Source organism: Coptis chinensis, chromosome 9 (genome assembly GCF_015680905.1).
Source record: "Coptis chinensis isolate HL-2020 chromosome 9, ASM1568090v1, whole genome shotgun sequence".
In the NCBI taxonomy this organism is placed as follows: Eukaryota; Viridiplantae; Streptophyta; class Magnoliopsida; order Ranunculales; family Ranunculaceae; genus Coptis; species Coptis chinensis.
Window position 1 is genome coordinate 72,628,040 of NC_141464.1, and position 71,151 is coordinate 72,699,190.

General features: G+C 38.6%; 5 protein-coding genes, 2 long non-coding RNA genes and 1 pseudogene across 7 annotated transcripts; 2 read left to right on the forward strand and 6 right to left on the reverse strand.

Annotated features, from left to right (window-relative positions):
- Window positions 1-10,237: 10,237 nt before the first annotated feature.
- Window positions 10,238-11,315, reverse strand: LOC147477889 (uncharacterized; annotated as a pseudogene).
- A 9,211-nt stretch (window positions 11,316-20,526) lies between these two features.
- On the reverse strand, window positions 20,527-22,773 carry LOC147477890 (uncharacterized). The gene is made up of 4 exons (XM_086586110.1): window positions 22,235-22,773; window positions 21,807-22,188; window positions 21,488-21,636; window positions 20,527-21,067 (listed from the first exon to the last, which is right to left on the reverse strand). Exons 1-4 carry the CDS (start codon window positions 22,771-22,773, stop codon window positions 20,527-20,529), a joined length of 1,611 nt encoding a protein of 536 aa, XP_086442236.1.
- A 3,871-nt stretch (window positions 22,774-26,644) lies between these two features.
- Window positions 26,645-29,462, reverse strand: LOC147477891 (protein FATTY ACID EXPORT 1, chloroplastic-like). The gene is made up of 6 exons (XM_086583640.1): window positions 29,146-29,462; window positions 28,312-28,555; window positions 27,574-27,741; window positions 27,320-27,366; window positions 27,187-27,227; window positions 26,645-27,088 (listed from the first exon to the last, which is right to left on the reverse strand). Exons 1-6 carry the CDS (start codon window positions 29,251-29,253, stop codon window positions 26,995-26,997), a joined length of 702 nt encoding a protein of 233 aa, XP_086439766.1. The 5' UTR covers window positions 29,254-29,462; the 3' UTR covers window positions 26,645-26,994.
- Window positions 29,463-33,129: 3,667 nt separating this feature from the next.
- LOC147477892 (uncharacterized) lies at window positions 33,130-36,153 on the reverse strand. Its single transcript, XR_015208410.1, has 3 exons — window positions 35,878-36,153; window positions 34,856-34,987; window positions 33,130-33,523 (listed from the first exon to the last, which is right to left on the reverse strand). It is a non-coding gene; the product is annotated as an uncharacterized LOC147477892 (long non-coding RNA).
- Window positions 36,154-36,824: 671 nt separating this feature from the next.
- LOC147477893 (uncharacterized) lies at window positions 36,825-38,055 on the forward strand. The gene is made up of 3 exons (XR_015208610.1): window positions 36,825-37,561; window positions 37,796-37,861; window positions 37,966-38,055. It is a non-coding gene; the product is annotated as an uncharacterized LOC147477893 (long non-coding RNA).
- Window positions 38,056-42,288: 4,233 nt separating this feature from the next.
- LOC147477894 (protein IQ-DOMAIN 12-like) lies at window positions 42,289-45,027 on the forward strand. The gene is made up of 5 exons (XM_086583294.1): window positions 42,289-42,949; window positions 43,031-43,327; window positions 43,564-43,749; window positions 43,925-44,065; window positions 44,143-45,027. Exons 1-5 carry the CDS (start codon window positions 42,875-42,877, stop codon window positions 44,767-44,769), a joined length of 1,326 nt encoding a protein of 441 aa, XP_086439420.1. The 5' UTR covers window positions 42,289-42,874; the 3' UTR covers window positions 44,770-45,027.
- Window positions 45,028-45,145: 118 nt separating this feature from the next.
- On the reverse strand, window positions 45,146-47,110 carry LOC147477895 (phospholipase D alpha 1-like). The gene is made up of 2 exons (XM_086583293.1): window positions 45,879-47,110; window positions 45,146-45,666 (listed from the first exon to the last, which is right to left on the reverse strand). Exons 1-2 carry the CDS (start codon window positions 47,068-47,070, stop codon window positions 45,227-45,229), a joined length of 1,632 nt encoding a protein of 543 aa, XP_086439419.1. The 5' UTR covers window positions 47,071-47,110; the 3' UTR covers window positions 45,146-45,226.
- A 92-nt stretch (window positions 47,111-47,202) lies between these two features.
- Window positions 47,203-48,872, reverse strand: LOC147477896 (phospholipase D alpha 1-like). The gene is made up of 4 exons (XM_086583295.1): window positions 48,585-48,872; window positions 48,385-48,502; window positions 47,869-47,943; window positions 47,203-47,774 (listed from the first exon to the last, which is right to left on the reverse strand). Exons 2-4 carry the CDS (start codon window positions 48,490-48,492, stop codon window positions 47,229-47,231), a joined length of 729 nt encoding a protein of 242 aa, XP_086439421.1. The 5' UTR covers window positions 48,493-48,502; window positions 48,585-48,872; the 3' UTR covers window positions 47,203-47,228.
- Window positions 48,873-71,151: the final 22,279 nt, after the last annotated feature.

Sequence of the window (71,151 nt, forward strand, 5' to 3'; positions counted from 1 at the left end):
AGGCGTCTGGTTCCAGTTTAAAATCCGGGTTTTTCAACAAAATGCGTTTTAAACGTTTTAAACCCGTTTTAAACGATTTAAACCCGTTTTAAACGTTTTAAACGTTTAAAACCCGAGATTTTGAAAATCTCCCGTTTAAAACTTTTTTTTTTTTTTTTTAAAAGAAAATGCTAGAAAAGAAAAGGGTTTTGGAGTTTACCTTTTTGAAGAGTGGGCGTTAGATTGACTTATTGAGACCGTTCTATTTTGCTTTAGACTATTAATAATTAATTAAAAATTTTAAAGTTATTAACTTATTTGTAGTACTTAATTATGCCATTATGGTTGGTAATTAGTAGTATCTTATTTTGAATAGTGTTTTGGCACTGAATCTAAAACTTATAGTATTTGGATGAGTAATGATAATTTGATACTTTCATGTATTTGAATTTTCTTTCATTTGTATTATTATTATTTTTATTTTATGTGTCTATTTTTTTTCCCACTTTTATAGAAAATCAAACTCCTTATCTATTATATTATTTATCGGTTTTTACCGTTTCTTTTACGTATTATCATGTATTATCGCTTTTAAACCCGTTTTACCGTTTTAAACCGTTTTTTTTTATGCCCCACGTTTTTTACGCTTTTTTTTCCGTTTTTTTTTCCCGAGACGTTCCGTTTAAAACACGAACTAAGTTTTTTTCAAGTATACCGTTTTAAACCCGTACCGTACTTGGTGACAATGCTTGTGCCAACTATTCACATTTCTTTTCCTGCGGGTTTCTTGAAATGCCGAGGCAACACTGAATTTCCCTTTGAGGTCGGGGCACCAAATAAGTGTGTCTCTATCACCATCGTTCCATTTTAGAATGCCATCAGTTGTGAGTCCAACAGTGGTTATCAAGGCCTGAAAGTTACTTGGTATTTGGACAGATCCATTTACAATAAGTGTACTTACTTTGGAGTTACAATCTTTGAGTTCATGGTTGGTGAGATTCAGTGCATCTTTGAGTGATGCAGAACCCAGCCAATTGTCTCTCCAGATATCCACAAGATTGCCACTACCAATAGCCCATTGAGTTCTTGGTCTGACTTCTCGCATTGCTTCTTTGATGCCCTGCCATATAGAGGTTGGCTTATAATAGCCTATCACATCACCATCTCTTGTAAGATATTTGTTTTGCATAAAGATTGAAAAATCATCTGTCCCTTCTAGAAACCTCCAGGCTAACTTCATGAGCATTGCTCGATTAACTTCTCCAAGTTTTCTAATACCGAGCCCTCTTTCTCTGTAAGGTTTGCATACTTTGTCCCACGCAACTGTTACTCCCTTTTTTATGGATGGGTCACCACTCCATAAGAAATTTCTCATCGCTTTTTCGGCATCTTTAATCGCACTCTGAGGCCACTTGTAAATCGACATATTGTATATAGGCATGCTACTAATCACAGATTTGATCAGTGTGCATCTGCCTTGAAGTGAAAGCATGCGTCCTTTCCAACTGGACAACTTGAGTTTAATTTTTTCATTGACTAAATTTGCATCTCTTGTGACTCTGCCTTGGATGAGTGGGACGCCTAAATATTTTTCTGGGAGAGTGCCCACCGCTATGCGCAACTTTTGAACTGCTCTTGCCCTCCTATCATGTGTAAAACTCCCCAAAAAAAGTTTACACTTGTCTCTGTTCATAGTTTGGCCTGAGGCTTTCTCATATCTAGAAAGTAACTTTGAAATTGCTTAAAGATACTTGAGATTTCCATTGGTGAAGATAATAATGTCATCCGCGAAAAGCAAGTGACTTGGAGCTGGTATATCCTTGACAAAGAGCATTGGTTTTATCTTGTTCCTGAGCATCAAATCATTGATACCTCTACTCAGACAATCCTATGCAAGAGCAAATAGGAGCGGTGACAGTGGGTCCCCTTGTTTCAATCCCCCATTAAGAAGAATAGACATGCGAGCTGATTCCATGATTTTTTTTATCCATGCGATCCAAGTGAGTGAAAACCCCATCCTTGACATGGCTTGACAAACAAATTCCCAACTCATAGTATCGAAAGCCTGTGAAATATCCACTTTGATTGCTGCACTGCCCCCAAAACTTTTTCTATTTAGTTCATTCATGAGCTCAGATGCAAGACCGATGCTAGAGTGCACACATTTGTCTTTAATGAAACCGTATTGTTCCTTGGAGACCAGCTTATGCATGTGTTCATTGAGTCTAAGCTGTAACACCTTTGAAATGATTTTCATAAGGAAATTACTCATGCAAATTGGTCGATAGTGCTTTAATTGCTTGGCATCCTTGCTCTTAGGGATAAGAGTGATAAAGTTTGCATTGAGTCCCCCTGGAATAGTAACATCGTTCAAGAACGATTGTACAGCAAAACATACATCGTACCTAATAATGCTCCAGCAATGATGATAGAAATGGCCCTGGAAGCCATCGGGCCCAGAAGCACTATCCGATTTCATGAGGAAAACTGCCCTTTCTATCTCCAAGAAGTCAGGAATCCTTGTCAGCATCAAGTTGTCATCGGTAGTGAGCACTTGAGGAATCAAATCCAGGAGTTGCTCATCTTTGTGTAATTGTACGGCTTGGAACTTGTGCCGGTAGTGATCCACCACATGTTCTTTGATGCTATCTTGTGTGGTAAGGAGGGCCCCATTGTCATTAGTGAGTTCAGAAATAAGTGCAGCTCCCACTCACATCTTGTGGATGGTATGAAAATACGTAGTGTTCCGATCGTCTTTTTCATCAAAATTGAGTCTGCTTTTCTGCCTCCAAAAGGAAGCCTTGTTTTGAAGAGCTATCTCCAACTCCAATTCCTTATTCATCACTTCATTCACCAAAGAGTCATCCTCTATGTTCAAATCTGAGAGTGTCTGTGCATTAAGCAAATCTAATTCTACTTTCTTCACATTAACTTCAACATGGCCATAGACTTCATAATTCCATCTCTTGAGTTCCTTCTTAAGATTCTGTAGTTTCTTGATAACTTTGAAAAGAGGAGCTCCTACCACTGGCTACTGCCAACTATTCCTTACAAGGTCCATGAAGGATTGATGCTCAATCCAACACTTGTTAAATCTGAAAGGAATGTTTTTGGGTTTTGGAATTAAGGAGTATGTTCCACATAAGGGTGAATGGTTAGATCCAACTCTACAAAGGACCCTATACTTCCAACCATCATACTTGTGAATCCAAGCATGATTATAGAAGGCTCTATCAATCCTGCTACACATTCGTTTCTTCCCGAACTGATTATTGCTCCAAGTAAACTCATTCCCTTCGAAACTGCTCTTCATGAGACTGCATTGGCTAACACAGTAAAAAAAGTCTTCCATTGATGTGTTGTTAGGCCTTCTACCACTTTTTTTTTTCTGAGCATCTTAACACAGCATTAAAATCTCCAATTGCAAGCCAGGGAAGAGCGGTGGTTGTAGTGCTAAGTTCCCTCCATAGTCTTCTTCTAATGCTAATAAGACTACTAGCATGAATGACAGTAATGACAGAGTTATTAACTAGAACTGTGACCTGTTGTTCAGATGAGTGAAGCTTCTGAACAGTGATACCCTTCGAGAGAGAATCCATATATTACCAAGTCTTATGTCAGAGTCATTATGCGTAATGGCTTCTTCAAAATATTCCAAACCATTTTGTTTGAGAGCAAAAGTGTCGGGCTTGATCAAAGGCTCAGCAAGACACAAAATATCTGGTCTATGAGATTTGACAAAATCTCTTAGTCTTTCTACTGCTTTTTCCTTCCTAGCACCCCTAATATTCCAAAAGATAACTCTCATTGAGAAATTCATTTAAATCTTGCTGGAGTGTTTCTAGCCCTGGGTGGAAGAGGGATGGGAACCATCTCTTCCCTGTTGGGCTTACCTCTTCTTTTTTCTTCGACCACCCTCCCCGCCATTTTTCCTCTTCAGTTTGATCAGCCCAAATCGGGGAGTTCAGCAAGCATTCAGCTTCGAGGAGAGCAATATTTTTTGTAGGAAAACTTAGTGTATTTGCATCCCCTTCCTGCTCAGAAAGAGAGGTAGATGAAATAGCAATGTCGTTCTCCGCATGGTTACCAAATCTGATAACTCTTGATGGGCTACCTAACAAAATTGCCACTGGAGTGTCATGGGCAGCCATAAGAGAACTAGCAACATTTTTCTCCTCCACAGTTCAGATAGTTGTAACCCCTTGCTAACCCCTGTTTCTATCGGTTCCTCGACAAAGATCGAAGAAAGCTTCTCCATTTGCAGTTTGTAGAAAGTCCTTCAACTTGTCGGAATCCTAAAGCATTTTTTCGACATTAGTGGGCAAGGCAAGACTATGGGCTTACCGAGTTGTTATTAACAACACCTCATATGGTTCATCTATGGCAATAGATTCCACAATTTTCTCAACTGTTTCAGTAGCGACAACTTCAATTGATCCCAAATTAGCTTCCTTTTGTGTTGGGGCTACATCAACTATCTCTGTTATGCTGGCTCCAGTAACTCTTCCTTGATCTTTGTCAACAAGCACCGGTTCAGAGTCATCGGAAAGCACTTGAAACCTGTTCGTGCCCATTTCCACCTGAGTTGGCATTGTCTTTTGGACCCATGCGGCTTTAGAGCTTTCTGTTGCATTTGTATCCTTTTGCTTGTTTCTATTCCTCCGATTCTTTCATCCTCCATGGGCTGGTGGTGGGGTGTTATCTACCATCACTTCGTTGTTCTTCTCATTATTTGTCATCACACCTTTAAGTTTCTTACACTGGGTAACGAGGTGACCAATAATTTTACAATGGTTGCACATCTTGGGAAGTTTCCCTATCTCGACATTCTGCCATAACTCATTGTTGAGTGATTTGACATGAATTTGATCCGGAATTGGCTTTGAGAGGTCAATGTCGACGAGGACCCTTGCATAGTATCCATATTCTCTCTTAATTGTTTTTTCATCAACTTGCATTGGACCGCCAAGGCCTTTCGCAATGGACATTAGCACTTCTGGATCCCAGTATTCTTGCCCCAAACCTGGAAAACGAACCCAAACAAGAGCATGAGTTTGTTTTTGGCTGTCGGGATTGAAATTTGGTGTCCATGGGGAGAGCCGAAGAGGAGTATTGTTGAAATTCCATGAGCCACCAGCCCACACTCTATTAAGATCTTCAGCTTTTGAGAAACGAATGAACAAGTACCCCTTCCCTCTTTGGAGTAATAATCGGTCTCCTTGGGTTTCGGAGGACATGAGCAATTTCCTTGATTTGATCAATTGAGACTTTGTTTAGATCAGTTCTACCAATAAGACAGAACTTGCAGTAATCCAGCCCCCTTTCAAAGGCTTTTTGTGGAATCCTAACTGATGGGTAGTCACCTACCATTTCCACCTCCGGGAGGTTGTGAATTTCAAAGAGAGGGATTGCACCTTCTTTTGCAGCATCAGCATAAGACTTGAAGATTGGAGGGTCGGCCACTCCAACTGCAGTGTTCACCCTTAATTCCTCAGAGTAAGTTGGTGTATCAGCCGCCACTGATTTGCTTACCCTTGTTGGATTTTCAAACTCATAGAGATTCATTATTGTTTATTTTCTTTTCTGAACTCTCACTGTCAACAATGAAGGATTTTACCAGAAAAAGAAAGCAAACATGTAGTCTCTCTGAACTCAGGCGTGAGGATTTTACCAAAGAGATTGATCGATAGTGTAAGTTTAATTGAGAAGAAAAAGGTACTGTAACTTGGTTTAAAGTACTGTAGCTTAGTTTGATTTCTTTTCTGAACTCACACTGTTAAACAGTGTAGGATTTTACCAGAAAAGGAAAGCAATATCTAGATCTCTGAACTCAGACTTGAGGATTTTACCAAAGAGATTGATCTATATTGAGAAATTGATTGAGAAGAGAATGAGTTTCATTACCTGTTTGGGGAGTTTTTGGAGGGAAGACAGAGATAAGAATTCTCACCAACTAAATTTTGCTATTAGCGGTAAACATTGATGCACTGGAACAATGAATTAGAATAGGCTTAAGTAACCCCCAGTCGCCCACTCAAGGTCCCCATGAACAATGAATTAGCTGCCCCTTCTACATGTAGTCGGTTCCAATAGCTACACTGTATCTCTTGACCATGCACCCCACAACAATTATGTAAACACACCATGAATGATGGAACACAATGCATTTATTGAGATTAGAACGCTAGGATTCAATTGCACTTGCAAAGGAGCCTTAAGAATAGGGCTTCGGGGCATAATTGGATCAAGTGCCTAATCTCACAATGACATAGAGCTCTATTGAACATTTGAACCTATGTAATCCGTAACAGTATTAATGAAAAAAATAGTAATCAATCTCATTCATGCTAGAACCTATGTAAAAACCCGCCAACCCAATCACTACATTCCATTTCCCAATCAAACCCACTGCATATTTCATCATAAATTTCCACATAATATCAAATTAAGCTCAATGTAATTAAAAAATCATTTCTAAACCAATCCGAAAAATACGAATTGCCCACCATAAATCTTCATATAAAGTACAAACTAGCTCAATATATCATATATAAAGACAATTGCCGGGACTTGTCTAATAGTATTTTGTCAATGAGATTTAATTCAAATAAATACTAGACTCTTGATTGTGTTACTGCATATGCCAACTGTTTGTTCGCTTGGTTTTATTTTACTTTTCTCAGTTTTTGTTGATATGATGTTCGTTTAATGGCAAAGATGCGAAGTTGGGTGAATCTGCTAAAGAAGCTCTTTGTTTCAGAGGCAAAGGCTACTCCTGAAAAGGTGAGAGTACATACCACTTTCTTCTGTTCTTATATTATGTCAAAATAAATTCAAATACATAATGCCTAAATCTGGACACATAATGGAAAGAGGAGGCGGATTATTGGAAGGCTTAAGTGGAAACGTGTACCCGCCCTTGATTGTTCATCACTAGTTAAGGACAGGAGTTTAGTTGAAGCAGAAAAAGAACATAGCATAAAAACAACATAGCATGTTAGATATTTCTTAACATGAATTCTAAGATCGTGAACTACATAATAATCACATGTAGAATTAATCAAAAACAATTTAAATGTTATCTCCAGACATCCTGATGTAGAGAGCTTGTCGATCCTGCTGTTTGATGTTGTTATTGATTGAATGCTTTAATCGCCAGAAAATAAATATGTTTCTCTCTCCTTGCCTACAAATTTTAATGTGTTGAATTTTGTGAAGTGAAGTTTTTCTGATGAACAAAAGCTTTTACTTATAGGTGGAAAGAGGACCGATTATACCAATTAGGATTTCCTTAATTTCAACCGTACATCAAGGCAGAAGATATTGCACAATCTTGTACAAGATAGAAACCAATATTTAGCATATATCCTAAAATATTGGATTTCCTATAATGACCATATTTCGGGGAAGGAAAGAAAATATAAATTCCTTACAGTCCCCCACTTGGTCGATAGGAAAATCTATCAGTGATTTCATTTTAGGAATCATAAGGCGCGCATTATATGCTAAACACTTCTTTAGTTGGTTATCATAAGTGTCGTGGCTAATTCGGTTGTCAATGGAAGTCATGGCGTGCACACATTATTTTGTAACATGCTTACTTCCATGTACTATGTCATTTACAACTTTCATAGTTAGACCGTAATAGGAGATTTACGTAATGGTCTCATAATGTTTTTATTTAAAGACTATTTCTGTTATCATTCATCCAATCGTAAATGTGTGCACAATGGAAAACAGAAATAGCAGATGTAGAATTGCTTTAAGAGCTCAATAAATGTCAAATACAAGTACAGAAATAAAAGCAGAAAATGTTAACTAAGAACTATCTTCAAGACCCATGCTTTCAGTATGTCCCTGAAATGTCTTTGGAGGTAGTCCTTTTCGTGAATAATATGCGACCATGTAATTTAATGCATTATAGACTCAATGACAATTTTCTTTAATTTAACATCTTGCTTCAGTGATAGATATTTAAGGTCCATGTGTTTGGCTCCCTTAGATATCTTGTCATGCTTGGAGAAGAAGGTTGCAGCTTCATTGTCAAAATAGAGTGTTAATGGCTTAGAGATGAAACTCAAAGCGTCGAATTGAGAGACAAAATTGTGAACCATGTTCCCTAAATTGTAGCCTCATAACATGCCACGTATTCAGCCATCATGGTGGATGTGTAAAGCAACTCAGATTTCTGGCTTTTCCATGATATTGCACCTCCACATAAGAGATACACATAGCTAAGAGTACAAAGTCTAGTGTTAGGACATCCAGCAAAATCTGAATCTGAATAACCAATCACCTGTAGGTGATTTGATTTTTTGTATGTGAGCATATAATTTCTTGTTCCCTTGAGGTATTGCAGCACTTTCTTTGCAGCTTTCCAATGAGCAATTCTTGGGTTACTTTGAAATCTACCCAGCATGCCAACAACATGACTAATGTCAGGTCTTGTACAGACATGTGCATACATCAAACTCCCTACAAGAGAAGCATAAGGATATTTTTCCATTTCTTTACGTTCCAAAGGGTTCTGTGGACACTGCTCAAGATCAAGCTTGTCTCCTTTATGCAGTGGAATAGGGCTAGAGGAACATGTCATCATGCCAAATCGCTCTAGAACTTTGTCAATATATGCTTTCTGAGACAATCCCAAAATACCAAGTGACCTATCACGAAATATTTCTATTCCTATCACATAAGAAGCCTCACCCATATCTTTCATTTCAAAGTTCTCAAAGAGATAATCCTTTGTAGCATGTAATAAACCAAGGTCGCTACTAGCCAGTAATATGTCATCAACATACAGAACCAAAAATATAAACTTACTCCCACTGATCTTGAGATATATGCAAGGGTCAACTATGTTTTCTTTGAAATCAAATTGCATAATGATTTCATGAAACTTTAGATACCACTGCCTCGAAGCTTGTTTCAGTCCATATATTGATTTCTTAAGTTTGCAGACCATGTCTTCCTGACCTTCAATTTTGAAGCCTTCAGGTTGATTCATGTAGACTTCTTCGTCTAAGTTTCCATTAAGAAAGGCGGTTTTCACATCCATTTGATGTAACTCGAGGTCATAGTGAGCTACTAATGCCATGATGATTCTAAGAGAATCCTTCCTGGACTTGGTAAAGCATGTAATCATTGGAAATAGCGGATCTCTTTTCTCTTTGAGACCTTCTTAATGTTGGTTCCTCTGGTGCTTCATCCATGTGTTGGTTGGCGATAATATCATTATGGAGTTGTTGATCATTTATTGGGTTTTCCTCATTGTGAAAAGGTTCAACAACGGGAGGGTTTCCAATATCTTTTGGAATAGAGGGAAAAATAATAGGTACCCTTATTTCCTGAATGATCACATCTTGAGTTTTATTACTCCCACTAATTTCGCCATTCTCAAAGAATTTGGCATTATTGGTTTCAACAATTCTCGTACTATGGTTAGGACAGTAGAACCTAAATCCTTTGGACTTTTCTGGGTAACCTATAAAATAACCACTAATCGTTTTAAAGTCCAATTTCTTTTCATGTGGATTGTAGATTCTAGCCTCAGCTGGACAACCCCATACTTGGAGATGTCTTAAACTAGGTTTCCATCCTTTCCATAGTTCAAAAGGTGTTTTTGGAACTACCTTACTGGGAACCCTGTTCAAGATATAAACAGCTGTGCATAGAGCATCCATCCACAAGGATATAGGTAAGTTAGCATGACTCATCATGGATCTAACCATTTCCATATATGTACGATTTCTCCTTTTAGCTACACCATTCTGCCATCGGGAACCAGGCGTTGTGTATTGGGCAACAATTCCAAGCTATTGGAGTAGTTTTGCAAAAGGTCCGGGGATGTTGTCTGTTTTAGATCATACCTTCCATAAAACTCACCACCCTCTATCGGACCTTATGATTTTCACTTTTACGTCTAGTTGCCGTTCGACTTGATGAATGAACACTTGTACAACATCTGGACTGAGATTTGTCATGCAACAAGTATAGATAATGATAGCGTGAGTAATCATCAATAAAGGTAATAAAATACTTTTCTCTCCCAAAGGTTGGAACATCAAAAGGTCCGCAAATATCTATATGAATTATTCCAAGAAGCTGGGTACTTCTTGTGGCTCCTTTCTTTGTGTGTTTTGTTGTTTTTCCTTTAATACAATCCACACATACTTTAATATTAGTAAAATTTAGCTCCGGAAGGACACCATCTTTTACTAATTGTTTGATTCTTTCACTGGATATGTGACCCAGTCTTTTATGCCACAAGAAATAAGTCATTTGAAGATGACTCTCGTTTTGTTTCCTTATAATGCAGGGTAAGATGGGTTTCAACAATTTGATTATCAAGATGAAACTTGTATAGACCTTCAATCAAAATTCCAGAACCAATTCGACTAGAATTTTTGAATAAGCTGAAAATACCATTTCCTACTTCAAACGAATAAACTTTATCAAGTGCACTTACTGAAACCAAATTACAGGAAATAGACGGAACATAAAGAGTTTGACATAAGTCTAACTGATAACCGCTATTTAAAACAAGACGAAAGGTTCCAATAGCTTCAACTGGAGCTTTGTCTTTATTTCCCATGAAGAGGAAGTTCTCGCTTGGGTTTGTGGTTTGGATCGTAAAGAATCCCTGTATTGAGTTGGAAACATGAACATTAGCACCGGTGTCAATCCACCAAGTATCAGAAGAAGCATAAGTAAGATTTGATTCGAAATAACTTATGAAACCCATGGGGTTACCTTTCTTTTCGAACCATTCTTTGCGTTTAGTGCAGTCTGCCTGAAAGTGTCCAGGTTTTTTGCAAAATTTGCATACATCTTCCTTCTTTGTCTTCTTGGGGTTTTAATTAGCCTCATTAGATCTGGGTGGTGCCCTTTTATGGCCTGAATTATGCTTTCTCCCAGCTTTGTGTCCAGCTCTATGAACGAGATGAGCTACTTTAATACCTTGTTGATTTAGCCTGGCCTCCTCTTGAACTAGTTTGTTAGCCAATTCATTCATTGTCCACTTGTTCGTAATAGTGTTGTAATGAATTTGGAAAAGCCCGTACTGAGGAGGTAAACTATTCAGGATAAATTGGACGAGAAAAGCCTCATCCACGATAGTCCCAAATTCTTTAGTTTTCTTTGCAAGGTTGGTCATCTCAATGACATGCTCATGCATTGAGCGAATGCCATCAAACTTCATGGTTGTAAGATCGCCATTAGTTTCCCAACAAAGGGATTTTGTCTGCAGTCTTAAACCTATCTTGAATGGACTGCATGTAGTCCTTAGCATTCTCAGATTTAGGAAGGGATGTTTTGATGTTGGTAGCAATAGTCATTAGCGAAAAACATAATGCTTAATGCAATGGGACCCTCCCAAGTATTAAGGAGATTCTTTTCCTCAGCAGTACTTTCTGCAGTAAGTAGAGGTGGCTTATCATTAAGAAGAGTCATATCCAGTTCAAGTACCCCCAATGTGAACTCAACTTGCTCTTTCCATTCTAAGAAGTTGGTTCCATTGAGCTTAGTGACAGAGGTAGCATGCGAATTTAGATTGGTAGGTATGATAACTGCAAATAGAGATACAATAAGGCTTTGAATTAAAACAACACATGTATGAATATATACGACATAAAATTTAGGTGCTCGTGTGGGTAGTCACCATAATTTCTACACATTATACCATCTAAGGTCGTCATATTCAAGGTGATAAAAAATTGAGTGATGTTTCTCCTAATTAAGATCTATGGATATCTTTGGTCTACGTGCGAACAAAACACTTATTAATTATTGTTTGGACGTATGAATATAATCCGCCTGTGGGCGATTAAAAACTTCATGCGTTTGAACAATATGTAGTTTAAACATCATGATGGTACTAGTAGGGCCAAAACCAGTATTTAATAGTTAGGGTCACTGTGGTGAAACCTAACCGTACTCCAAAAAAAATAAAATAAAAAATGAACAAGATGAGGAGTATGAGTCAACTTAGACCATTCTATATGCCAACTTAGATGATCTACTTTAACAGCTTGACCATTTTAAGCACCTGAAGTTCTATTTCTGTGAACAAACAACAAACAGAGACTGTCTTTTAAGTTTCAATTAGGTAGTATATATGTACGCAACTCATTTGTGATGGATACCATTCGCTTAAAATTTGTAATGTGGCATCAAAGAGTTACCAACTCCATTACAATTGCGGCTCCACAGCAATGACTCAACAAAATTTGAAGCATGACTGTAGGTTTTTTGTTTGCACATTTCTAATTATTCTGGTAACATAAAAGGCATAATTGTGATGTTCGAACTTCTAAATGGGACATAGTTCACTACGTCAAAAAGAATTATATAATTAAGCTAGTCGATTGACAGATGGAATATCCAGACGATGCCTTAGCCTTCTTACCCATGCCAAATAAATACATCATCCCATGCCAAATAAATACATGATGTGAACGAAAAAGCTATTTGTTATCATTGCAAATCCATGAAGGTGAATAAGACCAACACAGTAGATATAACAAATATATTTAACTATTATATTGATTTCTCACGATCAAACAGTCGTGCATTAATTAAAATTGCGGAATAAATTAAACATAAAACATTTATGCAAACCATAATAGTTGGTTCGATAAATTGCTACAAAACAGAGTAATCCTAACAAATGGGCTATCATGTGTTCTAAAACAAAGCTCTGATACCACATGTTAGATATTTCTTAACATGAATCCTAAGATTGTGAACTATATAATAATCACATGTAAGATTAATCAAAAACAATTTAAGTGTTACCTCCAGACATCCTGATGCAGAGAGCTTGTCGATCCTGCTGTTTGATGTTGTTATTGATTGAATGCTTTAATCGCCAGAAAATAGATCTGTTTCTCTCTCCTTGCCTACAAATCTTAATGTGTTGAATTTTGTGAAGTGAAGTTTTTGTGATGAACAAAAGATTTTATTTATAGGTGGAGAGAGGACCGATTCTACCAATTAGGATTTCCTTAATTTCAGCCGTACATCAAGGCAGAGGATATTGCCCAATTTTGTGCAAGATAGAAACCAATATTTAGCATATATCCTAAAATATTGGATTTCCTATAATGACCATATTTAGGGGAAGGAAAGAAAATATAAATTCCTTACATAGCAAGCATGCATTAACTGTTGCTATTGCAACGGCAGGTGCTGCTGAAGCTGCTTTGGCATCTGCTCAAGCTACCGTTGAGGTTGTTCGTCTCACTAGCACCCCGATGGTGTATCCTACATGTAAGAGAGGAAGCAGAGAATCCGCTGCTATAAAAATTCGAACCTCCTTTAGGGGATATCTGGTGAGACACTTGAGCCTGTTCTTTAACTTGAGAATTCACTTGCCCTGTTTTAGTCCCCCAATTAATTGCCTAACAATGTTCAATTAGTTACAAAAAATCAGTATGAAAAACTCAACATCATAATTTCCTGGTTGCCTAATGAAGTGTGGATGCAACTATTAGATTTATTTTTTTGAAAAATAAAATTTTGGGGTTAGAACAAACCCCTTTGTTATATTGTAAATAGTTAAACCATTACAAAGCCTCCCGAGAGTAGATCATTAAAAGGAGGAACACAAAGACACAACAATAACGATAGGCTTCAAGCCTAACACACTTAAGCTAACACATTGACCAACATTCGACAACTATTAGAATTATTCTAGTATTCTACATCCTATTAAAAGCATGGTGCGAGCTCATCTGAAAAACCAACCTAACAGGCAAGGAAAGCATTACGAAGCGTTGAAAGGATTTGGTGAGACTTCAAGCTATGGTTCGAGGCCAAAGCGGTGAGGTGCCAAGTGATCAGCACACTCAATGGATTACAGACCCTTGTAAAAATTCAATCGCAACATCGTGGAACAAGAGAAGGCATGAAGGATAAGCAGGTTGATCAAGAACTTCAATGAGTTAGGCGAGAATAGAAAAAAGGGTAGGTTATTGACAAAAGAAAGAAAACTTCAATGACCATGAATTTTTTTTTTATCTCATTACAATCATCTGATTTTATACTCATCATTACACACCTAATCAGTTAGTTACAAGTTTGGTATAAAGGAAGCTTCGATTGTAACTTCCTTCTTTGGCATTGTCGAAGTCAATAACCGATTACGGTTCCTTGCTCTCCAAGCTTTCTTCAATCAGTCTATTACTCTAATAGTTATGTGGTGTCGGGGATGAACACACTTCCTTCTATAGTAAATTACCACCTCTTTTCTAATTAACATTTCCCCCTTGATCTGAAAACTTGAGAAACAAAAAAAATATAACGCCTTCGACTCTGTCTAACCTTTTGTTCAAACTTTTAGCTTGGGAAGCCGAAAGTAAAGAGTCACACAGGCTTGGTTGATACGTTGCCACTGACCCAAGGAAGAGATCGATGTCTTACTGTTAGAATATATCAGTATTAGAATATGTCAGTATTATAATATGTCCAATATGGAAAGTCCCATGTTTCTTCTATAAGTGTGGACATCCATATCTAGTAGTTTCTATTATTATGTTTTAGGTTAGTATAAGTATGTAACTCTGGGTAGAGAACAATCTCTCTCAGACTCCCTCAACCTCTTTAACCCTAATAAATCTCTAGTCTTCTTTGGTCTTATTCTTGGTTTCTCTAATATATCAATGTTACAACTCTCCTAGCATCACCACTAACATAGAATTTAACATGGTATCGGAGCGAGGTTCAGTGGTATGCTAGGAGAGGAAACCCTCACCAAGAAAAAAAAATCAAAATCAGTTTGTTTTAATTTTCAGTATAGTATTCAAGTCAAGTTTCAAGAAGAAGAAGGATTTCTCACAAGAAGAAGTTCTTATATCTCAATTCAAGTTTCAATTTTTTTTTCTCTGGCGGTTTACTGTTCACCGGCACTGTTCACGGTTACTGTTCACTAACGCTGTTCATAGTTACTATTCACGATACTGTTCATCGTCATGTTAAAGTAAGTTTTTGAGATTTCGCTAGTGTTTAAAGTTTGTTTGAAGAATGCTAGGAGAGAGATCGAAGTTTCTCGATTATTGGTTTCTTAGTATTGTTTAAGCTTCAGCAATTGGTATTGATGCCGTCTTCTGTCTCAGTTTCTAGAACATGATCAAGTTGTTTGTTTGAAGTATTATAGGGGCACATGACCTCTATCTCACGAGGAATTATTCTTTCCATTTTCCCATTGTTCGAAGTTCGCTTGATCATAAAAAGGCGCGACCCACCCTCCACCCTCTATCGTGAGTTGTGTTTGATGCGAGTTCTATTAGAATTTTTTTTGTGAATTAGAGTATGAAGTATTATTTTTTGAAGTGGGCATTGGTTGGTTGTATAAGTTGGTATTTAGTTTTCGGTTTCAAGTTCAAGTCGGAATAGACAAGCCTTTGTATGTTTCAATGAGACTTGTATATTCCACTTGAGAGGGGAATAAGGAGATATGAAGACATTGGTAGTATATGAAGGAAGGAGAATATGGAGCGTATGAGGAAGAGTACTCATGTCTCCATATTCCAACAAGCCTTGACCGAACTCTTCATGACAAGGCAATCCACTATTCAGTCTTGATTATGACATCCCACTCTGCGATCTTGATGTATTCGTGTAGCTTGATCAAGCCTAAACTGCAAGTATGTTTGTGTAGCGATCAAGCCTCAACTGCGACATTATGTTTGGTGCTTGATCAAGCCTCAACTGCAAGTATGTTTTAGGTAGCGATCAAGCCTCAAGCTGCCGCATTATTATGTTTTTGGGTAGCGATCAAGCCTCAACTATGCGAATGTTTCGTGAGTACCCATAATAGTATTTTGTTGACATTAACAGTGATATTGATAGTAGCAGCCAAGAAGCGCACATCAAGTCACTGTTATTGTTTTCAATTTATATTATGACAGCCATAACAACGAATGAAGTGAGTAGTAGCCAAGCAAAGACGCCACTCACTGGTGGTGTTATGATTTCGGATTTGTGGAGAGGTACACCTTCAGTATTCAGGTTAGGTCATTGCCTACACCGACAGTTTCAGCTCCAGAACGTCTCAACAGTTGTTCGAGTTCTTCAACTGAAGACAGTTCTATGCGAAAGGGGAGCAGTATTCTTATCTTTTGTTTTTTGTAATCCAAGTTGTAATTTGCATAGTTTGCGTAATTACAGCTTGAGAGGGAGTGTTAGAATATATCAGTATTAGAATATGTCAGTATTATAATATGTCCAATATGGAAAGTCCCATGTTTCTATAAGTGTGGACATCCATATCTAGTAGTTTCTATTATTATGTTTTAGGTTAGTATAAGTATGTAACTCTGGGTAGAGAACAATCTCTCTCAGACTCTCTCAACCTCTTTAACCCTAATAAATCTCTAGTCTTCTTTGGCCTTATTCTTGATTTCTCTAATATATCAATGTTACAACTCTCCTAGCATCACCACTAACATAGAATTTAACACTTATTTTTGAGCAGGCATAATGGGTTGATCAGAAGAGAACACGTAAAAGAATACTCCTTCAGCAATCGGGTAAATGACCTCATCTGAAAATCCTTACTCCAGATTAATTAATTATGTTCTCAAAAGATTTAGCGACTTTTCGTTCTGCAGGATAGTTGGAATTCTAAGATATCCAAAGAATGTGAAGCCAACGGAGTAAATGGGAGATTGAATTACTGGTCGGAAGAAAGTGGGGAAGCCCAAGAACGGAAATGCAGAATTTCTATCAATTCTAACTTGTTAGTAACTTCAAGCCCAGTGCAGAGAAATGTACAGGGGAGAACGGAACATAGACTAGAGAGTTAAAGCACAATGATCTTTTGGCAGGGCGTAGCTCTCCAATATCTACCCCAAGGAGGTCATTTAATTATGTGTGCCTGCCTCAATCACTTTATGATCACTAAGGATTCCTCTATACTACCTTCACAGTTTCCTACAAATAATTTTTCGTGACAGCTCGATACACACGTCGTTGATTATGCATTAGAATGCACACAAGCTGAAACCTGGACGATGAGAATTGTGTGCATTGGCTGTCACAATAAATTGCCTCCTTGTTGTGTACACTTAATAAACACAATGAAAAACACACTTGCTAGGACACACCTTCTATTTCCCATTAGTTCACTTTTTTCACTCAATGATTTGATAGGGGGTTTTGCGGGTGTCACATTCTAAACTTTCTTTGCAGGGAAAAAGACTGTAAAGATTGGTTATTCGAAATATTTTTTCCTTCTTGAGAATGAGCGAAGAGAATCCAGTGACCGATCCTGCTTTGGTGCAAAACCTGCCTGTAAAACGGAAACGGGGCGTCCTCGGAAGGACGAAAATCTGAGGCGTGTAGAAAAATCTCCTGTTGTAACTCCTAAACCTGACACAGCAAAGAAAAACCCTCCCAAGAATATAAGTTCAACCTCAAATGGAGATTATGCGATGGTGGGTCAGGCAGTTTCTGGTGTCCTTGATGGATCATTTGAAGCTGGATATCTCATCACGGTTAAGGTTGGTGATACCAATACTTTTCTGAGGGGCGTTGTTTTTGAGCCAGGGTTTGTGGTTCCTATTTCCGAGGCAAATGACGTGGCATCAAATGTTAAGATGATCAAAAGAAATGAAATTCCTGTGGACCTATCAGGTCATCATTTGCATGGTTCTGCCTCAACAATATGATCAAAAGACTGAACAAGTAGTGAAGGTTCCTGAGTCTCTTCCATTGAAGGCAGTGGCATCTGTAGACCAGGTATCTAAAGTTGCAGAATTATCTTCCTCTCCAGTTCAGTCTAGTCCCACTATGTCGTCAAAGGGGGCTCCATTTGACATGAACCAAATTCCTCAGGCTTTGCGGCAAGCAGTGAGTAGAATTGTACACTCTCCTCACATACACCATGGAGAACAGGCAAATGAGGGCAGTCAGGTGATTCAACTTCCTTCTCAGTCATTAGATGCATTGCCAAAAGACAAGACGCAAACACCCCTCAAAGGAGGACATGATAACCTCAACCAAGCTGAATTGTTGCAGGGTAGCGGAATATCATGTTTAAAAGGAGCAGCCAATGGAGATGAAACTAAAGATTTGAAGCTAGAACTCACGCCTGGGACATCCATTGAGATTTTTCCGGACAATGGGACCATTGCTACAGTCTCTGAGGCTCCAGGTTGCAGGGCTAGAACAGAGAACAGATGGGACATTGAATGGCCAACCTGTTTACCTCAACGGCAGCCATGTAGATGCTGAATACATTCTATGGCAGCTGAAATTAAGGACAAAGGTGTTGAAGATAAGCAGAGCTCTGTTGCCACTGGATCCCAACACGTGACCACTCAACTGATTGCTGAAATTAGCAAGATGTGGGAAGAAGATCATGTCATGTCGGACTTGAGAAACACGCTAGAGGATTCAATTTAGTTGTATATTTACTTGATTGAATTATAAAGAGATTACAATTGTTTTTATAGAGGTTACAAAAAATAGAAACAAAACAATCGGTGGCTTGAGAAACACGGGGCTGGTCATCTAGCTACTTGGAAATCCCGAAGGCTGGTTACCGGTCGCTCTATACAAACTTTATCTGAGCGCAGGCCGTGCTCTATACATGAAAATCAATATACAGCTTTCTACACTCCCCCGCAAGTTGGTACATAGATGTCAATCATGCCCAACTTGTCAACTGAGCTGTCAAACACCTTGTGGGATACACCTTTGGTAAGAACATCAGCTAATTGCTCGTCTAAGATTACGAACGAAAAACGAATAACCTTCCTGTCAAGATTTTCTTTAATAAAATGACGATCAACCTCCACATGCTTTGTTCAATCATGCTGAATTGGGTTATGTGCAATTTGAATGGCAACTTGATTATCACAATGTAAATTCATAGGCTTTTGAAGCTAGAATCCCAATTCCATCAAGACAGTACGGATCCATAACAATTCACATACTCCCTATGCCAGACCTCAAAATACAGCTTATGCACTCGATCTGGCAACAACTTTCTGCTTCTTACTACGCCAAGTTACAAGATTTCCACCGACAAAAGTGAAATATCCTAATGTAGAACGCCTATCAATTTTATCACCAGCCCAATCTGCATCTATGTATCCGACAATATCCAATACATCATACTTTCCAAACAGTAAACCTTTGTCAAGTGCATTCTTCAAATACTTCAAGATACGAGAGACTGCATCCATATGTTCTTTACTAAGACAATGCATAAACTGACTAACCACAATCACTGCATAAGCAATATCAGGTATAGTATGAGAGAGATAAATTAACCTTCCTACAAGACGCTGATACCTTCTTTTATCAGTAGGAACTTGATCAGGATGAATTGCGAATCCATGATTCATCTCAATGGGTGTCTCCATTGGTTTGCAATCCAACATTCCTGTTTCAGCAAGCAAATCTAGGACATACTTCCTCTGTGAGAGTGAAATCCCTTTTTTAGACCTTGTAACTTCAATACCCAGAAAATACTTTAGTTGTCCTAGATCCTTCATTTCAAATTCTTTTGACAAATACTTCTGCAATTCATTTATTTCCTTCGGATCATCCCCTGTAACGATCATGCCATCAACATACACAATTAGAGCTGTAATCTTACCATCCTTGTGTTTGATATACAAGGTATGGTCAGAATTGCTCTGTTTGTACCCAAAACCTCTCATTGACTGTGTAAGTCTTCCAAACCAAGCTCTTGGAGACTGTTTCAGGCCATATAAAGCCTTCTTCAGTTTACACACCTTCCCAACATCTTTGGGATGGTTCTTCACACCTGGAGGCATATCCATGTATACTTCTTCCTCCAAATTCCCATTTAGGAATGCATTCTTCACATCAAGCCGGGTGCAAGGGCCAATCTTTATTTTCGCAGTTTAAATTAAAATTTGATTTGTATTGATTTTTTTGCCACAGGTGCGAAAGTCTCCTCATAATCAATTCCATAACGCTGTGTGTATCCCTTAGCAACCAATCTCGCCTTATATCTATTAATAGTTCCATCTGCATTAAGCTTCACAGTAAACACCCAGTGGCATCCAACAATCTTCATTCCAATAGGCATATCAACTACCTCACATGTTACATTCTTTTGAAGGGCTTCCAATTCTTCATTCATTGCTTTCTTCCATTTTGGATCTTTCAAAGCATCCTGCACATTACTAGGAATAGATACAGTAGATAATTGATTTATGACAAGTGCATGTGACTCAGAAAGGCTATGGTTAGACATAGAGTTAGCTATAGGATATTTGGCATTGGCTTTGATGTCTGGTTCATATTGTTTCTTAGGAACTCCCTTACTAGCTCTTTGTGATTGTCTAGGTTTAAGACTTTCTAACCCAACAGATTCATTAACGGTTATAGGAGGTACCTGAGGTGGATCATGCCGTCGAGATCTTCGATTATTGATGTAGAAGGGGAAATGTAGGGTACTACCGTTTCATATACATCCCGCTTTCGTGTGCTTTCTGTTTTGGATACATCCGGATCATGTGCTTCTGTCTCTACTGCTACAGGATCAATTTCTGCTTCAGGAACTTCAAATCATTCCTCCAAGTGTTCTAATTCCCCAAAGACATCAGGATTCCCTTCACCGTCACTCTCCCCCTGAAGGGAAGACTGGAAAACTCTCCCTGAGTAATACGGGTCGGATTCATGGAATGAGACATCAAGAGATATATGCATCTTGTCAGTAATGTGATTATAACACCTATACCATTTCTGAAACTCTACATAACCCACAAAAATACACTTCTTCATACGAGGATTAAGTTTACTTCGTTCTGGTTGTGGGATATGGACATAAGCTGTACATTCAAACACCCGAGGCTCCAAGTTAGGCATAGATGGGATGGACAAAAGTGTATGGAGTTTCTGATAAGGATTCTGGAACTCAATTACCCGTGAGAGAGTACGGTTTATAACATAGGCTGCCGATTTCACTACTTCACCCCAATAGGATCGAGGTACATTCATGCCAAACAAGCAAGTACGAACAACTTCCAACAACTGCCTATTCTTCCGTTCTACTAAACCATTTTGTTGAAGTACCAGAATTGGAGGTTTGATGACAAATTTCAATTGACTGGAAAAATTCAGACATGAGGCCATTCACAAATTCGCCACCATTATCAGACTGAAAGACCCTGATAGATTTTTGATACTGTGTCGCCACCATTTTGTAAAAAACAGTAAACATCCCATATACATCACTTATGTGTTTCGGTAATGACACCCAAGTCATGCGAGTGCAATCATCAATAAAGGTCACATAATAACGAACTCCAGAAAAGAAGAAACTTTGGCAGGACCCCAAACATCAGAGTGAATTTTCATAAAAGGAACAGGACATCTATTAATACTTGGTGAATAAGAAATATGGTGGCTCTTGGCCAGTTCACAAATGTCATAATGAAACTCAGAATCACTAACAACTGAAAATAACTGAGGTTGCAACCTCTTAAGATAACTAAACGAAAGATGACCTAACCTACGATGTCATAACCACACAACTTCTTTTGCATTCTCGATCCTATTGACCTGATTAGCTTGCCCCAAAGAATTCTTTTGTTTCTCTCCAGTTTCTGTCAAATCCAGATAGTACAGTTTCCCCCTTCTAACACCATAACCAAGGACTTGTCGAGTCAGAAAGTCCTGAAAAACACAAAAGGATGGATAGAACGTCACAGTACATGCAAGTGCTAGAATGATTTGACAAACAGACAATAGGTTATAAGCAAGGGATGGAACAACTAAGACAGATTCAAGAGTGAGGGTTTTAGATAACATAATAGAACCTTCTCCGCTAACCGGAGTTAGAGTACCATCTGCAGTAGATCAGCGGTTTGAGGTGACACTCTAAGACTTTCCACAAGATTAGGGTCATTTGGCATATGGTCAGATGCACCTGAATCAATTATCCATGCACTATTCGAAATAACCTTATCATTCATACCTGATTGAGTTACATTAGCCGAAACATGGTCTGGATGTCCATGGATAGCATTAGCAATGGCATCCTTGCTTATATTCTTTCGTGGTCTCTTTGCGAAGTCCCACCAATCAGGGTAGCCAATCACTTTATAACATCTCTCCTTGCTATGACCCAATTCTCCACAAACACTGCACTTTTTATCTGCATAAGGATTGGATTTACCTTTAGGGTGGCATGAAGGACCAGAGAAATCGGGTGGAGTACGTATTGGTCTTGCCATGAACAGCCAAGACAGAGGATTTAGTGGATACAAAGTACCCCATAGCCTGTTTCTCCGATTGCACCTTGCGAATGTAAGCATAGCTTTGCTCCAAGGAAAATTTAGGCTCCTTGCGAAGAATCTCTCCACGCACCTGATCATACTCCGAATCCAGTCCACGCAAAAACATATGAACCCGCAATCTGGACATTGTGGACGTCTCATGAACTATAGCTGTAACATTGCTATTCTGGGATGTCACCCTTTCATCAATCTCCTGGAACATGGCCACCAATTCGTTGTAATAGGAAAGAATAAGTCTCCCATTCTGCTTCGCTTCAAAGCACTTCATATTCAATTCAAAAATTCGAGTTTCATCAGAGTCATCATAGAAGGTCTTCTCCACAGCCTCCCAAATGTCTCTTGCAGTAGGAAGACGAATATATCGATTCATAAGAGAAATCTCCATAGAATCAATAAGCCAACTTTTCACCTTTTCATTATCTGTTGCCCAAACTTCATATTCGGGCGAATTCATATCCGGTTCAACCTTTGTGCCAGTCAAAAAACCAATCTTTCCCCTTGCTCCAATACGCATCCGCATGAGAGGAGCCCATATGGTATAGTTGGACTCATCTAATGAAAGTGTTTTTGGGAACGCAGAGTGGTCTTGTGGGGGTGTAGTGGTGATGAATGACGTTTGAAAAATTATTGTCAGATTCAGCCATTGTAGGAAAAAAATGAAAAATTTGGGTTTGAGATTTAGGTTTTAGAAAAATTTTGGGTTTGAGATTCAAGGATTCAAGGATTCAAGGTTGTAATACGCAGCGGATTTCAATGGTTTGGCTCTGATACCATGTAGAACTAGAGAATTCAATTCAATTTAGTTGTATATTTACTTAATTGAATTCTAAAGAGATTACAATTGTTTTTATAGAGGTTACAAAAAATAGAAACAAAACAATCGGTGGCTTGAGAAACACGGGGCGCGGGTCGTGCTCTGTTTGTGCTGGAGGCGAGCACGGGTCGCGCTCTAGCTACCGGAAATCCTGAAGGCCTGAGGTGCGGTCGCTTCTATACAAAGCTTTATCGAAGCAGGTCGTCTCTATACATGAAAATCAATATACAGCTTTCTACATGTATAACCAGAGGATTCAATTCAATTCAGTTGTATATTTACTTGATTTAATTCTAAATAGATTACAATTGTTTTTATAGAGGTTACAAAAAATAAAAATAAAACAATCGGTGGCTTGAGAAACACGGGGCACGGGTCGCACTCTGTTTGTGCTGGAGACGAGCGTAGGTCACGCTCTATACATGTATGCTAGCAGAAAACCAACCGTGAAAAGGCAATGAAGTATTTTTATATGGTAGTGGTGTATGGCTTGGAGAAAATAATGCTACAGTGATGGTAGTGATGGTGTATGGCCATCGGATAGAGTTCACAAGATCATGACATGTGTCCTAGATGATTTGAATTCCAATTTTGTCTTCGATAAAGTCACAGGGTATTTATGTAATTATACTTAGAAAAGGGCATTAGAGTCTTTTCATTTGTCGATGTGTTGTGGTCTTAGGGGGGGGGGGGGTAAACCTCTAGATGAAAGAACTAGGGGGGTAAAGCTAAACCTCTAGATTAAAAAACTGGGGAGATAAAGCTAATTGGCCTGAAAACTATTAAAAGAGCAATGAAGTCTTTTTACTTGCATTGACCAAAAAAATAACAGTTGATTTAGATGTGATGTGATCTTGGAGGAGGAGGAGGGAGAGGGAGTAAACCTATAGATGAAATAAATGGGGGAAGAGCTAAAACTAGAAAAATGTACTTTTTATTTTTATTTTTTTATTCACATTTGATGCTTCTCTCTCTCTCTCACCTGCACAAGCCACACACACATCACAACATGCATAAAGCTTGTCACTCCGCATAGGGATAATCACAGCTGTTTTTGTGTTGATAATTTATACACTTCGGTGCTTATTTCTGTAGCAATATTGCATACGTGCTAGAGCATAATGCTAATGTCATCGACGAGCTTTCCCTTTGTTTTAGACTATCAATGCTAATGTCCATTAGTCAGTTAGATCTCTGTCCTTACAAACTTTAATATCGAAACCGCCCACTGTTTCCTACACTAATTCTTCTCTCCTCTCTTTTTCAGAGTCCGAGCTTCATTTTTTTATGTATTTCTTCACATTCAATAAGTTGGGTACAAATTGTTAGGTAACATAAAAAAAATGGTAAGTAGTTGATATGTTCAATTATAGCGATTGACCAGGGTTTAAAACGCTAAAAAGATATCTAGTTAGAGGGTTTTCTAAACAACATGGAAGTAACGTTTGGCGAGGTTGATCTTGAGCCCATAAAACTAACATACCAATAGAAACCGAAAACTTTAGAAATGAACAGATTTTTTCCGGTAAGGTTAACAAATAACAATTCTGAATAGAAGTAATATTTTGTATGATGATTTCCATTATGTTTAAAACTCAAGATCGCCTCACAAACAATCATGATCGAAATCCAAAATAAGCGCTACGCCAGCGGACCAATAAAGACCGGTGTCTGTCACTCCAAACCATGACACCACATGCAAACCAAATGAAACATCAATTTTCGACAACAATGAGATCGACAACTCTGAGCTGATGCAGATACTGATGGTGTTAAATACGATAGCTCAAAGTGCCAAGAACACAATAATTGTATCGTAAAAGTGAAACTTGATCTTGCTCAAGCGAACAGAGATGCAGACAATGCTCGATTAAATGTGGAATGACCGATTCACAATAACCAAAGTACAACAAGCGGGTATTTAGCGAATCTATTGCAAATATTTATTCTCGCAAAGTATATGATGACAAAACTTCATTTTTCGCCGCCAGAAAAACTCAAAAAGAACAAACTCACTTTGATAAATACCGACACAAACTCTTCACATGACTAGTCGTATAGAAGCGAGAAAAGAAAGTAACCCTAGTTGGTCCAACTCTCAGTTTTTCCTTTTTCTTTTCGTTTTTTTTCCTTCTTCCAAAGTATATAAGCTTGAATGTTGAGTTATGAGGGACGGATTAGCAGCCACCTTCAACTTTTTGGTGGTGGGTTTCCTCCGATGCCACAACATAGGTATAGAAACATAACATTGCAAACCTTGCCATTCATTGGAAAGTGAGTTCATATAAATGAGCAGATGTTTTAACTCAAGCAATTTTGGCGAACAAAAACATTACAAAAGAATATAGGCGCACCTTATAACAACATAAAACCACGACGGAAAGACTTTCTTTGTGCGCAACCCGCATTGATATCAGGCAACATTCAAAGCAAAGAAAATCGCTTATTGACGAGTAAAAAATAATTTATAACAGCGATCACTTACCAAAGAGTAATTTTGAAGATGTTTCCAGAAAAATGCTGCAGAGAGTACTGCAAAGTCAAGAAAAAGAGATGAGTTCTATTGCTGTATATAGAATAAGAAACAAAGATAAGCACATAAAGGAATTAAGGTGTTGTTCTAAACATCTAACTGTATTCTAATATGAGCCATTTTAAATGGTACTATTGAGTTCAAAATGTACTTTTTATTTTTATTTTTTTATTCACATTTGATGCTTCTCTCTCTCTCTCACCTGCACAAGCCACACACACATCACAACATGCATAAAGCTTGTCACTCCGTACAGGATAATCACAGCTGTTTTTGTGTTGATAATTTATACACTTCTGGTGCTTATTTCCTGTAGCAATATTGCATACGTACTAGAGCATAATGCTAATGTCATCGACAGGCTTTCCCTTTGTTTTAGACTATCAATGCTAATGTCCATTAGTCAGTTAGATCTCTGTCCTTACAAACTTTAATATCGAAACCGCCCACCTGTTTCCTACACGAATTCTTCTCTCCTCTCTTTTTACAGAGTCCGAGCTTCATTTTTTTTATGTATTTCTTCACATTCAATAAGTTGGGTACAAATTGTTAGGTAACATAAAAAAAATGGTAAGTAGTTGATATGTTCAGTATAGCGATTGACCAGGGTTTAAAACGCTTAAAAAAGATATCTAGTTAGAGGGTTTTCTAAACAACATGGAAGTAACGTTTGGCGAGGTTGATCTTGAGCCCATAAAAACTAACATACCAATAGAAACTGAAAACTTTAGAAATGAACAGATTTTTCTGGTAAGGTTAACAAATAACAATTCTGAATAGAAGTAATATTTTGTATGATGATTTCCATTATGTTTAAAACTCAAGATCGCCCTCACAAACAATCATGATCGAAATCCAAAATAAGCGCTACGTCAACAGACCAATAAAGACTGGTGTCTGTCACTCCAAACCATGACACCACATGCAAACCAAATGAAACATCCAATTTTCCTGACAACAATGAGATCGACAACTACAGAGCTGATGCAGATACAGTGGTGTTAAATACGATAGCTCAAAGTGCCAAGAACACAATAATTGTATCGTAAAAGTGAAACTTGATACTGCTCAACTGAACAGAGATGCAGACAATGCTCTGATTAAATGTGGACGCTGCTGATTCACAATAACCAAAGTACAACAAGCGGGTATTTAGCGAATCTATTGCAAATATTTATTCTCGCAGTATATGATGACAAAACTTCATTTTTCGCTCAGCAGAAAACTCAAAAAGAACAAACTCACTGCATAAATACTGACACAAACTCTTCACATGACTAGTCGTATAGAACAGAAAGAAAGTAACCCTAGTTGGTCCAACTCTCAGTTTTTCCTTTTTTCTTTCGTCTTTTTTCCTTCTTCCAAAGTATATAAGCTTGAATGTTGAGTTATGAGGACGGATTAGCAGCCACCTTCAACTTTTTTGGTGGTGGGTTTCCTCCAGATGCCACAACATAGGTATAGAAACATAACATTGCAGCACTGCCATTCATTGGAAAGTGAGTTCATATAAATGAGCAGATGTTTTAACTCAAGCAATTTTGGCGAACAAAAAACATTACAAAAGAATATAGGCGTACCTTATAACAACATAAAACCCTGACGGAAAGACTTTCTTTGTCTGCAACCACGATTGATATCAGGCAACATTCAAAGCAAAGAAAATAAACTTATTGACGAAAGTAAAAATAATTTATAACAGCGATCACTTACCAAAGAGTAATTTTGAAGATGTTTCCAGAAAAATGCTGCAGAGAGTACTGCAAAGTCAAGAAAAAGAGATGAGTTCTATTGCTGTATATAGAATAAGAAACAAAGATAAGCACATAAAGGAATTAAGGTGTTGTTCTAAACATCTAACTGTATTCTAATATGAGCCATTTTAAATGGTACTATTGAGTTCAAAAAATGGACTAAAAGGTCTTCAGTAACATTCAAATACTAAAGTCCACTAGATTTTTAAGTACCTGCTTGGCCCAACATGAATGGAAAGCTGGATTTCCCATCCTTCCAAACCTTTAAGCTGGATATGCTCAGTGCCAGTAAACCACCTCCAAAAAGCATGCCAATGCCAAGAGTTGTGAGATTTCTGGACAATATAGAGCCAACAAGTCCTCCACTCAAAACAAGCCCACCTATGAAAGAACAAAACCCAATGTTTAAAGGAAACACCAAAGCTATTACAATATATGCTTTAGCAGCACAAATAAGTTATAGTTGATGAAGCACAGAAATTACAATTTCTGTAAGTCAATTAGATTAGAAAATCAGGGTATAAGGTATCCAGGGGCCTTCTCTTTTCTCTTGGCTAATTTGAACTTTTGCTACTAAAGAATTTGCATCTGTATGTTGGGGTTTTGACCCTCTTTTCTTCCTTTTTCTTTGATAAGATACAATTTTCTATTGGATAAGAAATCATAAAAATACCACATCAACAAAGTAAGCTTCATTTAACCAAGCAAGAATATATGCAGTACAATAATATAGTGACACTGAGATGAACAAACACTCCAACATCAGGACTACTTGAACATATGCCTCTTTTGATGTCTTAACAAAGATTTAGGTTACAAGTAAAAAGCTAACAGAAAAATTGCTCAAAGAATACACCATATTTCATGATCGATTCTCCAATTTTGATTGTCCTGAAAAGCATTCACTTGACATCTGCTAGGAATTTAAAAATTACAAAGAAGAGAACTAACCAAAGGGGATCCCTAAACAGAAATCATGGATCTTTGCTGTCCTATTGTGAGATGCAACACCTTGTTCAGGTCCATTCTCGTCCATCCCTAGATTTTCAGCAACAGGTTTTTCATTAACAGGGTATGATTTAGCTGCCCCTTCTACATGTAATTTTGAAGCATCAGTTCCATATCTCAAAGTGGTATCTGCTCCCGAGGTGGGAGATTGTGTGTCACTCCCGTCAAGGCGCATACAAACTGAAAACTGAAAAAAAGAAAAAAGAAAAAAGGAAAATAAAAGAAAAGTAGTTCCTAAATATAAATAAAATCTTTATAACATGTTGATTAATGAAAAGACAAGAGTTGCATTTTCAAATTACAAGTGCATAAAGTCTTTCTTTCCTCTCTCGCTCTCTCTTAACATTCCTCTTTTGTTTAAAGTAAATAACTTTGTCGTCCATCCTAGTTCTTCATTTTGAGCTCAAAATAGATATTCAAGTACTAAGCAACATATGATAACGGAGCGTGGATTTCAAATATGTTTCATCATCACTACCGATTCACAAAGTAATACATTCTTCACAGAGCTCTATCCAACATTTGAGCCTACGTAATCCTTAATAGTAATCAATTTCCCAATCACACCCACTGCTTATTTCATCATTAAGCTCAATATAATAAAATATTCATTTATGTACTAATGCTTTATAACCTTAAATCTTCCAAAATTGAATCTTTCCTCAACCAATCCCAAAAAAAAAACCAATTGCCCGCCATAAATCTTCATATAAAGTACAAACTAGCTCAATATATTAAATAAAAAGCTTGAAACTATAAAATAAAAGAAGCCCATACCTTAAAACGACATGGTACAGTAACCAATGAAGATTTTCCAAGACGGACTCTTTTCTCTTTATTGAGTGAAGAAAAACATGAAATTTGAGATAGTGTTGTAGTTGCCATGTTGTGGGTGTAAATAAATGGGGTGCGTTTAACGAGAAATGTGAAGAAAAGAAGAAGAAGAAGAAGTAGTTTTCAACTTTTGATCAACCGTCTATTGAGGTTCGGTAGTTTGACTTAGCTATCATGGTCAAAGTCCAAATGGTCAACATACTATAAAATGTCGAGATGTAATTGTCGGTCATTACCCATTTAATTGCATGTTGCGATGTAGAAGAAAATTATAAGGGTATTAGTTGCTACATTTATGAGACTTTTACTTGATCGAATTGAAAGAGTCCTTATAATATATACTACCAAATGTGCACGTGGGCGTCAAATTGATTCAGTACTACACCAGTTGTTTTTCCAAGATTTTGTCCGATAAATAAGCAAAATACTGTAGATCCAAAATGAAAATTGTCAAAATTTAATTTGCAAAAAACAGTAAGGGTAGAAAAATGTTAACAATATACATACATAAATCTAAATTTCAACAAAATAATTCTCGCATGTTACTCGTATAGTGCTAAAAATCATGAAACATGAGGGATCTCATAAATGTTGTGTATAATTACACAAATATATATGTACCAACTTACAAATATCTCGTATAATGCTATGCGTGTGTCAACCAAACTCGTGCACACAAATTTCAAGTGGAAATCACAGTTACAATGTGATGAATAATTGTCAACAATCATCAACATGTTAAGGGACGAAATTAAATAAAACTTGAAACCATGCACTCATATACTCCAGTTAGTAGTTAGCTTAATACATATTTAGGACTATATCACATGAGATGGGGCTCAAGATATTTGAAAGAAAAGTTCAAAATTGGTCTCCATGCCCAGAGTATATCATTTTGCTTCAGTTCATTTGGTTGGTGATGCTGAGTGAATTTCCTTTTTAACACACTTGATATTCAGGCATTTGACTCTTATATCACCCACTTCTAGCTCCAAGAGCTTCGTTTTTTCAGCTGCAGTTGGACTGCCTTTTTATAAATCCAGTTTCTCAAACAACTCTTTGAGTATTATTATTCACCACAACAGCTACAAATGGAGTTAGAATCAAATACTAACAATTAAATCACACAATGCAAATCAATTAAATGATAGGAAATACATGAATGCATATAATTGAAATGGAAAATACCATTTTTCTTGACCCTTTCGACAACTTACATCCTGGTCCATCTGCAATTGAGCTTCCTCAAGGGCCTTGTGTGCAACATCCAAAACTAAATGTATCTTTTTATTTAAAACAATCCCAAATACGAACCTAGAGAAAATACAAAAGAAAACACAACATTTTTTTAATTTTTCCTTCTTTACATTATTAGTCAAAAACACCAAATAAAAGTTTGCAGTAGTACGTGAAAGATAAAATGTAACCCAACAAAACATACACTTTCCTCTCCCAAACCCCACAAAACACACTCGACCAGTCAGAGCTCTCGTCTACATAAGCCTGCAAGACAAACTTTTAAAATCTACCTAGAAACATTTAAATAAGCTTCGAATCAATTGCTAAACGTAATAAATGCAGGGACAACCCTTTACCCTTTACAAAGTTTAAATTTAAGTTGTTGCACTCAGCTAGATGTAAAGTAATTTAGTAAAAACTTGGTGCCTCGCATAAGTTTCACTTCGATGTCCGAGCGATGTAGAAAAAGAAACTTAAGTGCCGGAGAAATACCCTTTTTACTTATCCGGATAACATATACTATCCAACATCTCTAGCATCAATTAGTTGAAAGCGAAGGGGATATATATTATCAGTGAAAGTCTTTTTAAGATTTCCCTGGGAAATCAGTTTTCTAGGTACTGCAGATCCACCTTTATACCTGCAAACAATGTAATGAGTACTATCACACTCAGCAAACTACGTAAGTTTTTTTTTTTTTTTTTTTTTTTTTTTTCTGCTACAAACAAACTACGTAAGTTAAGAAGTAAGAAGTGCAAATGAAATAGTGAGTGTTAACCAAATAATAAACCAATTTCACATAACAAACTTTAAAAGAGTCAACCTATATCAAAACATCAAGACCGTAATAAATTTTTTTTTTCCTTCTAAGGTCAAACCTAAACTTATAGATACGTTATATCAGTAAGGCATGCCCTAATCGACGCACTTACACAACCACATGTGCATGAGGATACACACACAATAAGCCTTACTAAAGATACATTATCACGGAAAATCAATGCAAGTAAGAATAAATGAAAAAACAAACAAAAAATTTCACCTTATCTCTAATAAAGCAGATATCAAGCAAAAAAAGAAGAAAACTTAATATATACAGTACCTTGTACTGTACTTCGATCTCCATGATTTTGTGCCAATTATCTGAGCCTATTATGCGTCAATTCAAACTACATACACTATTCATACCAGTATACCACCATCATGTTTGTTCGATACAAACCAAATAAGAAAGCTACATTGTGATTAATGTATTATCTGCTTCTTAATAGAACTATGCATTCACAGGTAAAAAGTTTGCATATAATATCTAAAAAATAGCATAGCAAGTCATGCATGAACGTGGACCTACTACACCAAATTCTGATAGGAGAGACGTGATTGGTGCTTATTTTATACTCAGAAAGTTATCTATGATTAATCTATTAGATATTTTAGAGATGCATAAGGTGAAGGATGACGGCGCGAGATACTGTTTGCTATTAGTTAAAGAGCCAAAGCACATACCGGGGGGAAATTAGTGTTGAGCTAGCAGCCCTTGAATGTGCTGAACTTGGATATGCATTTGCATTGCTGAAGAGCTTTTAGGACCTTTCGCATGGGATATTCTCCAATCACTTTGGTGAATCTCGATGCATACCGTGATCATTATTTGATATATTCATGTGATCACTATACTATAGTTTGCTTGTGTTCTTTATCAATATAAAATTTTTAAAATTTATAAGGTTCAAATTCTCTAACCAGATTGATCACGTCATGAGTACAATTTAGTATGCCACTTCAAAATTATAGGAAATGAATATAAGGATTGGGAATAAAAAGATATACGAAAAGATATGGGGATGTGAAATTCACCTCTCAATTGCTGTGAGGATATGGAGTCGTTCATTTCTCAGAGCATCTCCCGCTTCCACTCAAAATATAACAAAGTAACAGGCATTTCCCTTGACATGGCTCTACACTTTTATACATCTTGTAACGTATTTTTCTTCAGCTTCACTGTTCAACAAAATATTCAATCTCGGCCTCTTAATTAACAGTCTTGAACAATAATTAAGAACATTGTGTAAAATAACTCATTAAATTCATATAAGTCAGACACTAATCCATTGCCTTTTCTTCGTCAAAAACCAACTTTGAAGAAGGATGGTGTGTTGGAAAGCTAATGATCTTGATAATTAACTTCAAGGTACCTCTTTGGGGTTTAGCTCCTTAGCATTTTCTCGGTCCATCAACAGATTGCCACTCCTGAATTCCAGAGTCTTGATTGATTTCTTATTTACGATATGGTCTTATACCGTTTTCAGGAGAAATACTTCTTCGCCACAGATCACAGATTTAAAATATACAATCAAATCGGAGAGGCAGCGGAGAGAAAGGGTGGGTGAGTTTGAAGCTTGAAGAGAGCGAAAATGGGGAGATCGAGAGAGAAGAAAAATCGAGAATTGTTGGGAAGTTTTGTTAAGTGAACGAAATGATCAAAATGCCCCTACGTCCACACACATTCACTATTCACTCGACCCCTCATTTTTCTATATATACAAGCATATTGCTATGGATCTGAGGCAAAAGCAGCACGCCAATATGTGGTTACACGTGTAGAGATGTGCCAAAACAACGTAACAAATCGGTGTCACGATAAAATGGGATGAAAATAAGTGTAGAGCTATGTAAATGTTTTCCAAGGCACAATGACGTGTCAATTAGATGGGAACTGGCATAACAGAGATTCCAAATGTGTGTATGCACCAAATAATGGCCAGAACTATGAGGGGGCTACCCCAGGCTGCACCCTAGATAAGATTAAAAGAAAAATCCATATACTACAAACTTACAAGGCCTAAAGGGGTAGGGAAAAGAAGCCTTTTCTTCACCCTAGAACTTCCTTACGTTAAATCCTAGATCCGCCCCAAGTGTACAGAAGCCTCTAGTCGGAGAAAGAAAGTTTTCTAACCAAACAGGCACTGAAAGAAAATGGTTCCAAACACGTAAGCAATAGGACAAACCTAAGAAGGATTGTCGAACAATATTTGGACGTCGATGTTGGGCAAGAGCAATTAAGTACAACAACATCCTCAACCTGGGAAACAAAAGTTCAAAAAGATAAGTTTCCAAATCGGTTTTCCACAAAATGAAAAGTACAAATGTAATAATGTTACATATGGCAGCAAAATTTCAGCACAACAGCAAGAATCCTTTGGATGAGGTTTTATGTAGTCTGAATGAGATCAAGGAAATGAGGCATTCCACAAGGCTTAACGTCATTTTATTTTATTTTTTATTTTTGATTCATAAAATATACTATACTGATATAATCTAGGAAATTACATCCACACTCAACTCAAGAACTAACAAATATTAGCTCCCCAGAACCACACAACACTTAACCCCATACACCAATACATATATAGTCATATAGACTCAATAAGATGAACAGACTAAGAGGCGAAAATGCAAAAAATAGAAGAAGAGAGAGAATCCCAAGAACCACCACCATGTTTGCACTCTCTCAAAAACAGAATGACACCCTCCTACTGCCACCCACCCCCACCCCACCCATGACCTGACCTTTTCGCCTACCACTCCACAAATAATCATCATCTCCCAAAACCCCCTTCCCTTCATCAGCAGTCCGAGTACCCCAAATCTAGCACTACATCCTTCTTTTCATCTTCACAATACTCGCTACACAAACACTCCATCCAACATTGCCTCTTCACCTTTATATACTTAAAAACCTTTGGCACCTTCTGTCCACTGCCCTTTTTAGCTTCCTTCCCATTCCCACAGTCCATATCATCAACTGTCTTCAAGATTCTACCTTTGCTAGCCTCCACATTTGACCCCCCAAGGCTTAAATGCCAATAGAAAAAGATGATATAAACTTCACTTATTTTTTTTATTCTTTTTTGTGTCAATTGGATTTCAAACGGGAATAGTGTAGCTTTGTTTGTGTCTTCATTTGGTTCCAACTTGGAATGAGAGATAAGTACTATAAATTTATAATCTAATATGGTCCGATTCTATATAGATTTTCGAGGCTCTTAGGGTAACGAAATAGATTGATTAACAATTCCAAGAATCAACAAATTTGTCACACAGTTTAAGAGTTGTTATCATTTAGTTTGGCACACTTTCCTATAGTCACTACAATCAGACAATCAGTCTTTCCTCTTTGAAAATTTCCAAATCTTCTTTTTTTCTTTCTCTTTTCCTAATTCTTATGCAGTTATTTTTCCCGAAAGATGTCTTCAGTATTCTTTCACAACAATAAGGATACATTGGGGCAAATAAAACCATAAGGATGTCCAATAAGACATACGTGTACTCATAGGAAATTTACTAATTTAGAATGATAAAACTCAATGTAAAAAAAATAACATAACTGTATATGTGGGGAAAATTAAATAACCTTCAAAGATGCCAATTCCCTCAAGCCCATTTCAACAGAAAGAATACTAAATTATTGATGAAAGTTGTATCAAGAAATTTGAGCTGGAGTAGTCAGACGAAATCCTCTACTATCATCCCCTTCCTTTTACACCTAAAAAAACCATAAAAAACAAATCGACATCAGTCTGAGGTACACATCTAAACACCTTGATACACGTTCCACTTAGATAGTATAGCTAGTATAAAAAGACTTTAAGTTGTCAGTAAGTTTTCTTTGTGGAACTCTTTTGCTACCTTCTGTTTCACTGTCAATGTTGAGTCTTGTACTTAAAAGCAGCTAAGCGAAAGAGTAATGTTTCTAATACAGGTAGACAAAACCGCGAAAGCAATAACTGTCTACTACGAACAGCAGAATGAAATTGACAATAAAGTAATGAACCAGTTCTGGATGATGCAGAAATGGAGCTAAATATAACAACATAGGCGCATTTGGACATTCCAAATGTTTGCCACAAACCATATTCTTGAGTTCTTGTTGGCATACAATAATGCGTGTTAATTGCTAAGCATTCAAAACTTGTGTGAAAAATATTATTGTCCACAATTGTCATGTCAAGCTTAATCTGCAAGCATTGACCTCCTGATTCTAGTTTCTAGTGAAATCCTCTTGAGGGTAACAAATACGGATAACCTACCAAACTGGTGTCCTCCGAACTCCAACAATCTGGATGTTCATAAATTAATTCACTTGGCAAAGCACGCTAGTGACCCATTTTAGTTCATGGAAAAAGTGATGTCTAACGAAATCAAACATACTTATGAGAGAACTGAAGGTTTCTATAGAGTTCCAGTGGCTCAAGATGCATCAGTAACCCGTATAGAGTGATTTGAAGTTCAAGTGTATGGAAAAACAAAAATGAGCAAACCACTTGAATTCCTGTTTTTTTAATTCGAAACCCAATTTTAGAAAATACATGTTGTAAGCAATAGAGAAAAGTTAATGCTTGTTTAAAAACAATTAATCAAGATTTGAAGTCTGACCTTGTTGTTTTTTATGCTTCTTACGTAAAGAAGACCTAGGCAGAGGGAGGGAGCAAGAAAACTCGACGGAGCTAAACCATGAGCTTCAATTTCGATAGCCAGAGAGAGCAGGAGATCCGCTTAAGATATCACGTAATCTTTTCTTTATCTGTTCCTGGATTGATAGTGAAAGGGTGTGGGGTTGTCTGTAAGAATATGGAGGGATAAGAATGGAGGGAAAAGAACAAACACGGTAATTAAAATTGGAAGGATAAAGAGGGAAAGAAAACCGGTGTGGAGGCTATTTGAGAAGCAATGCTTTCGATTGGATGAAAGCCCGGATGCACGGCCGAGAGGCTTCGATGGCTAAAATGGACAGGTGTTAAAATATGCTCAGCTAATTGAGCGGTGGAAGGCTAGCTCACCCACGCCTCTATGTAGTGGCGGCTAAGCATGGGCTTAATAGCTTGGGCAGGCCGCTTTAAAGGTGTTTAGATGTGATCTAGTTAAAGTTGAACTTGTAACAACCTAATATCTATCTAATAAAACACAATGGTGTGGGGCCTGCAGGGTCTCCATCCAGTGGTTACCATTGTCTTTTCTAAGTTGTGACATGGCACTTTCAAATTCATCTAGGTAGTGTCTTTTGCATTTCTAAGTTAATAGCGGTTCTATGATATCTCTTCTTCTCTAATTTAGGGTAAAAAAAGAAATAATCATTTCCTTCCAACAACATACGACCGCCGCCATCACTCCCACCCATTTTTCTCATCTTGTCGAGAACCGCAGATATCGCTTCGGTTTGAGAACTTCGCGTGAACAGTATCCACGCCATTGTTTTTTTTCTTTCCACAGCAACCACAACCCCTGGTGAGTAACGAAGACCTTACTTGCAGATGTTTAGATCTGAGATCTGGAGCATTTAGATAAAACCACACCAGATCTTACCTATCATACGCACTACTTTAGTTGTTCATTTGTATATTATATGATGTTCTGTGATCTTTAGCACTACTTTGCTTCAAAAGAAATGCTAAAACATCTTCCCATTTTCGCCATGTACCCCACTATAATAGCCATGTTCTGTGATCTTTAGCACTATTTCGATTTTTTTCCCACTTCTATATCAAGCTGTTTGGACGTGGTTATCAGTGATTTGTTGAGGTTTGTACGATATTTAATCTGTTTTTTTCAAGCTGTTTTTTTCCCACTTCCATATCAAGCTGTTTGGAAACACATGTGATGATTGATCTAGAAATGTTATGAAATTAAATAAACCCACATGTACATCAGTGGAAGACCAATTATCTTCGAAGATTTCAAACCTTATTAAAGTTGGATTAGTAGTTTTCAATCAAGACTTAAACCGTTACCTTGAATACTCGGCTTCAGCAACAGCGGCCAAAAACCACAGCTGTAGCCGAGCTAGTGACAATAATGAATAATAATAATAATAATAAAGGTGGGAAAATAACGGATGAGTTTACAGGTGCGGGTGCGATTGGGAGTGTGTGTCAAGTTATTGGTGTTGTGGTTGATGTTAGATTTAATGAAGGGTTGCCACCTATTTATTTGCTTTAGAAGTTTTGGATAATTCGATTACGTTAGTTTTGGGCGGCTCAACATTTTAGGACTATTGCTATGGATGGTGCTTGAAGGTCTTGTTAGAGGTCAAAGGCTTCTTAATACTGGTTCTCCCATCACTGTAAGTATGACCCATTTATTAACTTTAGTTATTTGTTGCTAATGAGAGGTAATGTAAGGAAAATGTTGTATAAATTCATTTGGGATTGTTTCAAACATTGAGATTAGTTTTCCACTGCATATCATGGTATTCGACAGTGGTTAAGATGTGGCGGATAATTTTTATCTGTTTTGGTTGTGGTATTATTGATGGTAATTACCCTTCCTTATCTGTGGGTTGTTGGTGTTTCATTAGGCAGGGCTACTCTTGGTCGTATTATTAACATCATTGGTGAACCCATTGACCACAGAGGAGATATCAGTAAGAATTTTTGAGACAGTGCTCATTTGCTCATCATAGTTTTGTCTTGGTACATATGTTTTGGTTTGTTCACTGTTTTGACATGTTATTTCCTTTTTCACCAGAAACCGATCATATCTTGCCCATCCATCGTGAGGCCCCAGCCTTTGTTGAGCAGGCTACCGAGCAAGAAATCCTTGTGGCGGTATTAAGGTATGAAGAGCTTCATGTGCTTATGTAAATATTGTTTATTATCGGTTATCTTGAATTTACTGAATAAAAGTAGCACGCATGTCCGTTTTTTCTTAATGTTACAAGAGTTTGAGAGGAGGAAAGATTATGTCTCAACTAAACGTGTATTATTGCTGCATTGTACAGGTTGTGGACCTGCTTGCACCATACCAGAGAGGAGGAAAGATTGGGTTATTTGGTGGTGCTGGTGTCGGAAAGACTGTGCTTATTATGGAGCTGATCAAAACGATAACTCGGGTCGTTTGTTCGCACTATGCGGCCAACACGCTTCTTGAATGCATCCTTCTTATCTCTCCATTCTATCTGCAAAGTATGTATATAATGATATGTCAGGAACTAACTCTGTAAAACCAAACTCATATAGTTAGCATATTCTAACAAAGCTTAGATATTTCAACAGCACACCGGGCAACACACGATATTTAAGCCCAATTATTATAAATAGTAGTGGGGACATGCCAGTTTACCTCAAGAATAACTCTTCGAGCGTCGAGGTAGGTAGCACCGCAGGCGTGTCGACGCATCGCGGGCCGTAGGCATGGGCATACCCTAGTATTATATAAGATTATACTTACAAGGTGATAGTATGGATATAGCTTATCGATCTTATCATTTTTTTCTTTGTGGTGTGCTCCTTATTATTTCCCTTTCTATTCGACTAAAATAAATTAAAGTGAATAACAAAATATATGTTTTGGATTTTTATTTGTTATTTAATTAAGAAAATCTTCAACTGATTGACATCCAAATTACTTTTAAGATCTACGGTGTTATTATGTTTACATGAAAAATTAATTGGGTTTTCACGGGTCTTTTTATTTTTTGAAAAAAAATAACACATTATGATTGAATGTAAAGAGTTTGGGTAGAATTAAAATATTTGTTTGTTTTTGTTTTTTTATTTTGTTTTTTTTTTAAAGAATTTTGGGTTTGGGTCGCTTTAGTAAGTTTTAACTACAATTTAGTTAGGTCGCCCTTAGTGAATTTGGTGGTGTCAAATATGAAGTCCTCAAAATATCAGGGAGTGACTCTTAAGGACAAAACTGTCGAAAACGTAACTCTCAAGGACACTTTTTTTTTTCCCGTAACTCACAAGGACCGGGTAGATGAAAGGTCAAGTATACCCTTGACGTGAAATAAAAAACGGATCAGGTAGATGAAATGTCAAGTATACCCCTGACGCAAAATAATCAACGGCTTCGCCCAAATGAAACGACCTGGTGTATTTAGTATGAACAATCATTGTTCATACATTGTTCATAAATAGGTGTGAACACTCATTGTTCATACCCCCAATTACAAACATTAGCTATGAACAATGAGTGTTTATACCTATTGGAGCTATGAATAATGATCCAATAGGTATGAACATTGATCCAGTTATGAACATGGATTGTTTATACCTATTTGGGAGTATGAAAAATCACTGTTCATACATTAAAAGTGTTCATACATCAAACATGAACAATCATTGTTCATGAGTACTTTTAATTTTTTTTTTCAATTGGTAGGTATGAACATTGATTGTTCATAGTCCTTGAGTATGAACATTGATTGGGTATGAACATTCAATATTCATAGCCTTTTGGGTATGAACATTGATTGGGTATGAACATTCGATGTTCATAGTCCTTAGATATGAACATTGATTGGGTATGAATATTCAATGTTCATAGTCCTTTGGGTATGAACATTCGATGTTCATAATCCTTGGTCCTTTGGATATGAACATTCAATGTTCATAGTCTTTGAGTATGAACATTGATTGGGTATGAACATTCAATGTTCATACATCAATATATTGTATAAGGTACATTCACCTATTTGGATATGAACAATCATTGTTCATATACCAGCAGAAAGTATGAACACTCATTGTTCATAGTAAAATGACAGAAAGGGTAAAATCGGAAAATATTTATTTTAAATCTAGACTATTTGTCCTTGAGAGTTATTTTCACAGAAAGGTATAACTGGCATTTAAAAAAAATATAAAAAAACGGGCCAACTTATTTTGTACTTGAGGGTTACTAATTTTGAAATAGTTGGTTCCTGAGTTACTTTTTCTCAAAATTTGTACTTGTGAATTACTCACAAAAAATCGTGTCCTCTAGACTTCATTTTTCCTAAAATTAGACCTTGGTACCAATTTCTTGCCAAAATATAACATATCCTTAACTAAAAATCATATTTTTATTTAGATTAAAAGAATCTTAAACAAAAGTAACACTTCCAAAGAGTGAAATAAAATTGAAATTAAAATGGTTTTAGATTAGTTATTTGGCCCTCAATTATGTACTGCCAATTTTAGCTACTAGTATCCCTTGAAAGCCATAGCGGCCCAAACATCATCTCCTTTCTTTTTTTTTGTTCCCAATGCTACAAGAAGTAATAAAAACACAAGACATCCTAATTAATATTTTCTGATACCCTCCCATGTGAAAAAAAAATCTGTGTTCCTTTGCGGGTAAAATGTATAAATTAAAGGTGATGAATGAAAGATTAATACATTTCAACAATTAGCCATGTTGAACATGGCATGCTGACAGCGTGCACAATGACTTAAAAGCATGTTGCGACAATTTTACATGAACTAGTATTAGTGCCTCTTTAGTTATACTTTAACATTGTTTATGTCGTATCGGTGCTAACAAAAACCCGATCCAAATGAGCAACTATTTGTTTCGTCTCAATGAATATTGTGGCATTTCTACCTAATATTAATTTGTTTGGTATATTATATTCAACTAGAACTGTACTTTCCTTCTGTGTTTTTTTGCAGTCGTACTTCAGTATCAGTGGTATAAAATTATAATGTGTTCTGATCGACTTCTGACTTTTTATAAGAATAAGAAAGAAATACTTTCCTACTTCCTTTTTATTAGTCTCCCACATATATTTGGACTGTTTACGGGCCTTCACCAGCTGTTTTCCCCTTGTTACAAGTTCTTTAGCCTAAAGAAGTTCATGTTTTTTTCCCACTTTCTCATATCTTGTTCCCTTATTGTATGAAGACACCGACAAGAGGTCTCTTCACAGTTCACACCCAACCATGCAATGGGTCTAGAGTCTAGTGGTTGGTGACTTGGTGTGTAGTGTGCACCTTGGGCAATTAGGAGATGTTTCATGCATGGTGGGGCTGATGAACAGGCCTTTCCTGCCAGCTGATGCAATGGCTGTGGGCGATCTTACCAAAGTTGCGAGTCTTAAATTTGCTCCAAGGGAACGAAAACAAGCAAATAAATCACTTTCACGCACCGTGTTCGTTCATGTCTAAATGATCGATCATTCTCAATACTATCTCTGCGTAGGAATATTTATTAATATATATATATATATATAGTAGCCATTAATCGTGTACAAATATCTTTAATTTTAAGTAGTATGCAGCCGTTGAATGAGACTGTTAAGTGGATTCTAGAATGATGAGAAAAAAAATAAAAATAAAAAGTATTTTACCCGTCTGATCATGAATACACAACATAAAATTTAACACTGGAGTTCCGAAATGTATAGAAGGATGTGAAAATCCTAAGCGGGCCCTATGGCGATGTGGAAGTTTACACATTGGCACATTGCATTGCATTGGGTGTGAAGTGTGATCTCAAGTATTTAATAGAAATCCTGCATTGGAGGCGCATTGAAATCCTACATCTCACTATTACAGTATTACACTATATACTTAACATTGAGTGATTTTTTGCTCCCAGGATTGGTTGCTCCAAGCGCCATACACGTCTCATCTTTTTCATAAAAAGAGGGAAATTACAACTGTCACAAAATTCTCAAAATTTCCAATTTTACTAATTTGTCTTTCATAAAAAAAAAAAAAAATGTGGAATAAACCAACAAACGTGTTTTCTTTTTCATCTTTTTCCCGCAAAAACGTGTTAATCACAATAATATCATCTTCTTGTTAGCTTGTTATTAATGCATCCAAAGTGTTTTTCATATTTTGATTTCTATTTTTTGTTTTGTTTTTGTTTTGTTTTTATTTCCTTTCTAGTTATGACTGAGGGACAAATTAGTAAAATTTAGAATTTTGAAGATTTTGTGCCAAGTGTAACTACTTTTTTTTTTGTGGAAAAAATGAAACGCTTGGCTGATAATTCCCTTGGAGCGCTTGGAGGAACCAACGCTAGGAGCAAAAAATCACTCCTTAACATTAACCGCTGCCAGCACATTGTCAATTATTTGTCATGTCATTTCAGACATTATGCTTAAGTGAAAATTTAGCGACTGTTAAGAAAGTGAAAGTTGGAGAAGAAATAGGAGCAAGTCCCAGAAAGTTATAAAGACTTTTGGAAAGCTGTATACTTGAAAAGCAATGGGGTCCTTCATTTTCTATTATACTTCTTGCTCTCAGGCCCACATTTTGATCATTTAGGATGATGTTGAATAAAGGAGAGAACAAGAGAAAGAAACTTAGCAGAAAGATAGAAGTGTAATATGATTGGTATCCATCAATCATAGCTCCAGCACACTGTGGATGTTTTTCCAGATCATAAAGTGTTAAAATCTGAGTTATACGCAAACTTGAGCTTCTCTTTCTTTGTTGGTGTACACTTTTTTTATACTTTAGAATCTATGTAAACATTGAGTGCACTCAGTTAGATATCATTCTTTAAGGAATGGGCCGGGACTTGTCTAATAGTATTTTGTCAATGAGATTTAATTCAAATAAATACTAGACTCTTGATTGATGTTACTGCATATGCCAACTGTTTGTTCGCTTGGTTTTATTTTACTTTTCTCAGTTTTTGTTGATATGATGTTCGTTTAATGGCAAAGATGGGAAGTTGGGTGAATCTGCTAAAGAAGCTCTTTGTTTCAGAGGCAAAGGCTACTCCTGAAAAGGTGAGAGTACATACCACTTTCTCCTGTTCTTATATTATGTCAAAATAAATTCAAATACATAATGCCTAAATCTGGACACAGAATGGGAAGAGGAGGAGGTGGATTATTGGAAGGTTTAAGTGGAAACGTGTACCCGCTCTTGCGTGTTCATCACTAGTTAAGGACAGGAGCTTAGTTGAAGCAGAAAAAGAGCATAGCAAGCATGCATTAACTGTTGCTATTGCAACGGCAGCTGCTGCTGAAGCTGCTTTGGCATCTGCTAAGGCTGCCGCTGAGGTTGTTCGTCTCACTAGCACCCCGATGGTGTACCTTACATATAAGAGAGGAAGCAGAGAATCCGCTGCTATAAAAATTCAAACCTCCTTTAGGGGATATCTGGTGAGACACTTGAGCCTGTTCTTTAACTTGAGAATTCACTTGTCCTGTTTTAGTCCCCCAATTAATTGCCTAACAATGTTCAATAAGGCTAATTACAAAAAATCAGTATGAAAAACTCAACATCATAATTTCCTGGTTGCCTAATGAAGTGTGGATGCAACTATTAGAATTATTCTAGTATTCTACATCGTATTAAAAGCATGGTCTGAGCTCATCCTGAAAAACCAACCTAACAGGCAAGGAAAGCATTACGAGCGTTGAAAGGACTGGTGAGACTTCAAGCTATGGTTCGAGGCCAAGCGGTGAGGCGCCAAGTGATCAGCACACTCAATGGATTACAGACCCTTGTAAAAATTCAATCGCAACTTCGTGGAACAAGAGAAGGCATGGAGGATAAACAGTTGATCAAGAACTTCAATGAGGTGGGCAGAATATAAAAACGAGTAGGTTATGTGGTGTCAGGGGTGAACACACTTCCTTTTATAGTAAATTACCACCTCTTTTGTAATTAACATCGCCCCCTGATCTGGAAACTTGAGAAAAAATATATATATAATGCCTTCCTGACTCTGTCTAACGTTTTGTTCAAACTTTTAGCTTGGGAAGCCAAAAGTAAAGAATCACACAGGCTTGGTTGATACGTTGCCACCCAAGGAAGACTTCGATGCCTTACTTTTGAGCAGGCATAATGGGTTGGTCAGAAGAGAACACGTAAAAGAATACTCCTTCAGCAATCGGGTAAATCACCTCATCTGAAAATCCTTACTTCAGATTAATTATGTTCTCAAAAGATTTAGCTACTTTTCGTTCTGCAGGATAGTTGGAATTCTAAAATATCCAAAGAATCTGAAGCCAACGGAGTAAATGGGAGATTGAATCACTGGTTGGAAGAAAGTGGGGAAGCCCAAGAACGGAAATGCAGAATTTCTATCAATTCTAACTTGTTTGTAACTTCAAGCCCAGTGCAGAGAAATGTACAGGGGAGAACGGAACATAGACTAGGAGAGTTAAAGCACAATGATCTTCTTTTAGCAGGGCGTAGCTCTCCAATATCTACCCCAAGAAGGTCATTTGATAGACCTAGGAGGAGCTCTATTGAGGATAGTGATTCCTTGGGTTCTCCTGTTCTTCCAAATTATATGTCGGCAACGGAATCTGTTAAGGCAAGGTTAAGATCGATTAGCTTGCCAAAGCAAAGACAAGGGTTGGTAGACACTTACTCTGATCATGGTTCTCCATATAAGGATAGACTCATTTTTTCTTCTTTTAGTACTGATGCTAGTACCATAGTTAAGAGTGGCAAGTCTCCAAGTTTTCAACAAAGATCTCCAAGCTTGAAAGGTTTGTTGATTCCTAGAAACTCACACCCAAGTGCAAAAGATATAAGCATAAATTCAGAATCCTCAATATTGAATCGGGTTCAACATGGTGGTCTCAAATGATTTTCTACAAAGTCGGGTTGACAGAGTGACTTCATTGAATGTGTGAATACCTTAGCTTATAGCTTTTGAAGACAAGTTTTTTTTGTTTCTGATAGATAACAACATATGTATTTAACATCTTTTTTATCCTAAGGAGATCTTGGCTTCTTGTAACTAAGGCATGGAGTGGAGTTTGATGATGACTCTTTGTACAATGTTTGAGTGCATTGGTTTGGCGTGACGTATTCCACAACTATATACGGAATTTTCTTTTGGTTTGTTCACTTTGTTGAAGTGTTTGTTGGTTCCTAAAATTACTTTTACAAATTAAGTTTCTCGAAGCACCTTTGAGATAATTAAATATTGGAGTTAGCAGAGGTTGAAGTTAACACTTCCATTTGATAACAAATATTTTTTTTATCGGAATGAACAATACAAGATATGATTCTTAGTAAGAACAATAAAGTAGACAACGGTGTTATGTAGTAAGGATTGGAGGAAGATAGTCAGATACGGCACCGAGGACATTGGCCTTGGTGTCTGGGAAGAACTTGACTCCTGGTAGCGCAGTAACCACTCCATTGTTTGCAACTGTGACGGGGTAGCTGAGTAGGTGGCTTGGGAGGTCCTGGTTTAGCATTCCACTAGAGTATATCTCCCAGTTTTTTTCTGCAATCTGGTTCACCATCCTGGCACACTCCAGGCTGGTAGGTTGAAAGAAGGAGTTATCGAGCAGGCCGCGGCCAAGGTGTTCGTACCACAATGCCATCCGAAAACCAAAGATCTGACCCCTAGGAGGCTGCCTGTTTGCAATGTGATTCGGTTGGTAGGCCCCCATGGCAATCTCGGAGTCCCTTGCACCATCCATGGACCTTTGGTTAATGTTGGCTGATCCGATTATTATGTACTCATCGTCAACTGAAAGAAGTGAAATCAACATTGAGAATTCTATTACAGATGTGTTCATACAGAAAGTCAAGAAAAGTTGGTAAGTCGATGATACTTAAGTAACTAATGAGAGAATGATGAGTAGGTCAATTAACATCCAAGACATCCATGAAAAATCAGATTAAACGTGAAGAAACTTCTACAAATCTCTAAAACAAACATTTAAGCATTTAACGACTTACCTATCATCATCTTTGCGTGGACATAGATCATGAAGCGCCGAGCATGCTGAGCTCTGCTGTAATCTGTATTGGGCTCTGGTTGCTCCGTGGGTGAGTATTCTCCAATTCTCTTGGATTCTCGATTCCCGAGGCAGAAGAATGACAGGTAATCTTTCGGGTTCGCATGTAGCCCCTTAGCCTGTATAGCCAGGGAAATGTCACTATACATCATCTCCATTGTCCTTTTTTGCCAATCCAATATTGCCTGAACTGATGCACTATCAGGAATTCCCTCTGGCCACATTGGGATAACGACATAGACCATAAACCTCTCTCCTGCTTCAATCTTACTAACAATTTTCAGTGAAAGTTCCTTTGGAACAAGATGCAAAGCGCCAATATCTTCGACCTTGATGTCATTTGATTTCCAACCAAATGAGCTTCCAAGAAAATATTGATTCTCAATGTAAATGAAATTCTTTGCACGGCGAATAGCGTGTACATAAGAATCTTGAATGCTCCGGTCGATGATGTTATCCTTTCCACTTACAAGTCCTGCTCTTGCAGCCTCCTCAGGCGTTTCAGGGAAACCAAAAGCAGCCCCTCCATCAATGGACCGGAATAATTGAACGTTCCATTTTTCATGGTCATCTGCAAACGTATCAGAAGTGGGAGGGGTAAAAATATTAGAAAGGTCCTTAACACGAATGAGCAAGTTCTGTCCACTTCCTTGCTTCAACCACCTTTGCTCAAAACTGTAGAGAACATCCCAAGCAATAGGTCCTTCAAGCTTGCAATGAATGTCATGCCAGGGCTCCCTCGGGCCACCTTTGGTAATTGAAGCACCGGTGAAGTTGGGCTGATGGAAATCATCATGGTGTACTGTGTCCAAAGTCTTGAAGAGGGAATGTGAAGGTGTATCATATCTACCATCACACAGATCGAGGCCACCAACGAAACTAATAATTCTTCTCTGTTGTGTACCTCTATAAGGAACCTCATCATCCACCACGACAATTTTCTGGTGATGAGTAAACATGGTAGAGATCTCTGTACCCTGAATTATGCTCCTCCCATCATCAGGATTACGAGGACACGGGACACAGTGCACAGCAGTGTTTAGAAAGTAGTTTGCTGTTTCTTGATCATGGGTAGCCATCAATCCATCCTTCTTGAGTGAGCTCACTGAGGTTCTGTCATCCCAAATAAGCATAAGAACCCTTACACCTTCATTTGCTTTCTTTTTTCAACAAATTCCCAAGGGTAGCATCTCCACCAGGCTTTGGCCTCCTTGGGTCCCTGATTAAGGTGATCTCAGTATATACAGACCATCCTGTTATGTAGATTAAACGCTTTGCTTTATCAATAGCGTCAAAGACATCTTCCCAACACCTGTGTGGATTGTAATACTGACCTCCAGAAAGTGCGATTGGAGGAATAATGTAGTTGTCTGCAATGTGAGCGTCTTGGTACAGAGTAACTTTGCATCCTTCCCTCTGCTTGAAAAAATGTATGAGGAACTCCAGGAAACTGAGGACTACTAATTCCACGAGACCAATTAGGATCTCGTCTGACATCCAGATATTGTAGCTTCACGTGGATCTTGGCGCCTTCATTCACAGGATTGCGATATTCATCTAAGATTTCTAGCCACCTATCCACCTCAGATCCTCTTAAGACTGCCTCAACAGGCAAATAAGCTCTTCCAATTAGGGTTGCTCCAATAGGATGATTGTATTTAACGGTAAAGATAATATTAGAAACCATATGAGCACAGCAAATATGAAAACACTCATTCCATTGGGGTTTTATTGCCTCATTTTTAAGCATTCTTGTTCGGCCAACTCTAGCCTTTTCAAGATCAACTGTTGCGTAGACTTTGATTAAACCAGCGGTCTCCTCGATCTCTTCAATAAGCTATATGATCAAAGAATATGCAGGTGTTAACAGAAATTATTAGAATGAAAAAAAAATTAGAGAAATAACACAATGTTTGATTAGCGACAATGACCTGAGGGCGGCACAGCAGGACTTGCTTCACCCTGGAAAGCATCCTTCTCTTCGATAATGTTTGGGCACCAACAATCTCCAAAATCCCATCAGTAAGAAAAGAAGATCAATGCAAAGGGTGAAAAATATGAAGTAGTACTATTATTAAAACAAATGATTAAATTCATGACAGTATGTAAGTCATGTGTTTATACTATTTCTGTCTTTTGTGCTTAAGCTTTTTCATCTTTTTTTTTTGTTGTCAAAACCGAAAAGGCATCAGAGAGCTTCTTGGCACGTAACATTCAAGTATAACACAGAGTTTTCAAATTATTAATTAAGTTTGCAAGGAATTCAGAAGTCAGAACTACTGAAACAGTTTTCTACAAATAATAGACTACCGGCCTCCATTAATTAATACACATCACACTTTTTCTACGAGAATGTGAAATTGTGAACCAACTTTCCCTAGGGCATAAGGATACGTTGAACACCCAGTATTAAGTTAATTTCAATATTGCATTTGGAAATTATGTACCTTTGGACAGAACCTGGGTGCACATCCACCAGCTGCATATGGATTCACTTCCAAATCAGCCTGAAATATCGTCACGTGAAGCATACCATGGAGCAGAATCATTGCCATTTCTCCCTAGCTATACAATAATCAAAAAGAATTCGAAGCAAAGAAATGAATATCAACAAAGGAAAAAAAATGCATAAAGACTTGGATCTCACTTCAAATGAATGTTTCTGAAAGCAGTCCAGGAGTTTTAGGAATAAAATATTGTACTGTGGGATATATAGACGATGTATTTCACCAAGCTAAATAAGAGAATGGACGAAAATTTGAACTTGAAGAAACAAAATATGCTAGCTCCAAAGAATCTTAGGTGGATTTATCAGAGAATATATACTATATAATATTGAGGAAGAAAGATGAAGGAGAGTATCGGATCCCATGCTTGCTTTAGAGAATGGAAGACTGTTGAGTGCAATAAAGAGAGATGCATTGTTTTCAAAACAAGAAAGGCGCTTTAGGCTGTTTAAACTTTAAACAGAAGGATTTAGTTTACTGATTAACATTTTTGAAGTGGTATTTTTTTTAGCTAAACATAGCTTTAATTTCGTAAAAAATGGGAGTGCAGAAACCAATCAGGATGCAATCATATATTGAACAATCCCTACAAGATCATCATTTAACTACCACACACAGGAAAATACGTGATTAAATATTACTATGTGACAGTTCAAATTTCTTTTGGAACGGGTGACGGGACTGACTCCAAGATAACTATGATGCTTTCGCTAGACCAGCTCTGAGGCTGTGGCTCTTTTTAAAACATTTCACAGAAAATGTTAGCAAAAAGCCATTTCTCAATTTTGATTAGTTATCATTGTTTTCCAAGGACCAGTATTGTATTAAAAGTTTAAAACATGGACGAATTAAATTCGTTTCTCTTTTATCCGAAATGCTAAAAAGAGCTTTATTTCCTCCTATATTTTCTGTTTTTGCTTTTGTTATTACCAATGAACGTATATCAAGTACATACTGTATTTTTCCATAATGAAAATTATATGAATTATAAGGAAAATTTATCACTAGTTCATAAGGGGATCACAAACTTGCGTAGTAACACTTAAAAATCCCCTTTACAGACGCTTGAGGTGGTCATGACATAATAACTACAATGGGCAATTCTCTAATTAATTGAGCACAGAATATCAGCTTCCTTAGAAATAAAAACGACTTCACAGATCTCCCACACCAATATATACCAGGTTGTGGTAGTGATTACCAAATCCTTGACTCGGTTCTGATGTTTCAGTCAATGTTGATCCAAGTATAGCATAGGCGCATAGTGCGCCATACCTGGATTGTTACAATACATCGAGGACACAACTCATTTCACCAGCTATCATCTAGTCATATCTTGTAATAGAAAAGGGTAGTATTAACTATTAAGTCTACCCTGTATATACACATTAACTCTTCCAAAAATACAACTATGCAATCCTGGATGAAGATATAAAAGTGTAAAAATGCATAACAAATCAAACCACCCAAATAAAAACAAGTATATGTATACAAAGATCAAAACCAACATTCTAACTAGAACTAAAGATTTACCTCAAAAACCCCCAAAGGCAAAAACTAAAAACACATAACACCCAATACTGAAAAGTGAATACTAAACAAGTGTTGAAGATAAATGAAGCTAGTACCTTGTTTTGAGTAGTAATCCATTTGCCATTAGTCCATTGAAGAATAATATCTAATCCACCAATGAACTTAACAAAATCTTATACCTCTTAAATATGTTTGTTGGCTTGACCATTCGGGCTGTCCAAATATCATTTTCAAGAGATTAACTCTTTGGGTGTGGACTTGGTCGATCTAACTAGTTAAACACGGCACTATTAAGAGATTCTAAATTGCCTCCACTGTCTCCCACTATATGAGAACTGGATTTCTCAAGGAACACAGAGATAGGTTGATGCTCTTTTTCAGTATGGCTTGACAACGTTGTAGGTTCTACCTGAACAACAGTCGTTTCTTCAGTGGGGTGTTCTTTTTCAAGACCTACAAAAGTGCGACAAAGGTTCATTATTGATGGACGTGAATATGAAACAAGTTTGGGTGAAGTTTCATGGAATTGAAAGAAGTGTCCTTTTGGAGAAAAAACTCCTAATTCAACCGTTATACACCTTTCACTGAAGCTTTTTTGCTTGAACATTTGGGTCGTCCATGTTTTCTTTTTAAGCCATCCACTGTTTCCTTGTCCACTACACCTGCATAAAGACACTCGTCGTCAACTGATATGTTTAGAAGGCATTACAAAGTCACTCTGAATTACCTCTAACAGTGTCGTCCACATTTCCCTTTTTGCTTGAACCTTCCGTTTCTTCGTTGTTTCTTATCAAACCACCCACTACACCTGCATGAAGACGCTAAGCTTCAACTGATTATTCTAACAAGGCCTTACAAGGCACTCTAGTTACCTTCAACAATACCTTTCTTTATATGAGATCTGGACTTCTTAAGCAAAACAGAAAACGGCTGCTCATCTGACAATTTTGTAGATTCTGTCTGAACTTCTGCAATTTCTTTCCTCAGAGATTCATTTTCAGGGCCTACAAAGTGCCAAAAAGGTTCTGCATCAAATGGAACCAAAAAAGGTCTCCAGAAAGATATATGACATTCATGATAAAGATATCATGTACACTGTACGTAAAGGTGTGATTTGGAAGTGCCAAAAAGGTTCTGCATCAAATGGATCCAAAAAAGGTCTCCAGAAAGATATATGACAGTCATGATAAAGATATCATGTACACTGTACGTAAAGGTGTGATTTGGTTTTCCCTTACAAACAGTCACTGGGGGACTGGAATAGGTTATTGGATGAGACCGAAGTTCGACTTGAGAGTTTAACCGCCTCTAATATCTTACTCTTGGTTTTATAGGGAGAGTAGAATCAGGTCCGGGCGAAGTTCATAGGAGAGGTATTTATAGACATTGAGAGTGTATCCTTGCCCACCACGTGTAAAGGATGTCCCAAACGTGGGGGTGGAGATCGGGGATAGCATGTGAGAACCGGCCCTCATAGGTCCTTTGTAATGATGTGGAGTGGCAGTCTGTACAAGTAGCTTGCGGCCATGACCAGTGGCTGATGGCCAAGATATGTGCAAGTACATCTTTAGTCATGATTGCTTCTGGATAGGGTATCTGTGTCACTTTCTAGCGTAGTTCGCGTGATACTGCGATCTGTCTGTAGCGTTCTACTAGCTCATGGATGCGACCTGGATCCATAGGTCGATGTGCCATTTCCAACATGTTAGCCGCGTGCTGGATAGAGAATATCACTCCCCTACACAGCCCCCTCTCAGTAGGTTGTGAAAACGACCTGCTGAGAGAGATCGGTAGCGCGCGTGGAGTATGCTAGAGGTGGAAATTTCCAACGATCTGTGAGGAATGGCTCGTGTTAACCATGTGAGCTGGTGGGTGCAAACGTTTGACGCGTGTCAAAGACGCGGATGTGATTTGGAGATTCGCAGAGAGAAGAAAACGTCGCGCCCATTTTTCGGGATGTGAAAAGACAGGACAGTTGGTTGGAAGTCGTGGGCAGCTAGGGCTGGGGTGTAATCATGATGCTTTGGAAACTGGAGGGGCGGTTGCTCAAAAATTTCACTTGCTCTTTTGAAACTTCATTTGGCTGCTTCGTCTGGTAGACAGAACTTCATTACTACATCATCCTTCAGGTTAGTTCTCTGCCATTGTTGAACCTCTTCTTCTTTGTTTAGGCTTTCAGCCTCTGTTCTAGAGTTGTTAGGATACCCTGTTAGTTACTAGTAGCTAGACTTGTTAGGGTTAGAAGAAAAAATGTCTGACTCCGATGACACTCGATCTAATGAGGTTCGTGAAGTTTCTCTTGGCTGGGATGACGAAGATGATGAGAAAGATGAGTCTGTGTGTGAGGTGGTTGAGGGTGATGATGAAGGTGAGGCGGCTGAGGGGGCTAGTAGTGAGGAAGATGTGGCTCGATCTGCGTTTGTAGCTGCTGAAGCTAGCACTTCAGGTCGCTGTGAGGGGTCGTCGTCTTCGAGCGGGCTGCCGCCAGTATCGTGGATAGACATGCTTTGAGGGCGTTCCCATATCTGAGAAAGAAATATGGGATAACCGTAAGCGATCTGGAGATCTATGAGCCTGACCAGAACGCTTTGGTTTATAGTGATAGGTACACCCTACCAAATCATGGGGTGATCATCTGTGAGGGACATCAGAGGGCGCACATGACGATACAGTTCTCCAAGCTGGTTTGCGAGTTCCTGAACCGCTGTGGCAAGGCGCCTGTTCAGTTTGTGGCTAACACGTGGCGATTATTCAAGGTTTTTGACCTATTGAACGCCAGCGGTGAGTACCGAATCGAGGTCGCTGATGTTGTCGAGCACTACCTCGTAAAGCGATCTAGGTTGCTGAACTTTAGCTTGCAAACTCGACCTACGCTGTCGGGCGTTCTAGATGGTAAGAGTAACGAGTCGTGGGACAAACGACCGCTGCTCCTTGTAGGAAGCTACTGTGCTAGTGGGTTCAGTGTGGACCATAAAATATGCGACTTTACTGGTGGGTACCAGCGCGTTGTCTGATGATGCCAACTTGGTTTTGTTGAACTTATACTGAAATTGTTGTCTTGTTGCCTCTGCAGATATCCACTTGAAAAAGAGTCGAGTCGACAGGTGATCGAGAAGTTCGCTAGGCTGACGCGAGCTGAGAAATAGGCAAAACTACCGAAAGTTGCACATTTCTTTGAAGAGCGCGGAGGACCCGCAATTAGGGAAAAAAGACAAGTGTAGAAAGCCAGAGCGCGGGGTAAGGTGAGCGGGAAGACGTCGAGGAAAGCTGTGATGGAGAAGCGTAAGAGTGATCTGGTGACGAGGGAAGACAGGCATCGAGGCCGTACCGGGGTGAAGCGACCGCTGGAAGTGCTGGGGCCTCTGGGTCTGGAGCAGGGAAGGGTCGAGAGGACGCTCCTTTTGATGTGGATGACGTTCTCTTCGATATCCCAGAGTCTCGACCTGCGAAGGTTGCGAGGGTGGCTGAGACCGTACTGGGTGGTTAAGTGCGAACTGGGGGAAGGGCGGCTCGTAATTCGAGGGCGAGGTCGATGCCCGACTTCAGCGTCCTAGGTGAGGACGCCCCAGAGGTCACTCGACCCAGTGTTGTTGGAGATCCCTCTGGCAAGATGAAGGGAAAGATTGGTGCAAGAGAGACTGGTAAGGGGCACTCCAGTACTGGAAAAGACGAGCTGGAGCGCAACCTGATGTACATTGACGAGGTGACTGGGAAGAAGCGCTATGTGAGGAGGTCGGACTGCAGCTATAAGTCTGCACCCATAGCTGCTTGCTTGCTGGAGGGGATGACCCTGGACGGTGATAGGAATGACTTGGACGCTAAGGAGCTGGAGTCGAACTTGAGGGGGATGGACAAGGCGATGTGCCTGGTAAGTAACCTTTGCGCTTTACTTGATTGTGTTATCGCGTTATATATGTTGTTGTTTGATAATAATGTGATATGTTGTGCGATCGTCAGAGTCGATCGCCGGGTACCGTTTGAAGACGGCCGCCGGTCATCATCGCCGACTGGAGAAGGCGGAGGTTGAGTCGCTAAGGGACGAATCGTCAATCTGGCGGTCAGGCAACAGCCGAGAAGGCCGAACTGGATGCGTTGAGGCCCCAGCTCACTGCCTTGACTCTGGAGAGGACCTCTGCAGTGAACGAGTCGATTGGGTTGAAGCATGAGGTGGAGGCGTTGAGGGGCCAGCTCGCCGCGGCGAACACCTATGCTGAACGATGTAAGACTTCCACCAGTTTTAAAGAGGCCTATCTCACCATCCGTGCTGAGGTGGAGGAGCTAGAAAAGAAGCTGGACGACCTGCAGGAGGAGCGGGAACGCCGAACTTCGGGAGAACTCGAAGGCCCTATTCCTGCAGTCGTGCCGTCCCCTCTCACTGGTGTGGTGAGTGAGCAGCTTCAGGGGTCCGGCGAGCTCAACATGGTTGCTGCTGAGGTAGCTGTGGCGTCTTCTGGTGATCCAAGTTCCGTCTCCGTCTTGAATGTCGCTCTCAGAGAAGATCTGGACGAACTTGTTTAGAACCTTTGTTATTGTGTGTGGTTGTACTGGGCCTCTGGCCGTAAACAATAGAGCTGGTTTCCTAGGTTGACCTGGGCAGCTCGTTTTTCTGCTTTGCTATTGATTATGATACTTAGTGACTAACCGTGCTGGATTTCCTGAGTGCTCTCAGCAGCACGGTTAGTTGTGAATTGGGGCGTCCCTCATGTCGTTAGGTCGCTCTTTTTATGAATGTGAGCCTTGTTGCTTTTGCTCTCTACGCGTAGTCTTGTGTATGATAAGAATATTTGTATTTGTAAGCATGTGCATGCTCTTGCGATCTAAACGGTGCAGGTCGCTCGTCTCTATGAAGGGCCGCATGCTCTCTAACTGGAGCCGCCCGAGTTATAGTGCGGCGGCGGCACGGCGGTCGGGATGTGGGCGGTCGGGAGATATGAAATGATGGCTGCCAGGTTGGCTGGCGTTTGGTGTCTCGATGCCATAATGGTGTGCCTTGGGAAGAGACGTTTCGTGGGTATAAATACGACCGGTCTTGGGAGAGCAGCGGCATTTGCTCTTCTTGTTCTTCCTGCTGCGGCTGCTCCTCTTCCCTCTTGCTTCTGTGTTGCTCTGCTTTGCCTTTCACTCAGGTACGTTTCGCTTTTCTTCGTTTAGATCATGAATGTGAAGGTTACTGGCCGCTCTAACTAGTTTTCTTTTGTTTTCTGTGCTCAGTTTCCGTTATGGCTCGGTGCTTCCCATACGTCAGAGGATAAGGGAGTGCAAGAGAGAGTTCCCCTCTGCTCATGGAGGAGATGGAGTTCCGTCTTCATGTGCATGGGGACCGCGGTAAAAGGAAAGCTGTGGCGTCTGGGGGCAAGAAGAGTAAGCAATCCAAGGGATCAGGTTGCTCGACGGGCGGCATTGTGTTCAGGTCGCCGCAGCGAGCGGAAGGTTCCCATCGGGCTGCTGATGGAAGCGACGACCTGGGGCAATGTCGTCACGTCGCTAGTGAGAGTTCACTCCCTCGTGTCGGGGACGTGGGGAGCGAATTCTACTACGTGGGGAGAACGGGGAAGAAGCGTGCTGTAAAACGCTCCGATTGCAGCTTCCACTCGGCACCCATAGCGACTAGTCTGCTGAAGGGGATCGTGTTAGATGGGGACAGAGCTGAAGTCGAGGATGAAGATATGGATACGTTGCTGGGGACCATGGATATGGCTAATTGTTTGGTGAGTGTTTCTCTGTCAGCTTTGGCGCTTTGTTTCTTAAGTGATTCTGATTATGACTTTGTCCTTGTAGTTTATGGCTGGGTATGATAAGCTCAAGAACGCCGCGGCAACGGTCGACATCGATGTCAACTCCCGGGTCGAGCTGGGATGCTTGCGAGCTGCCTCGGGGGCTGACAAGAGGAAGCTGGACGATGATGACGGGAAGCACCGCGGCCGCTATTGATGAGAACGCTAGGACGGTCGCGCTGCAATGGGTCGAAAGCTGCAAATGGAGGTAGCAGAAGTCACTAGGTACGCTAAGTGATGTCAGCGGGTTGCTCGCAAAGCTCAAAGCGCGTATACCACGGCCTGTAGTGAGTATGCCAAGCTGGATGAGAAGTATTGTCAGCTGACAAAGGTAGACGGGGCTCAAGGAACGGGTATGCGCGTTGTTCTCGAAGGCGAGGCACGTTCGACGAAAGATCGCCTCGGGACAAACATGTGGTTGCGGCTCGCGTGATGGTGATTTCTCTTCTTGGTAAGAAACTTGGTTCGTGTTGGAGTGACTATGCTTGTTCTTTGCCCTACGAGGGTTAAACATTAGAGGGCTGCGTTTTCAGGCTTGCCCGGCGGTTCGCCCTTATTTGATACTGAGAGAACCGGGTATCCACGAAAGTGGCGGCGGTTAATTAATCTTTTTTTTTGTTCATCCGTCCGATCCGGATTTCTGGGTAAACCAAGCGCATCGGTTGGTTTGAACCGATTACTGGAACCGGTCAGATAGCTTCATGGTAATCGTGATGCTTAATGTTTATCTTTTGCTTGATTTGTTTGTAGCTATTATTCTATTACTTTGTTCATTTGGTTTGTTTCGAGATGTACTCGTGAAAAGCCGTTATGCTTGTGTAGTATTGCTCGAGAGCGATCTAGGAGATGTAAGTGTCCGATTAGTGTAGACTAAGGGGCTCGTGGACCCCGCGGAGTTCCCCGAGGGGCGTTGTTGCTCGGCCGGAGCCGTTCTTACGTAGTTGATTCTAGGAGTATAGGTTCTCAACTAGTGAGATTCGAGAGGCTATGAGCCCCAGAAGCTCCGAGAGCGTTCGCCGCTTTGAGAGCGTGTAGCCCCGAGGGCGTCTTTGCTCTTGAGAGAGTTCTCGCCGAGTTGATCCTAGGAGTATAGGTTCTCAACCAGTGAGATTCAGAGAGGCTATGAGCATGTAAGCCCCCGAGGCGTTCGCTTTGAGAGCCGCGTGTAGCCCCGAGGGCGTCGCCCCCGGAGAGCATTCTCGCCGAAGTTGATCCTAGGAGTATAGGTTCTCAACTAGTGAGATTCGGAGAGGCTATGAGCCCGTAGCTCCCCGAGAGGCGCTCGCCGCTTGAGAGCGTGTGTAGCCCCCGGCGTCTTGCCGCCCTCTGAGCGTTCTCGCGAAGTTGATCCTAGGAGTATAGATCCTTAACTTAGTGAGATTCGGAGAGGTGATGAGCCTGTAAGCTCCTGAGAGCGTTCGCTTGAGGCGTGTGCCCCCCCGAGGCATGCCGCTTCCTCGAGGCGTTCGCCGAGTTGATCCTAGGAGTATAGGTCCTCAACTTAGCGAGATTCGGAGAGGTGATAAACAGAAGGTCCGGAGAGCGCTCGCCATTGAGAGCGCGGTGTTGCCCCGGAGGTTGCCCTCGAGAGCGTTCTCGCCGAAGTTGATCCTAGGAGTATAGGTCCTCAACTTGGCGAGATTCGAGAGGCGATGAGCCCCAGAAAAGGTATATGGTGCTGGCGGCGCGAGTGGCATGGCTTGGAGATGCGATCTGCCGGGTCGCCTTATCTCCGTCGGTAGAAGGCGCTTCGCTTGATCTTTTCTAGTATGTAACTAGGAGATCCGTGAGTACCGGAGAATTCGGTCATTGCTTGGTTTGGGTTTGGAGGGTTGCCCTTGTTGTCGGGGTCATTTTTAGAGGATGATGTTACCTCGTAAACCTCTCCTTCTTCTGTTTCTTCTTCTTCTTGGTTCTGAATTTTCAAACCTTCTTGCAACTTGATGTACCTATCAACTCGAGCGTATAGCTCGGCCAACGTTTCTGGCTGTTCTTTCAGGAGCGATCTGGTGAGTGCAGTATTGCGGGTGCGGCAGGCGTTTGTGAAAGCCACTGCAGCAAATGATTCTTTGAGGCCGCTTTCCATGTCTAAAAGTTCTGTTTTGAACCGACTTAAGAAGGAGCTGTAGGTTTCCTCCTTACCGAGAGCGAGCTGAAAGAGTGAATTGAGATCGCCCTTCTTACGTCTATTATGGACGTATTGGCCTGCGAACAGGTCGGTGAGTCGTTGAAGCTTTTATCGAAGTCCGCCTCTGCAGGGAGAAGAACCGGTCGAGTGGGCCATCCTTTAAACTAGCCGGAAACAGCCCGCGAATGAAGGTGGTCGAACTCGGTGCACCGTAGAAAGTGCTAGACTTTGAACATACCGGCTATATCGTCGGGCGGGCATGTCGCCGCCGTCATTACATTGAAACCGTGGTTGGACAAAGTCCGGAGGAGAGACTTTGTGAAGTAGCAAGAAACAAATGGAGATCGCGCGGTAGGTTTTAAAGATCTTTTGCACTATCCGGGTGGAATCTTTCTTTACCGCGTTTTTGTCGAGCCTTTGGCTCAGCTCGTTGATCTGTTGACTGACGTTGATGACGTCGTCCTCTGCGGTGACACCTAGTGGGTTATGTGTATCCACTTGTGCACGTAGTGTGACGTTTTCTTGCCTGAGCTCGGCTATTTGCTCGTTCATCGTCCCCTAGTTGTCCCGGCTAAAATGTGGAGTTGAGCTCGAGGCTTGCCATGCTTCTTGGGCTTGAAAGTTTTGGCTACTGGATTTATTTGGAAATGGTTTGGTTTCTCGTAATCGAGACCAAAAGACGGCGCCAATGTAAAGGTGTGATTTGGTTTTCCTTACAAACGATCCATGGGGGATTTGGAATAGGTTATTGGATGAGACCGAAGTTCGACTTGAGAGCTTAACCGCCTAATGATCTTACTCTTGGTTTTATGGGGAGAGTAGAATCAGTCCGCGTAGTTCATAGGAGAGGTATTTATAGACATTGAGAGTGTATCCTTGCCCACCACGCGTGTAAAGGATGTCCCAAACGGGGGTGGAGATCGGGATAGCATGTGGGAACCGTCCTCATAGGTTTGTTTGTAATGATGTGGAGTGGCAACAGACAAGTAGCTTGGGCCATGACCGGTGGTATTGACGCCAAGATGTGTGCAAGTACATCTTTAGTCATGATTGCTTCGGATAGGGTATCCGTGTCACTTCCTAGCGAAGTTCGGGCGGATATCGCGATCCGTTTGTAGCGTTCTACTAGCTCATGGATGCGACCTGGATCCATAGGTCGATGTGCCATTTCCAACATGTTAGCCGCGTGCTGGATAGAGAATATCACTCCCCTACATACACAGAATTGTATTGTCATAAGGATACCAACACTAGCAAAATTCAATGTAATTTAATTAGTCATTTCTCACCTTTTGATGGAACTGTACGCAAATCCGGAACTGTTGTCCTACGCTTGTGTTTTTTTCACCTGCATATTGTGACCAGGGAAGTTAGTTTTAAAGAAGTATTCTTCATCTATGGATTAACTTAATGCTTTTACACCTGAGTTCATTTGTTGTTCTCTTTTCCTCTCCAAGATCTTCTCTTTCTGCTTGTCCATATCTCCTACTTCCCGCAGTTTGATCTCCTGCGCAAGTAAAAAAAAAACAATGAAATTCAGTGATGAAAATGTATGTTGAGGACCATAGATCAGAAGAAAGAACAAAGTGGAAGCACAGACTTACATTGTGATGCAAGGGTTCTTTCATCTGTTTACAGGGTAGAACAACATGCTGCTCTTTGTGCCACTGCTCATGAGAATTGCGGAAGCCTATAACCTCGGTGTCCTCTGCTTCTATGACATCTGAATGAAGGCGAGAGCTGGATTCAATTGAAAATTTTCTACCAAAACTATGTCACTTCAAATCACCCTTGCCTTTTCTTTACAAATAAATAACGTATACAATTGGTTCGATGTACTTTCTTACAAAAGCGCGAACAGACTTCAAAGGAAATCGAAGTTCTGACTTTTATAGGTTGAAACTTACTTCTTTTTGACTTTTGTGGCTGGGCAGGCAAGGACATAGTGTTTATTAGTAGGGCTTCCAATGGATGCTCCTCTTGCATTGCATACTTTTTGCACGTTGGAGCTTTTTTGTGTCCTCTGCTTCTCCGTGCCTTAGCTTCTTGAGGGGCCTTAAAACCTCAGAGTCAGTATTAGGAGCTGTCTGGTTCATATTTTTTTTCTTTCTTGAATATACAGCGCCAGAAGGTGTGTCTTGGTCATTAGAAGTTGATTGGATATCCATCCTGCCACATATGTTTCTGGAAGACGACTTAACGTTCTTCCAACATATGTCCCTGACCCCACTTGGAGTTTCTGGAGTGGCCATGTCAGTGCTTACATTAATATTCCCCGTTGGATTAGGTAATTGGACACTTCCTTCATTTTGTGTCGTGGCTTCTAATTCCTGAAACAAAGCATGTATATTAATAATACTGACATAATTTGAGAATTTGCAGTTTTCTTTAAGATTTGAATCTCACACATGCAACATTTCATCGAAAGTTGCATCTCAAAGATGCAACGTCCCGTCAAATTCTTCTATAGTCTATACTACATGACATTGCAATGCAAGATAGATGGATTAGAAAGAGCCTACTCGAGATAGAATTCATTAATGCAGGTGACAGTCAGCCTAAACCCAGATGACCCAGCTTACTCTTCAAACAAAACATTTCATCAAATATTTCTTCATGGAAGAAACTGTATTTCTCACGATATATACAACTACGTGCACATCAAAACACAATATAAGAAAACCAGATGCTACAAAGGAGCTAACGAAATCACGCAAAGGCACATTAAGCCACATACTGACAACAAGTAATAACCTTGTCCATTTATTTCCAGACACTAAAATTTAAGTTGAACCAGTAAACTAATACTCCACGGTATCTGCTTGTGGCAATCAGCCTCCATAACGCTTAAAAAGTTAAAAGCTACATCTAGCAGATGCTAAATTCAAGAGTAGTAGACAATTATTAGAATGAAAAAAAAAAAAAAAAAAAAAAGTAGAGAAATAACACAATGTTTGATTAGCGACAATGACCTGAGGGCTGTGCTACTTGCTTCACCCTGGATTAGCGACAAAGAAAAGAAGATCAATGCAATTTTGTTTCGCACTCGTTATACAAGGGCAAACTTGGAAATAAAAAAGGTACCGAAGAGTTGGAAAGAAAATAGGATTTGTTGTTCGAATTACACTACAACTTTAATTTCCTAAGCCCTATATAGTTGGCATTGTTGTGCTCAAAAAACAAAACCTACGTAGCTCTCTTCAGGAAGTCGTCTTCTTCAAGTAGGTACTCCTCTGTACTTCCAATATTCTTGTTGTTGATAATTAATGCACTACACATACACAGCTGAGTTTCAAGTTTCAACTTCCTTTACTATTATTTTTTTCCTTTTTCTTTTTTCTGTTTCTGCATCAATACTGTGATCGACTTAACATTATATTGATGCGCTTTTAAGACTGATGGAAGCAAAAGAGCGGAAACTTACTAACCTTTGATGCTGCCCTTGGATACAATTTTTTTTTTCACTATCAAGATCCAATAATTCTCATAAGAATTCTCTTTATAGGCTCATGGACGATGTGCATGCAGGATCTTTATTCATAAAAGTTGTTTTTTTTTTTTTTGTTTCTTTATTGGGTTGTTTAAATTATGTTTTATTAGTGATGTGATACATGTACCAAAGGAAATATGATTCATCTAAAATTCAAGATTTTTTTTTTTTATTTTTTTTCTTCTTATTAATATTATTTGTGTACTAAGAAAAATCTGATTTGATTAGGGTTTCGAGTCGAGCTATAGTATGTTTGATAGGATTTTTTTTTTATATGGTTGTTTTATTACTTTATATGCTAAAATATTTTATACGAAATTCGGGAAAACTCTATTTATGAGATTGAAAAATATTATGGATATATAGCTCAATGCTATTAATATAGGATATCTCGGCCGATTAATCATGTATCACTTGTAAACCAGTAGTTTTCTTGATTTATTAACTTTTTCTCACCGCACTAATTTAATCACCCGAATTGACCGATTAATCGGTGAGATGATGATTTCTCGCTAAACCGAGAAAAAAATATTTAAAATATCGGTTCCCCATCCAAAAAAAATATGTAAAATTAACAAATTGGATTCTTAAACCGTATTAATAATAATAGAACCCAATCAATACACAAAACTAAGAGTTTACTTATTTTCCCCTCTTTAACGAAAGTTAAATATACAAATTATTGTATTATCTCTCTGATAAATATTATCGCTTCTCAATCCTTTTATTTCTTTAAATATTTAACGTAATTTTTGTGTTTTGACATATCGTAGTACTCCAAAATTGAGCTAGTTAGATGTGATTATGAGAATTTGATATTTTTTGTTTTATCTCGGTTCTTGTTTAGAAATATTTTGTATGATTATACTATTATATATTTTGAAAACGTTAAATATATACATCCAATATAACCGATTAATCGCATATCGCCCTCTACCGATTAGTTTCGAAGACCGATTTTAACTGCTTAGATATAGCAACGTGAGGAGCGTACATGGATTTTAATAATATATGCAGTGAGGAAAATAGACTAGATTAATAGATTTGCTATATATTTGACCTTTGCCTTTGCATTATGAATATACATAATTTCAATAAATTCCACCTAACATAGACCAAAAAAAGAACAAATATGTGCTTTTATACATTAAAAAAACAAATGAAACAACGACGACGGAATGAAACATGTCCAATTAATGCATGTTGTATGCCCTCATATCCATTATAGTACAATCAAAGTACAAAATTTCCTAAAACAATAAGGTTTTCGCCCCCTCCAAAAAAATTGAAGGATAGTGTAGTTACACGTACACTGTCCCCTCAGCTCATAAGCCGTGCCCCGGACTCAGATTCATGGCTCCGTCCCTACCCAATATGGACACTAGCCTTGGATGAGAGGCAATGATTGTAGAGCATAGCTTCATTGCTACTGTGGGACTTCATAGTTCCAGCCACATACGGACATACCTAACAAAGATAAGGGTGGAATTTGAGCTGAGGGTTTGGGCTCAGTTCAAACTCGTTCATTTAATAAATTAGCCAAGTTTGAACTTATATTATAGCTCATATAACAAAACGAGCTTAATGAAGCTCAGCTTCGAGCTCGTTTATATATTATATGAGCTAAGTTTGAGTTTTTTCAAAACTTGCTTAATAAACGAGCGAACTTGAGAATGGTTAAGCTCAGCTTGATTAGTTAATTCCACCCTTAAACAAAAAATACCCGTTTTTCAAAAAAAAAAATGTAAATTGCTATTATTATTTGCTGAGTCATGTAACTTGTTTTAAAGTACCTTTCGTTACTCCGCACATGCTCTTTCTTTATTTTGAGTCAGGATTGTGTGTAACTTTCATTTATAATATATATTTTGCAGAAAAAATGTCACGTCCGCCAAAACCGTTGGTGATAGAAGGAATTGAATTGCCAGAAGGTTATAGATTTGCGCCAACTGAAATAGAACTTATGGAGTTTTATCTTAACCGGAAACTTCAAAATCCAACGTATAGTTGCCAGATGATTGCTGAGAAGAATGTTTATGACCACCTCCCCTGGGTCCTTATTGGTATGCACTCACCTTTTGATTATTTCCTTTGGTTCTTCTCATGCACGTGTTAAGAGCTTTTTATGATTAAATAATTAAACAATTGAAAAACGTATAGAATGTGAAGTTTTTCGGCCTATTCTATTTATATTGAAGAAGCCATGCATCAACTTTTTACCCTATCTATCTATCTATAATCTATCTATACTATAACGTATAAACTCAGGATGATTTTATGAGTCGATTTCTATTTAACAATCTCAATTGGGACTGAAAGCTGTTCAGTCAAACCATTTCATATATGACCTTTGGGCCGTACCTTAAAAGGCCTTGACTATATTAAGGTGCGAGAGCATACTATTTAGTATATAACTTGAGCCAACAAAATTTCAGTCCACAGATAACTTAATGTAACAGTCAGCATAACAGTAATTAGAGGCCGTAATTACTCTTCTGACAGTTCCAAGTCTTAGATTTTGTCCCTCTTTTTGCATTTCCTTTAAAAGATGTTTGTTCTATCACTAATGTTTTTAATACAAGTCAGTTGATACTCATTGTATCACTGACATAAATGATTGGAAATGTACTAGTCTAATAGCTCTACTGTCATATTGCCAGAACAAACCCCGTCAATGGGGATCGATGCCCGGTATTTTTTCACCTCAAGGAAGAGAAAGTACCAAGGAGGCGACAGACCCGACCGTGCAGCGGGAGGAGGATTTTGGAGGGCTACTGGAACTAATACACCAATTTTCGATGAACGGAAAAGGGATGAACGGAAAAAGGAACTTGGTTATAAGCAACGTCTAGTCTTTCATACAGGGCCAGGGACACCATGTAAAGAAAACAAAACAAATTGGATCATGCATGAGTATTGCAATAAGAATCATCAGATAGCTAAAACAGTCGGGAAAAATGTTATGGAGGTACGTTTTAACTCTATGGATCTAACTTAAATTATTAAATGTTTATATTTTTGATACTTTGTTTGATACAATAGCAGAGACAGAAAAATAAGAGCAATATTAAACTTATGTATATTCGATTTAGGCATTCTGAAGATCGAGGCTGATTTAATTATCACCATATTATAATCATATGATATATGATACCGCCACATACGTCCTATCTATGTTAAATACGCACCTCGTTCATTCTCTGTTATCATGTGCATGTTTGTGTATCCAATTAGCTTCATACACTGATTGAGCAATTTTTTACAGTATCTACTAATTAGATGTTTTTGTTGTTTCTTTAGCTTGATGATTGGGTTTTATGTAAAATATACTACAACACAAGAGCAACTGCTACTGCTGAGAATGATGAAGTTCCACAACTGTGTACTGACGGCCAAGCTTCGGCACAAAATAAAAAACGAGCTCGAGGAAGAGGAACTACTACTGCTGCGAGTGATGAAGTTCCACAAGAACTGTGTACCGAAGGCCAAGCTCAGGCACAAAATAAAAAACCGGATCGAGGACAAGGTCAAGTCAAAGGCAAACCGAAGACTACTCAAGGTATGCTTTTGGAAGTGCCTAGGGAAGTTCAAGGAAGTAGTATTTCTGAGTTGTTGATGGGCAAAGTCACATCCACGGAAGAACAAGGCCACGGTTATAGCACATGTGTGAAAAGGGCTGAGGTTAAAACTGAACTGTATAATAGCTGCATGCCAGATCTAGTCCCAGGAAATAGTACTTCTGAGTTGTTGATGGGCAAAGTCACATCCACGGAAGAACAAGGCCAAGGTTATAGCACTAAACTGGATAATGGCATGGCTAAGATCTAGATTTCCTGTTGCACTATGGTAGAGACAAGTTTGTCAATCTGGGACGAAGGAACATGATATGTATCATTGTCCATTGTCCTTGGACTTCACAGATAAATTCCCACTAGTAATTTGCAGCAACCAATATTGTAATGCCCTTCATACTAGGGGAAATTTTGGCGCTATCCTGATTTTATCGGAAAATGGGAATGGCTCGAAGATGATCTTCTTTCTCCCGATAGTAGTTTACTTAAAGATGATCCTTATATACTAAACATTGCCAATAATTTTTCAGTGGCCCCAGTTTGCAGGGAAATTTTGACAGCTATTTGGATTTACTGGAAAATGGGAATGGCTCTGAAGATGATCTTCTTTTCTCCCGATAGTAGTTTCTTTAAAGATGATCCTTATAAACTAAACATTGCCAATAATTTATTCAGTGACTCCAGTTTGCAGGCATATGGCAGCAGCAATGCAAAGAGCTCCAATAATAGTGCTGAGTTCATAGCTACCTCCCAAGCAAACAGTGGCAGTGTAGATTCAAGCGTTGGAATCTCTAATACTCAAGGCCCTGGATGTGTCTTACATACAAAAAGACTACTGCGACCAGCTTGGCTTTTACCTCTCATAGCAATGCAAATAGCTCTAGTCATGGTGGTGAGTTGGGGACATCCTGCAAGCAAACAATGGCAGTGTAGAATCAAGTGCTAGAATCTATAATAGCTCGTCTTGGATGCGTCTTACGTGAGGACAAAAAAGGCTACCGTGAACAACTTGGCTCTCCTCAGATAGAGGATAATAGGTTTGAAGAGATTCTGAAACTGGAATATGATGTGGAACCTGCACTAGAAACTCCATTTGTTTCCTTCATTGATTTTACACCAGTTACTCAGATTCTTAGAATTTTGGAAACTTCAGCTTAAGACCGCTTCTTTATATACATACATGATTTTACAAGTGACATCGCTATATTTTCTTGTTTATGTGGTTTTTAGTTCAGTTCATAATTATACCAATAGAGTTTATGATGTATTCTAAGGTTGTTAAGGTTAGCTTTTTACTAAGTTGAATTATTAATTTGCTCAGTTGTTAGTTGTGTGCTGAAAAGTGGATGGATCATGTATTAACTCTTTACAAAGACAAGTTCGTCTGAATAAATTAGTTCTTGTTCTGCTAGAGAATCATTTCTTTTGCTTCTATCACAGGAGTTTCATGAACTTGGAAAGCAATGCAGTATGTCAGAGCACTTGAGGCTTTGGGCATTAGTGTATCACTACTGTCTTGATCGATATGAATAGTGAACTAGAATGTACAATATGCATCAATATTACAAATTCGAGATATTTTTTGGTTAAGTAAACTACTTTTAAATCAGATAACGCAAAACTACTTTATACTTAAAACCGAATTGGACGACTGCTGCTCAATTTGGTGGGACGACTATCAACGCTTAATACGAGTTTTTAAACAAGGGTCCAGTAAATTTCAGAATAAAATAGAAGAATTCTCTGTCCACAGATATTGCATTCTCTTTGACATTGTGGGATAGAAATTTAAATACAACTCAGAAGATTTTATAATGAAGCCTTCCCTAGGCACATAGGCAGTGTACGTCAAAATACAGATTCTGCACTTCTCACCACGATCAACATTCAACCAAGATTTCCTCGTATTTAACGAAAAGCTTTAATTTATTTCGGAATACTAGACCTATATCTAAAAGTCATGGCACTCGCAGCAATCTTATTTCAATAGATGTCCTGAAAATCAATCAGAGTTTATGAAGTCATATATGATTTTCTTTCGTATGGCACAGCACATATAAGACCCTCCAACAAGTACCAACTACCAAGCACACAAACAAAGGGTCAAACGAAAGAAAAAAGAGAAAGTAGCATTAACAAATAACAATATAATAATAGACAGAGAACTGATCCATGAAGATTTTACAGAAGGCTCATTCCTCTACATATACCAACTCCAGATGATAGTATTTATAAAACCTAAATATCTTTCCCACATAAAGTAATGCCATTCCAATTAAGTACTTTTCAGCTATGTAGATTTTTGTACTATATAATTCATCATAAATGAGAAAGCTCACTCACGTTGGTACCTACCAAGGGGTTGAAACCACCCTATGAAAATCAAGTCTTAAACCCTGCATGCTTTCTTTGGTCACATTCAACTTTCTTTCAAGATCAGCCAACTTCGAGCATTCCTTCTCCTTTTCTTGGATTTTCAGCTTCAATTGGGTGATAGATTGTTGTAAGTGCTCCACTTCACGCTGATCCTTGGTGATCTTTCTTTCAACTGACTTGGACCTGTCATCAAGCTGGTCAATGAAATCTCTGATCTTCAGTAACTTTTCCAGTCGAGCTTGAATTTGCTGAACAGTAAAACCTAGCTTTTCCAATTCCATAAGCGCGGTCAACTTGCTTTCAAGTACGCTTCTAGGTTCTTTAAGTTTAAGTTTCCGTGTTACTTCAGCCAATTTAGCAAAGCTCCACATGGCCCCAATAGCATACCCCTCACGGAGATCCTCATTATATTTTTTTAGAGGGAGGAAATGTGGATTTTGTGGAAGTAAACAAAAGATTTCTTTGGACTCAATGATTCCCCAAAGATCATCTGAGCTTTTGATGAAAGGCAAGCTTCTTTCCTGTACAGGTAGAGGCCCGTCATCCTGTTGCATTGAAGATGAAAATGTGTTTGATGTCACATCAACTACTTACTAAGGCTCTTTCACCTGCTGTTTCATCTGCTCTTGCAGTGTCATACTGATCTGGTCAACAAAAAGTTGTATGTTCATCCAAAAGTAGACTTCCAACCACATCTGATGATTCAGCTTAATTTAAGCTCTCCAATGATGTATCTCTCATAGTGATTGCCTCATTTGACACGACCTGATTATCATCTGAAACTCCTACTGGAAGGCCAGTCATGATCAACCTCAATAGCTTAATAAGGAAGGTAATAAAATTGATTGTAGATTACCTCCATTGTCTTTGACTACCGAGATTTGAACTTTTTAAGAAAGTGAAAGGGGTTCGTTATCTTCTTAAGCTGGAAACTTCAAGCTGAGATCCTACAAAATTCAAACAATGCCCATCATTGACCTACAGTCCTACACAATACACATTTGGATAAAGAGTTCAAGTCTGATAAAGTAGGGAGATGTCTTCTAAACAATTAGCATCATACAGAGATAAAATGTACACAATTGCAGCCTCTCGAGGATGAAAGCACTTCACAAATTCAGCTATTTATTACTGACCATTCAATTCAAACATTTTTCCAAAGTTCATAATTTTGTCCTGCTCTGGTATATTATGCTTCTTGCACTGACAAATTGTAACAAGGAGTTTTTGTTCTTGGAGAATAATATCTAATCCACCAATGAACTTAACAAAATCTTATACCTCTTAAATATGTTTGTTGGCTTGACCCTTCCGGCTGTCCAAATATCATTTTCAAGAGATCAACTCTTTGGGTGTGGACTTGGTCGATCTAACTAGTTAAACACGCACCATTAAGAGTTTCTAAATTACCTCCACTGTCCCCCCACTATATGAGAACTGGATTTCTCAAGGAACACAGAGAAAGGTTGATGCTCTTTTTCAGTATGGCTTGACAACATTGTAGGTTCTACCTGAACAACAGTCGCTTTCTTCAGTGGGGTGTTTTTTTCAAGACCTACAAAAGCGATAAAGGTTCATTATTGATGGACATGAATATGAAACAAGTTTGGGGTGAAGTTTCATGGAATTGAAAGAAGTGTCCTTTTGGAGAAAAAAATCTCTTAATTCAACTGTTATACACCTTTCACTGAAGCTTTTTTGATTGAACCTTTGGGTCAGCCCATGTTTTCTTTTTAAGCCATCCACTGTTTCCTTGTCCACTACACCTGCATAAAGACACTCATAGTCAACTGATATGTTTAGAAGGCATTACAAAGTCACTCTGAATTACCTCTAACAGTGTTGTCCACATTTCCCTTTTTGCTTGAACCTTCCGCTTCTTAGCTTTGTTTCTTATCAAACCACCCACTACACCTGCATGAAGACGCAAAGCTTCAACTGATTATTCTAACAAGGCCTTACAAGGCACTCTAGTTACCTTCAACAATACCTTTCTTTATATGAGATCTGGACTTCTTAAGCAAAACAGAAAACGGCTGCTCATCTGACAATTTTGTAGATTCTGTCTGAACTGCAATTTCTTTCCTCAGAGATTCATTTTCAGGGCCTACAAAGTGCCAAAAGGTTCTGCATCAAATGGAACTAAAAAGGTCTCCAGAAAGATATATGACATTCATGATAAAGATATCATGTACACAGAATTGTACTGTCATAAGGCTACCAACATTAGCCAAATTCAATGTATTTTAATTAGTCATTTCTCACCTTTTGATGGAACAGTACATAAAATCGGGAACTGTTGTCCCACGCTTGTGTTTTTCAACCTGCATATTGTGACCAGGGAAGTTAGTTTTAAAGAAGTATTCTTCATCTATGGATTAACTTAATGCTTTTACACCTGAGTTCATTTGTTGTTCTCTTTTTCCTCTCCAAGATCTTCTCTTTCTGTTTGTCCATATCTCCTACTTCCCGCAGTTTGATCTCCCAAGCTTAAGTAAAGAAAACAATGAAATTCAGTGATGAAAATGTATGTTGAGGACCATAGATCAGAAGAAGAACAAAGTGGAAGCACAGACTTACATTGTGATGCAAGGGTTCTTTTTCATCTGTTTACAGGGTAGAACAACATGCTGCTCTTTGTGCCACTGCTCATGAGAATTAAGTAGCCTATAACCTCGGTGTCCTCTGCTTCTATGACATCTGAATGAAGGCAAGAGCTGGATTCAATTGAAAGTTTTCTACCAAAACTATGTCACTTCAAATCACTCTTGCCTTTTCTTTACAAATAAATAATGTATACAATTGGTTCGATAAAATTTTTCTTTACAAAAAGCTTAACAGACTTCAAAAGGAAATCAAGTTCTGAATTTTTATAGGTTGAAACTTACTTTTTAGCATTACTCATGTCAAAATAGACCACACATGCAAAGAGTCACTTTCACACAAGGCAAATCAAGCACTTAAATATCATTAAATGTAAAACGGACTTATAATCAAACAAATACAATTTATATAACCATACTCATATATACAATATCGTAAACAAATAGTTCATTAGCCCAAATTCAAGTCCACACACACTAATGTCTAAAACATATCCACATATACTAAAGTCTATATTCATATACAACTTCTATCTCCCACACATATATATTTATGTAGTCTCAAAACAACAAGCAATTTCTAACATAATCACATAGTTATCACACAAACTAATATATATATTATAGATATAGTGTAGTGGTCGCTTTTGCTCAAAGTCACTCACGTGATCCAAATCTTTCAAGATTGGAATTAAGCCTTCGTAGTTCTTATCGACCACATAATCAATGCTAAGGTTTTTCCTACATTCATCCAAATGACATGTAACTTAATTATTTAGAAACTAAGGTATTTAGATATACTTTTCATGTTTAAAAAAATACCCAATCATCAAGGTCAAATCTTTCTTAGATAATGACAACCAAAGTTATCTGAAACCACAAAGATTTTATTACTATATGTGTCCATATAATATACACATAAAACGTGGTACAATTAAACAATCCACAGTCCACAATAAAGCCCAATATGCTTTTACACACTACTCACGTCAAATCTAAATTAGATAATTTACCAACCAAGTTATACAATATCCGATGATTTTTTATTACTATATATATATCCATATAAGCAAACATATGAAAAAACTGGAACGATCGAACATTCATAAATAATCAACGGTCGAAGTCAACGGTCAACGGTCAAAGGTCAACACCTCATGGTCAAGGTCAAACTCAACATGTCATGGTCAAAGTCAAACTGTCATAGTCAAAGTCAAAGGTGAAAGTCAAC

Bases quoted from the DNA above. Each gene is read 5' to 3' on its own strand.
- LOC147477891 (XM_086583640.1), bottom strand. From the start codon at position 29,253: ATGGCAACTACAACACTATCTCAAATTTCATGTTTTTCTTCACTCAAT. The intron at 27,742-28,311 runs GTTAGTTCTCTT...GTTCTTTCATAG, and splicing joins CTGTTTAGGGATCCCCTTTG to GTGGGCTTGTTTTGAGTGGA. The intron at 27,089-27,186 runs GTACGCCTATAT...AATGAATGGCAG, and splicing joins GGGTTTTATGTTGTTATAAG to TGCTGCAATGTTATGTTTCT.
- LOC147477894 (XM_086583294.1), top strand. From the start codon at position 42,875: ATGGCAAAGATGGGAAGTTGGGTGAATCTGCTAAAGAAGCTCTTTGTT. The intron at 43,328-43,563 runs GTGAGACACTTG...CCAACCTAACAG, and splicing joins CCTCCTTTAGGGGATATCTG to GCAAGGAAAGCATTACGAGC. The intron at 43,750-43,924 runs GTGGGCAGAATA...TCAAACTTTTAG, and splicing joins TGATCAAGAACTTCAATGAG to CTTGGGAAGCCAAAAGTAAA.
- LOC147477896 (XM_086583295.1), bottom strand. From the start codon at position 48,492: ATGGCAATGATTCTGCTCCATGGTATGCTTCACGTGACGATATTTCAG. The intron at 47,944-48,384 runs GTACATAATTTC...GGGATTTTGGAG, and splicing joins CACCCAGGTTCTGTCCAAAG to ATTGTTGGTGCCCAAACATT. The intron at 47,775-47,868 runs GTCATTGTCGCT...TTGATCATATAG, and splicing joins TCCTGCTGTGCCGCCCTCAG to CTTATTGAAGAGATCGAGGA.
- LOC147477890 (XM_086586110.1), bottom strand. From the start codon at position 22,773: ATGCGTATTGGAGCAAGGGGAAAGATTGGTTTTTTGACTGGCACAAAG. The intron at 22,189-22,234 runs GTACTTTGTATC...GTTCATGGCAAG, and splicing joins TCGGAGAAACAGGCTATGGG to ACCAATACGTACTCCACCCG. The intron at 21,637-21,806 runs GTACTCTAACTC...TGTGTTTTTCAG, and splicing joins CCGCTGATCTACTGCAGATG to GACTTTCTGACTCGACAAGT.
- LOC147477895 (XM_086583293.1), bottom strand. From the start codon at position 47,070: ATGCTTATTTGGGATGACAGAACCTCAGTGAGCTCACTCAAGAAGGAT. The intron at 45,667-45,878 runs GTAAGTCGTTAA...CACTTCTTTCAG, and splicing joins CCACGCAAAGATGATGATAG to TTGACGATGAGTACATAATA.